This window comes from Nerophis ophidion, linkage group LG06 (assembly GCF_033978795.1).
Source record: "Nerophis ophidion isolate RoL-2023_Sa linkage group LG06, RoL_Noph_v1.0, whole genome shotgun sequence".
NCBI classification, from domain to species: Eukaryota; Metazoa; Chordata; class Actinopteri; order Syngnathiformes; family Syngnathidae; genus Nerophis; species Nerophis ophidion.
In genome coordinates this window covers 72,730,419-72,802,507 of record NC_084616.1, presented here as the reverse complement: position 1 = coordinate 72,802,507, position 72,089 = coordinate 72,730,419, and positions in this window count along the sequence as shown.

Genomic DNA, 72,089 nt, shown 5'->3' with positions numbered 1-72,089 from the left:
GACACTGATGAGACTTTACGCTTCTTAAGCCAGTGCAAACCTGCGTTATGGGCCAGAACACAGCTACCTGTTCCCGTACAGTAAGCAGACTTGTATAGCTCTTACTCGCGCCCTCTATGTGTTTTCTCCTCCTCTGTGGTCATTTGTGTCGTGTTCCTGTGTCGTTCCAGCAACATTCCTCCATTCCCTGGTTAGGAGAAGTGTGTCTCGTCTCCTCGTAATCCCTCTGGTTACCTGGCTGCCTCCCGCCTGAACACGGACTTTGACGCCTCGCTCTTGCCCTTGACCTCCCGCCTGTCCCTGGATCTGCCAGCTCGCCTTGCCCTCTTGGACTTCCACACCTCGCTCAATATTCCCGGTAACACTCAACATAGAATCCCTACACATAGTCGCACAGATACTGTCATGCCCGGCTCTGCCGGTTAGTGTTTGGGGCACTTTGGTCCTCCGACCCGCAGGTGGAGCTGTCGGTTGCTGCCGGTTAGTGTTTGGGGCACTTTGGTCCTCCGACCCGCAGGTGGAGCTGGTCTGTGAAGACGTGCAACATCTCAGAGGGCTGCTGATTGGGCGGCCTATAAAAGGCCTCCCATCAGCATGCTCTCGCTCTCATGCTCTCTCTCTCTCTCTCTCTCTCGTCCCACAGGCACATTCGTTTGGTGACCGTATGGTCACGGCAACGACGGCCGGGATTAGCATCACACTTGCACCCTTTTGGGACAACACTCATTTACTGATACATTCCTTGGTTAATTCACAGTACTGATCACTGATACATGTTGTAAATAAAAGATCTGTTGGCTAAGATGTACAAATCGGTGTGGTCTCCCTTAATGTTACAGCCACTAACAAGCCAGTGGTTGTGACATATGGGGGCTTGTCCGATCTTTGGTAGTAACTTTAGGCTATGGTAATTCCTTCTACTGGCTATGGCAGCGTAGGAAGGTGCGTAGAGCTCTTTGTATTGAGTATTCCTTCTACTGGCTTTTGGAGCATAGGAAGGTGAGTAGAGCTGAGTTACTAATTGTGTACTGCTGATAGTCAGTTGGGGCCTGTTATCAGTTAGTTAATTGGGGGATCTACTGATTTGTACTTTTGAGGCTTTGTTTGACCGTGCAAGTGTAGGTAGACACTGAATTGTTTGTTCCAGCCATCTTGGTTTAGTTTCATTGCAGTTTGTAGCATTGCATTCAGCCTCTTAGGAGCTGTCGCCTTTATCCCCATCTACTACGGGTTCTAGGTTCCTGCTGTCACAGAGCCTGGGCGAGGGCACCGCCTTGGAGAAACGGCTGAATCGGCTTTGTCGGGATGGTACGTCTCCACAGGTATTGGTGAGTAAATGATCCTCGTCCTCGGGCTCTGTGTGAAAATAGATTAGTCTAGTGGGGGGAAAATGTTTAGGGGGATGCTCCGAGGTTAGTTTGCTGTGTTAACATAACTGTAATGTTTTAGAGACCTGGTTGGATTGGTTGGAGAGAGAGAGCCTAGCGTAATTAGAGCTAGTTTTTGGTTGGGTTGTTTTTTCAGTAGTTTCATTGTTGGTTTGGTACAGTAGCCAGATTGGTACTGACGGCCTGGGTTGAGCAGGATGGAGGCTTTTGTGGAAGCACCATCTGAGAAATTGTTGTTTGCCCTTAATAAGGAACAGTTGTTGCAATTGGCAGAAAAGTATGGCATGGAATTGTCATCAGCCATTAGAACTGGTAAGAAGGGACCCTTGCGTGACTCCATTCACGAGTTTTTGTGTGAGCAGAGCATTTTGCCTTCAGGAAAAGGTGGTGACGCTCATGTGAAGGGTATGTCAGAGCCTATGCAGTCAGAGAGGGTAGGCATACTGACTTTTGAGCAACAAAGAGAGATGAAGGCACTTGAATTTGAGTGGGCGCAACAGGCTAAGGAGAAAGAACGTCTTTTTGAACTGGAAAAAATCAAATTAGAACGAGGATTGCAACAGCAAGCAGATATGGAGAGACTCAAATTTGAAAAAGAAATGGATTTGAAAAAAGGTGAAATGGACCTTACAGTACAGCTTGAGAAAATTAAAATTGAACAGGATCGTTTGAAACTAATGTCAGAAGGTAAGATTAGTGGAAATCTGTCCGGGTCAAGTATGGATAGCATGGTAAGGTATGTTCCAAAGTTTGACGAACGTGATCCAGACGTGTTTTTCTCACTGTTTGAACAGATGGCCTCTGACAAAAAGTGGAGTGAAGAGGATAGAACGGTGCTTTTGCAAACTGTACTAGTAGGACGCGCACGGGAGGCATACTTGGCATTAACACCTGTTGATAGGCACAAGTATGCTGAGGTGAAAAAAGCGGTCTTGAAATGTTATGAACTGAATCCAGAAGCTTACAGACAACGTTTCAGAAACTGGCGTAAACGTGATAATCAGACCCATGCTGAAGTGGCAAGAGAGTTGAGTACTTATTTTAACCGGTGGCTCACTTCAGAGTCTGTCTCAACTTACGAAAATTTGCGTGATTTGTTGATTTTGGAGCAGTTTAAGAACATTGTACCAGATCGAATTGCAACCTACATTAATGAGCAAAAGGCAAAGTCAGTGGAGGAGGCAGCTCCACCTGCCTCCTCCACTTTAAAAGGCCACCTGCCTTTTAAAGGGGGGGCCCGCCCAATACGACAAAGATTTTATCGAGTGGCTCCCGATAAACAGAAGAGTATGGAGGACAGTGTGCAGTATCTGCTTGATCATGGTCTCGCCAAGCCATCTTACTCCAGTTGGGCATCGCCATGTCTACTGGTGAAAAAGTCAGATAACACCTATAGATTCTGTACGGATTATAGGAAAGTAAATGCTGTGACTAGACCAGATTCTTTTCCATTGCCACGTATCGAGGACTGTGTGGATCAGGTTGGGAGTGCTCGTTATGTCAGCAAATTTGATTTATTGAAAGGTTACTATCAAGTGCCTTTGACGCAGAGAGCGCAGGAGATATCTGCATTCATTACCTCTTCCGGTTTGTACTCGTATACTCGAATGAGCTTCGGTTTGCGGAATGCTCCTGCAACCTTCCAACGGCTCATGAATAGGGTCGTTGGGGGGCTGCAGGGGTGCTCGGTTTATTTGGACGACGCCGTTTGTCATTCAGACAGTTGGGACGAACATTTGGCTCGCATTCGAGCGCTTTTCCAGAGGTTGGTGGCAGCAAACCTCACAGTAAATTTAGCGAAATGCGAGTTTGCGCGTGCCACAGTCGTCTATTTGGGTAAAGTAGTCGGCCAGGGGATGGTGCGGCCCGTTAACGCAAAGGTGGCAGCTATTGATAATTTCCCTGTGCCGGCGACGAAGAAAGAACTTATGCGCTTTTTGGGTATGATCAGGTACTACCGCAATTTTTGCTGCAATTTTTCAACTGTTGTATCTCCTCTGACCGATTTGTTGAAGGGTGGCGCCAAATTCATTTGGTCGGAGGAGTGTCAGCAGGCTTTCCAGAATGCAAAGCTTTTGTTAACATCAGCTCCGGTCCTGGCTGCACCCAAACTGGATCTGCCATTCCAGCTGCAGGTGGATGCAAGCCAGGTGGGAGCAGGTGCGGTCCTCCTGCAGGCTGATGATGATGGAGTAGCCAGACCGGTTTGCTATTTTAAAAAAAAATTCAACAAATACCAATTTAATTATTCAGTGATTGAAAAGGAAGCATTAGCATTGATTTGGGCATTGCAACACTTTGAAGTCTATGTGGGAGGGGGTCTCCATCCAATTGTGGTCTACTCAGATCACAACCCTCTCACTTTTCTACAGTCTTTCAAAGGGTCCACCAACCAGCGCCTGTTGCGCTGGGCACTGTTTCTGCAGCCATTCCACCTGTTGATCCGCCATATTCGCGGGGTGGAAAATGTAATGGCTGATGCGCTCTCTCGGGCTCTGGACCAGGAGGTCTAATCATCTCCACTCACTCCTAACCTGCGGTTTTTCTCTGTTTCCCTTAAAGGTCGCTGTCCGGGTACCAGGATTTGCTGGGTGCAGGGAAGGTCGGAGGGTAAGGAGGGTGTTTGGGATGGTTTGGGTTCTGGTTGGTCTGGGGTGGAGGGGAGGTGCGTCATTGGGACTAGAATATAGCTACTGGGGCTACTGTAGGTTTTGGTTTTCTATTTTTTGATGGTGCTTCAGAGACCCAGTTAACACGGGTCTCTGTTTTTAAGGGGGGGGATGTCATGCCCGGCTCTGCCGGTTAGTGTTTGGGGCACTTTGGTCCTCCGACCCGCAGGTGGAGCTGTCGGTTGCTGCCGGTTAGTGTTTGGGGCACTTTGGTCCTCCGACCCGCAGGTGGAGCTGGTCTGTGAAGACGTGCAACATCTCAGAGGGCTGCTGATTGGGCGGCCTATAAAAGGCCTCCCATCAGCATGCTCTCGCTCTCATGCTCTCTCTCTCTCTCTCTCTCTCGTCCCACAGGCACATTCGTTTGGTGACCGTATGGTCACGGCAACGACGGCCGGGATTAGCATCACACTTGCACCCTTTTGGGACAACACTCATTTACTGATACATTCCTTGGTTAATTCACAGTACTGATCACTGATACATGTTGTAAATAAAAGATCTGTTGGCTAAGATGTACAAATCGGTGTGGTCTCCCTTAATGTTACAGCCACTAACAAGCCAGTGGTTGTGACAATACACATTTTGGGTTAGTTTCACACTTCATAATATTTTATATAAATAAACAGAGCTAAACGATTTCGCTGCATCTGTGCTGTCTCCTTCGTCCCATCATGTACCGTAACACATTACACAAGATCGGTCGGTTGTGAGTTTAAACCCCGACTGAGTCATACCAAAGACTATAAGAATGGGACCCATTACCTCCCTGCTTGAAACTCAGCATCAAGGGTTGGAATTGGCGGTTACATCACCAAAAATGATACCCAGGCGTGGCCACCGCTGCTGCCCACTGCTCCCCTCACCTCCCAGGGGACGTACCAGGTTGATGGGTCGAATGCAGAGAATAATTTTGACACACCTAATTTGTGTGTGACAGTCATTTCTACTTTAACTTTAATTAATAATAAAAAAAAGCAAAAACTACTAACTAAAACTCATTTAAACAATTCGTTTTTTTTACCTTTTAAGTTCTCCTGTATCCAGGGAGTTATTCCATGAGTGTGTAAACATCAACAAAAACAAAGATTTTGAGAAAAAAAATAAAATATTGAGTCAATCATTCCTCGAGTTAATCATATGACCTTTGCTATTTCTGCTGTAACGCGGTTCCACCTGGAGTTCTTAAAGTTCTTGTTTAGTGTGGTTTCACAGTGTGTAGCAGGGGGGTGTATATTGTAGCTTCCCGGAGGAGTTAGTGCTGCAAGAGTATCTGGATATTTGTTCTGTTGTGTTATGGTGCAAATGTTTTCCCGAAATGTGTTTGTCATTCTTGTTTGGTGTGGTTTCACAGTGTGTAGCAGGGGGGTGTAAATTGTAGCTTCCCTGAGGAGTTAGTGCTGCAAGAGGTTCTTGATATTTGTTCTGTTGTGTTATGGTGCGGATGTTTTCCCGAAATGTGTTTGTCATTCTTGTTTGGTGTGGGTTCACAGTGTGTAGCAGCGGGGTGTACATTGTTGCTTCCCAGAGGAGTTAGTGCTGCAAGGGGTTCTTGATATTTGTTCTGTTGTGTTATGGTGCGGATGTTTTCCCGAAATGTGTTTGTCATTCTTGTTTGGTGTGGGTTCACAGTGTGTAGCAGCGGGGTGTAAATTGTAGCTTCCCAGAGGAATAAATGCTGCAAGGGATTCTGGATATTTGTTCTGTTGTGTTATGGTGCAAATGTTTTCCCGAAATGTGTTTGTCATTCTTGTTTGGTGTGGGTTCACAGTGTGTAGCAGCGGGGTGTAAATTGTTGCTTCCCAGAGGAGTTAGTGCTGCAAGGGGTTCTGGTTATTTGTTTTGTTGTGTTATGGTGCGGATGTTTTCCCGAAATGTGTTTGTCATTCTTGTTTGGTGTGGGTTCACAGTGTGGCGCATATTTGTAACAGTGTTAAAGTTGTTTGTACAGCCACCCTCAGTGTGACCTGTATAGCTGTTGACCAAGTATGCATGCATTCACTTGTGTGTGTGTGTGAAAAGCTGTAGATAATTTGTGACTGAGCCGGCACACAATGGCAGTTTATTGGCACTCTGTACTTCTGCCTACGCCCGTGTACACGGCGGCATTTTACTTTTTGAAACAAATACCAATATTTTTCGATATTACATTTTGAAGCATTTATCATTCATGCAATCAAGTCATTCAGAAAAGTAGTTGTGGATAACAGCGTGGCGACAAGCACAATAGAAACAATATCGACAAAGTTATTGCTACTGAAGAGCATGCAACTACACTTGCATGGAAATAGTGACACCCACAAAAATCGTCTGACAAAATCTAATACAAAATATGTGGAAAACAGTTTCCGTCTCAACAACACCCGGACTACTATAAAAAAATATTGATGTGCAACCCATCATCCTAAAATTGAACCCTACAGGAAGCATTCCGAGCCCAGGCGGCGTGTAAACAGCCCACACACAAACATAAGATGTCCATCAGTTCATATATTTTCTTCCATTTAGCAACGTCTTCTGCTTGAAGGATGGCACCATAAATATCGGCGCCGTGATTCATTTAGTAAGCAGAAAGTTTGCATAAAGGCTGAGTCATGGGAAATTGTTATGTCGAGGGAGCCCACACTTTCATTAGCGAGAGCTAATTCGCACAGTGGATTTTTATTCATTTTTTTTTTTCCAAGGGAGGCTGTTGTCTGGAAAACATAAATCACAACCAGTGTGAAACATATTGAGAGAGGGTGAGAAAAACAACAATGTAGCAGATAAGAATAACCCAAAGAACATTAGTCGTTTTTAATCACATGATGCATAGATTGCTCGGACTCTATTTTGGCTCCCATTCATAAAGATCTTAAACTTTGGACACTGCTTCCGGCAAATGAACATCTTTTCAAACTTTGTCCCCCGCTCCTCCCCTCAGCAATCATCAAGAGAAGGTCAGGTTTTCCTCTTTATGGCCCCTCAGAAGATATTTTCATCGAAAATCATTAGCAATGACACTGTGTCATAAAGCACTCAGCAAATCTGTCAGAACCCCCCCCAGGCGGTAGAGGAATCCCAAATGTCAGTCACTCAGAGAGCCACACTCTGAAGTGGATGCCAACATAACACAGATATGTAAAATAGTTTAAATGAATGAGTATTTACATGTTTTTTTTACTGTATTTATCGATCTATAAGAATACTTGTCAACCCTCCCGGATTTTCCGGGAGACTCCCGAAATTGAGCGCCTCTCCCGAAAACCTCCCGGGACCAATTTTCTCCCGAAAATCTCCCGAAATTCAGGCGGAGCAGGAGGCCACGCCCCCTCCAGCATCATGCGGACCTGACTCAGCAATGTTGGGACCCTCTTAAACAGGACAATACTGCCATCTACTGTACATAGAATATAACAGAATGTACTTTATTGATCCCTGGGGGAAATTCAGCACCACGGTTCGCTCACAATAACAATGATAATAAATAATAATATAATATATTTTATATATAAAATATATGAATAATATAAATATATTCTACATTTAAGTGCAGTCAAGGAACATGCATTAGGCAGTCTGTTCTGAACCCCACAGTCATCACGTCGCCTGGTTATTGACTCCAAACCAATATATTACACCGTCGACGAGCAAAATGAAGAAATACGCTTGCAAGTTCCAAAACGAATGGAAACAAGACTTTCAGTTTATCCAGGAGAGTTCAAAGGGGAAGGGTTATGTTGCCTGTAAATTTTATAGAACAAACTTCTCCATTCAGTCATGAACGGTCAGCGTAGCACAAAGCGTCCGCAGCGCAGCATCGTTCACAAACCAGTATTCTGGGCCATCTCGCAAAATGGAGACCCGAGGGTGTAACTTATGCTGAGACAAAGATGGCTATGCTGATAGCTGGAAGCAACATCCCGTTCACATTTGCGGATGTCTACAACAAATCCGAGAAGGATATGTTCCCGGATTCGGAGATCGCTCGCCAGTACGCAAATGGCAGAACAAAGGTTATTTAAATAGTGTAAGGTAAGTGTTGTTTTTTTTTTTTTTAGTAACCAGCAAGCACATTACAGTTAGTAGAACAATTGTGTTTTTATTACTGTGTATTTGACTATTTATTCAACTATTTATTTTATTTATATATATGATAAAATAATAAATATAGCTAGAATTCACTGAAAGTCAAGTATTTCATATATATATATATATATATATATACATATATATATATATATATATATATACACACACACATATATATATATGTATATGAAATATATGTGAAATACTCGAGTTGGTGAATTATACTCCTCCCCTCTTAACCACGCCCCCCTGCCCCAACCACCCTTCCCCCCACCCCCGACCACGCCCCCCTTCCCCCACCTCCCGAAATCCGTGGTCTCAAGGTTGGCAAGTATGTCTATAAGGCGCACTTAAAATCCTTTCATTTTCTCAAAAATCGACAGTGCGCCTTCCTAATGTAAGGAAAAAATTCTGGCTGTGGTTACCGACTTCGAAACAATTTTATTTGGTACATGGTGTAATGATAAGTGTGATCAGTAGATGGTCGTCACACATAAGAGATATGTGTAGACTGCAAGATAACTTCAGTAAAGAACACTACATCTTTAAATGTTCCATTGAGAATATAAAACATTACTACACGCAGTGCTCAAAAAAATGTCAACATTTTCTTGCACGGTTTTTGTAATCTATGTGTGAGGAGGCGTGGCTGGCCGACCTGCAGCGAGGCGGGGCTTGCTCCAAGATGGGCGACAGGTGTGTAGATGGCACTATGTAAAAAGGGAAGCAGCCGTGAAGGACGGAGCAGTAGACGCTGGAGAAGATGGAGCGAGTAGCGAAGAGAGAACCTGGAAGCGAGAGCAAGACGGAGAGGCAAGTGGAAACCTGAAAAGTAACCCAAAGAGTGCGACCATCACCGGAGACGAGAAAGGCTGAAAAGCGACCGAAGGAGCGAGAAAAGCAGAAGAGGCGAGTGCTGAAATTCGACCCGACCCAAGCTGAGTTTATTGAAAAATAAACAAAGTCATAAACCTGGAGGGGAGTCCTTCCACACAGTGAAGCCGCATTGTTTGATTTATTGTCGCCGCATTTTGGCTACCGTAGTCAGACATATGAGTATTATTATGGTGTGTGCATAAGGACTGCAAAAAGGCACCCATTAAATTAAATATTTGTGTTTTGTTTTGCAATTTAATGCAAAACCAACCTTTATTACCTTCTGGTACCTGCTGAAGTGTATTTGAGATCTGTATTAGTCCTGAAAATGTGCGCTTATCCGTCATTCTAGTCCGTACCAACACCGTATAAATCAATCAATGTTTACTTATATAGCCCTAAATCACTAGTGTCTCAAAGGGCTGCACAAACCACTATGACATCCTCGGTAGGCCCACATAAGGGCAAGGAAAACTCACACCCAGTGGGACGTCGGTGACAATGATGACTATGAGAACCTTGGAGAGGACGAACGCAATGTATGTCGAGTGGGTCTAACATGATACTGTGAAAGTTCAATCTATAATGGATCCAACACAGTCGCGAGAGTCCAGTCCAAAGCGGATCCAACACAGCAGCGTGAGTTCCGTTCACAGCTAAGCCAGCAGGAAACCATCCCAAGCGGAGGCGGATCAGCATCGCAGAGATGTCCCCAGTCGATACACAGGCAAGCAGTACATGGCCACCGGATCGGACCGGACCCCCTCCACAAGGGAGAGTGGGACAGAAAAGAAAAGAAACGGCAGATCAACTGGTCTAAAAAGCCTTGCCTGTACCGTGAGTAGCAGACAATGTGCACGTAATCTCACGGGTTGTGGAGCTCCTCACATCCTCACATTGTTTACAATAAATTTCCCCATTTATTTCAGCGAGAATGAAAGATTTGTGAATGAGGAAAGTGAGAGTGAACGACTAGAAAAAAGAAGGCGAGGGTAGTGGGAGCGATTCAGATGTTACTAGACAGATTTACTAAGATAATTCTGGAAAATCCCTTATCTGCTTATTGTGTTACTAGTGTTTTAGTGAGATTATATAGTCATACCTGAAAGTCGGAGGGGTGTGGCCACGGGTGTGATGACCGCCAGTGTCTCCGAGGGAAGCCACGTTTCTCGACGAGGCGAAGCAAAGGCAGCCGTTGGGGCCGGGCTGAGCTTTTTTCCCCCCTCCTCTACGGTGGAAGCATCCCACGTTCAGGGGCGGCCGGTCGGAGGAGGCAAGAGAGTCCGCACCTGCCTCTTTGACAGGTGCACGAGGAATGATGCAAGCTCCGCTCATGTCTACGGTAAGAGCCGACTTATTATCACAATTTTCTCACCGAAACCTGCCGGTGGACATGTTTGCTTGTCTGTAAAGCTTTACCTTCGGGAATGTAAACAAGGAAACACCGGCTGTCTTTGTGTTGATAAAGCCCGCCGCAATACACCACTTCCCGCCTACATCTTTCTTCTTTGACGTCTCCATTATGAATTGAACAAATTGCAAAAGATTCAGCAACACAGATGTCCAGAATACTGTGCAATTATGCGATTAAAGCAGACTACTTATAACTGGGATAGGGCAGGAACAAAATGTCCGCTACAATTCGAGACTTCATCATACCAACATTTTCAACAGGATACTTCCCGCGAAATTTAAAATTGCAATTTAGTAAACTAAAAAGGCCGTATTGGCAAGTGTTGCAATGTTAATATTTCATCATTGATATATAAACTATCAGACTGCGTGGTCGCTAGTAGTGGGTTTCAGTAGGCCTTTAATCCTCCGCTGTTGCCCTTTCTAATACAAAGCAGCGTCCATGATTTGTCACTAAACAAGGACTAAAAACATACGATAGTGTTGCATCTTTCTTATGAGACGGAGCTAAAAATCTTGCTTGTCAGAGTTGTCCCATCAGGTGAAGGTCCGACAGCGATTGTATCCAAAATAGCTGACTGTCATTTGCACCGGCGGGAGTGTCACTAAGTCCATTTTGATGTGTCTTTTTGTATTAATGCAGAGTGAAAAGAGCGATATGTTTAAGTTCATTCTTACAGTCTTCTTATTGAGTGTTTAAAGACAGCAAGGCTTGGAAATGACAGCGCACAACCGTGACGTCATCACAGGTGTCCCTTTGTGCCGTGTACACGCATACGCTAAGCCAGTGGTTCTCAAACTTTTTTTGTCATCCCCCACTTTGGACAAAGGGGGAGTTTTCAAGCCCCACCTGCCCCCAACGCCACAACAGAACGCTAATGCCAAGCTTAACATTTTCAAATTTAATGAACATCAAGTAACATTCAAGTCAGGGTTTCCCACACATTCATTTATTTATGGCGGCTCGCCACGAAAGAATTACGGCCGCCACAAATAAAAAATAAATAAAAAATTCGGCTTTTGACTCGCTTGACCGCTCATAAAAGTAGTGGGACTCTGTCTGTGAATGGAGCTTGTAGTTACATATTATATAAATAAGTTATAAATATGTATATAAATATGTACATAAAGTGTTGTAATTATATTCCAACTCCGCGTTCTTCTTGGTCATTGCCGCCGCAAGAATATAATAATAAAACGTTATTTTTTAAGTGAAATTCCCTCCCGTTCCTCGCGCCCCACCTGTCATGTCTCTATTCCCCACAGGTGGGGCCCGCCCCACACTTTGAGAAACGCTGCGCTAAGCGGAGAGTTTTGGATCTCTACATTTTGGCAAAAGTGCGCGTTTTTAAAAACAAATCAATCAATCAATCAATGTTTATTTATATAGCCCCAAATCACAAATGTCTCAAAGGACTGCACACATCATTACGACTACAACATCCTCGGAAGAACCCACAAAAGGGCAAGGAAAACTCACACCCAGTGGGCAGGGAGAATTCACATCCAGTGGGACGCCAGTGACAATGCTGACTATGAGAAACCTTGGAGAGGACCTCAGATGTGGGCGACTCCCCCTCTCTAGGGGACCGAAAGCAATGGATGTCGAGCGGGTCTAACATGATACTGTGAAAGTTCAATCCATAGTGGCTCCAACACAGCCGCGAGAGTTCAGTTCAAGCGGATCCAAGACAGCAGCGAGAGTCCCGTCCACAGGAAACCATCTCAAGCGGATCAGCAGCGTAGAGATGTCCCCAACCGATACACTCTGTCCATCCTGGGTCCCGAAGAGCGGTCCATCCTGGGTCTCGACTCTGGACAGCCAGTACTTCATCCATGGTCATCGGACCGGACCCCCTCCACAAGGGAGGGGGGGACATAGGAGAAAGAAAAGAAGCGGGAGATCAACTGGTCTAAAAAGGAGGTCTATTTAAAGGCTAGAGTATACAAATGAGTTTTAAGGTGAGACTTAAATGCTTCTACTGAGGTAGCATCTCGAACTGTTACCGGGAGGGCATTCCAGAGTACTGGAGCCCGAACGGAAAACGCTCTATAGCCCGCAGACTTTTTTTGGGCTCTAGGAATCACTAATAAACCGGAGTCTTTTGAACACAGATTTTTTGCCAGGACATATGGTACAATACAATCGGCAAGATAGGATGGAGCTAGACCGTGTAGTATTTTATACGTAAGTAGTAAAACCTTAAAGTCACATCTTAAGTGCACAGGAAGCCAGTGCAGGTGAGCCAGTACAGGCGTAATGTGATCAAACTTTCTTGTTCTTGTCAAAAGTCTAGCAGCCGCATTTTGTACCAACTGTAATCTTTTAATGCTAGACATGGGGAGACCCGAAAACAATACGTTACAGTAATCGAGACGAGACGTAACAAACGCATGGATAATGATCTCGGCGTCTTTAGTGGACAAAATGGAGCGAATTTTAGCGATATTACGGAGATGAAAGAAGACCGTTTTAGTAACGCTTTTAATGTGTGACTCAAAGGAGAGAGTTGGGTCGAAGATAATACCCAGATTCTTTACAGAGTCACCTTGTTTTATTATTTGGTTGTCAAATGTTAAAGTTGTATTATTAAAAACAAAAGCTTGCATCGGCGTGTGGCCAAATGGCCTAAATGCAGAGAAAAGTGTAACTGGGAAAACCGCGAGGAGGCATGGTGATACGTGGAATGTTCTTCCGACGTGGACAGCAGGAACTCCAGAGACCGCATGCAGGTAAGAAATTATTTATTTTCATAAATCATAAAACAAAGATGGGAACAAACCAAAAAGAAGCGTGCCTAGGACCAGGAAAACTAGCAGAATAGCTCACAAGGAATCCCGAACCTAAGACACACACAGGGAAGTAGAAAACATCAAATGTCAAAAGTTGCATAAAGCAAACAAAAGCATCAGAAAGAGTGAGGCGGAAAAGCAGGACTATATAGCTCTGTGATTAGTGCCCGGCAGCAGGTGAGCGTGCTAAACACTAATCAGAGGCAGGTGAAAACAATAAAAAACCATGACAACCAAGGAGAAACAGAACAGGGGCGCTGAAATTGAATTGAGCCATACTTGCAAATCCTCCAAATTTTACCGGGAGACTCCGGAATTTCCATGCCCCTCCTGAAAATCTCCCGGGGCAACCATTTTCCTGAATTTCTCCCCATTTCTTCCCAAACAACAATATTGGCGACGTGCCTTTGAGGCAATGCCTCTCTCACCCGAACCCTCCACCCCTTAACAGCCTCTTTGTCAGTCTTGTCCCTAACAGTTTTGTTTTGTTTTAGTTTTTCCTCTGTGTATGTCTTTGTTTCCCTTTTATTTTGGTCATTTCCTGCTTTTCTCCCTGGGCGCTGTTTCCCCTCAGCTGCGGCTGATTGGCACCTGGCCACACCTGGTGTCAATCAGCCCGCTCTTATTTAAACCATATTTTTCCTGGATTATTGGCGTGTCGATGTCACCACTACCTGTCAGTGTCATTATTACTTATCGTTGTAGCTGTGTCTACTTCTGTTCACTCTGCTCATGCCATAGTTCCTTCGTGTCACAGTAAGTGTTTTTGTTCATAGCCAAGTTTGCTATCTGCCTCGTGTGCGCCTTTTGTTTGTTATTGTTTTAGTGTTTAAATTAAATCATGTTTTCTTACTCAATGCCTGCCTCCTTCTCTGCATCTTGGGGTTTGTCACAAATTCAATGTGACACCCTTGCTGTCAAGACATCCGCTTTTCCTCCATATAAACAGCGTGGACGGGTTTAACAATGGTCTTTACTCGAAGATGTCAAGAAACGCTGATACGTTGTATGATCTTTTAACTGGTTTAATGATAGCACACATTTCAAGCACACACACACAGACAAGTGAATGCAAACCATACTTGGTCAACAGCCATACATGTCAGACTGGCAGTAGCCGTATAAACAACTTTTAACACTGTTACTAATATGCGCCACACCCAACAAGAATGGCAAACACATTTCGGGAGAACATCCACACCGTAACAAAACATAAACACAACAGAAAAAATACCCAGAACCCCTTGTAGCACTAACTCTTCCGGGACGCTACAATAACATCTGCAGCTTTTGGAGCTCAGTGCACAACTGCACACACAACAAGGAGACGAAGCAGAAGAATGAAGAAGAGACATGGCGACGACGGGTAAGAAGAAGGAATATGCTTGCAAGTTCCAAAATTATTCAAAAAAAGGATTTAATTTCAATCAATCAATCATCAGTCAATGTTTATTTATGCAGCCCTAAATTACTAGTATCTCAAAGGGCTGCACAAACCACAACGACATCCTCGGTAAAGCCCACATAAGGACAAGGAAAACTCACCCCAGTGGGACGTCGGTGACAATGAGAAACCTCGGAGAGGACCGCATATGTGGGCAACCCCCCGCCTCTAGGGGACCGAAAGCAATGGATGTCGAGCGGGTCTAACATGATACTGTGAAAGGTCCATCCAAAGTGGATCCAAAACAACCTTGAGAGTCCAGTCCAAAGTGGATCGACAATGAGAAACCTCGGAGAGAACCGCATATGTGGGCAACCCCCCGCCTCTAGGGGACCGAAAGCAATGGATGTCGAGCGGGTCTAACATGATACTGTGAAAGGTCAATCCAAAGTGGATCCAAAACAACCTTGAGTGTCCAGTCCAAAGTGGATCCAAAACAACCTTGAGAGTCCAGTCCAAAGTGGATCGACAATGAGAAACCTCGGAGAGGACCGCATATGTGGGCAAACCCCCCCTCTAGAGGACCGAAAGCAATGGATGTCGAGCGGGTCTAACATGATACTGTGAAAGTTCAATCCAAAGTGGATCCAAAACAACCGTGAGAGTCCAGTCCAAAGTGGATCCAACAAAGTAGCGAGATTCCCGTCCATAGTGGAGCCAACAGGAAACCATCCCAAGCGGGGGCGGATCAGCAGCATAGAGATGTCCCCAGTCGATACACAGGCGAGCGGTCCATCCTGGGTCCCGACTCTGGACGAGCGGTCCATCCTGGGTTCCGACTATGGACAGCCAGTACTTCCTCCATGGCCACCGGACCCCCTCTAACAGGGAGGGTGGGACAGAGGAGAAAAAAAAAAGAAACGGCAGATCAACTGGTCTAAAAAGGGGTTGTATTTAAAGGCTAGAGTATACAAATGAGTTTTAAGGTGAGAATGTAGAACATTTTCTTGAAATCTCCATTTCATCCAGGACAGCTCGAAGGGGAAGGGGTATGCTGCCTGACCCCCCAACCACGTCCCCAACACAGACACCCATCTCCCGAACTTGGAGGTTTCAAGGTTGGCAAGTATGAACTAAGCTAACAAGAGACATAAAACGTAAACAAACTATGATCCGGGCAACGGATCATAACACTAAGTATGTGTTTATTAGGTATTTGTGTTCGTGTGGACATGACCTAAATCCCATGCAAACATCTGAGTATATGATTCTCTCTCAGGACTCTGTGTGCACTATAAAAAGGGCAAAAGTGCAGTTGTCTAGTATTGCTGTCCCCAGTCTGTTAGGTGTCAATTCCGGTGTTCTGCCAGGAAATAGGTCATCCCTCTCGACAGGCGCAGTAGGTCACCTGATCCAGCTTAGCCAATCAACAAGGGTATTGCTAAAAATGTGGTCATTTCCAACCGCTGATTGGAAAAAAAATTGGAATTTGACACAGTCAAAAACTTAATCAGATGTTTGGATTTGAAGTGTGACTTTCCAACAGGATGAAGACTTGACAAGTGTGCTATTTCTAATTTACTAGCGGGTCTGGAAGGCAGCATTACCTGATGGAGGAAGGCATTTTTTTCTTATTTTTCTCACTCGAATTATTCATGAGCAGTGTTCTTAAGAAAAAAATTATCAATCAATCAATCAATGTTTACTTATATAGCCCTAAATCACTAGTGTCTCAAAGGGCTGCACAAACCACTACGACATCCTCGGTTGGCCCACATAAGGGCAAGGAAAACTCACACCCAGTGGGACGTCGGTGATAATGATGACTATGAGAACCTTGGAGAGGAGGAAATTATAGTTACTCATTACCAAAAAAGTAATTACAGAATTACTCTTTAAGACCTGTGTTATGTTCCGCCGCTCGGGTCATACGTTATTTGTTTTTTTGATTGTTTTGGACTCTTCCGGTGCTGAGATTGTGTGTGCACTTTGTTTGTTTTTGTCACCATGGTTACTTGATTTTAGGGCTTCACGGTGGCAGAGGGGTTAGTGAGTCTGCCTCACAATACGAAGGTCCTGCAGTCCTGGGTTCAAATCCAGGTTCGGGATCTTTTTGTGTGGAGTTTGCATGTTCTCCCCGTGAATGCGTGGGTTCCCTCCGGGTACTCCGGCTTCCTCCCACTTCCAAAGACATGCACCTGGGGATAGGTTGATAGGCAACACTAAATTGGCCCTAGTGTGTGAATGTGAGTGTGAATGTTGTCTGTCTATCTGTGTTGGCCCTGCGATGAGGTAGCGACTTGTCCCGGGTGTACCCCGCCTTCCACCCGATTGTAGCTGAGATAGGCATCAGCGCCCCCCGTGACCCCCCCCCCCCCCAAAAAAGGGAATAAGCGGTAGAAAATGGATGGATGGGTTACTTGATTTGTTCACCTGCCTTTGTTAGCACTCCTGCTTTTCATTACAGACCTTATTTAAGCCTGCCCTTTCTGTGACTCGTTCTCGCATCCTAGCCTTGTTTCCCACAACGAGTGACGACGCTATCACCCGACTTTGGTAAATCTGTTGGGTACTTGTTAGCTTCCAACCTATTCCTGTGTTTAGTTCCCTAGCTTCAATGCTAGCGCTTTTGGTTTGTCTTTTCTACATAGCACCAGTGTTTTTGTTCTCAATCCGTTTTTAGTTGAATAAATCAGTATTTCTTTCCTGTACGCTGTGTCCGAGCCCGATCTGCATCCTGAAAGAGCACCACCCTCACCACCGTGCCTGGCAATCGTCACAACCTGACTCTCGCCAGACCCTTGTAGTTTGCTGAACTCAACACAAGGGTGTGGGCTCGAAGTCATTGCAAACTTTTACCAGATAGCAAAAAATTGTGAACCAATCAGGATCGCCGGGTGGTATTTCATAGATGTGACCTAGCGCCGAAGGGACTGTTTGATTCAAACAGAGCGAGGAGTCGTGTGCTGAGAATGATTCTGCTATTGCAACAGTTTTACGACATCTATCGAATATTAAGAAATTTAGAAGATGAACAGAGAACGGTTTTGAAGGCATTTATTGGTGGCAAGGATGTTCTGGCTCTTCTTCCGACGGAGTTCTGATTTCCTAGCGTCAAGGGTTGGTTTCGACGTGACTGGTTGAAGTAGTTCGTCATTCAAGATAACGGACGATTGGTTTATTTATCACATACAAGGATTTTTCTTTTACAAGGCCCCGCCTTCTGAAATACATGTTACGTCTGTTCAGCATCATAGTGCCGGGTTCGATTCCCTCGAGGATGCGTCGAAATAGAACACAGCAAAGGTAAGGTTTAAATATTTATTTGAATAACAAAAGGTGCTAGAAAACAAAAATACTGGAGCTAAGAAAAGGCAAACAAAAGACGCTAGCATGAGAGCTAGGATAAACAAATAGTAAACTAAACTGGCACAAAGGCACACAAAGGGGAAAACAAAACATTTAGCATGAGAGCTAAGAATGAATAAAATTGCGCAGCGTGAGAGCTCGCGAGAATAATACAGGAATTGCATGTAAGCAAAAGTGCAAAGCAGACATACCGTTGTGTGAAAACAAACTTAAGTCCCAGGCAGAAGAATGAAAAGAAAAAGGCTTATAAAGGGAAGGTGATTAACAGAGAACAGGTGTGCAGGAACCGGGAGTAACAGCTGAAACTAATAAGTTACCATGGTGATGGACTAAACGGGAAATAAACGGATCAAACGGAGAATGAGAACAAAGATGGAAAAACAAACAATAATATGTGAAGATCCGAGTCACGGATCGCAACAATACATCTCCTATTAAGAACTCCCGGATTCATTTGTGGAGCTCAGCGAACGACAAAGATCTGGCGAGAGTCAGGTTAAGTAATTACTTATTAAAGAAAGTAATTAATATGTTGATATCTGGCATATGGAGTTCATCCATCCATGTTTCAACCGCTTGTCCCTCTTTGGGGTCGCGGGCGGTGCTGGAGCCTATCTCAGCTGCATTCGGGCGAAAGGCGGAGTACACCCTGGACAAGTCGCCACCTCATCGCATATGCAGTTAAGATGTTTCATATAAGGCTAAAGTGTGCATGTGTGTATGCTTTTTAGAAGGCGGGGCCTGTTGCCTAGTAACATGTAACGTTATCGAGATATTGAACCCCTCGTTCTGTGGCAGGCGGGAGGGAAAGTTGAGTACGAGAGGCTCAACAGGCTTAAAGCCAACCCTTGGCCCTTTTGGGACCCGCCAGAAATTGGACATTCCAGGCATACCTGGACTCACCCCCGCCGAAAGTGTAACTTTAGCCAGGAAGATTTTTCCTCGCTGCTCTCCTCTCACAATGGTAATGACCCTTGTAGCTGTACGTTTACTGGCATTCTATCGGTGTGCCCCCAGAGCCAAATCAGACCCCGGCGACTCCCACACAAGGACCTCACTCAACCATTCCATCTCTACTGTGCATTTTCGGTTTGGATTTTTCTAGCCTTTTTTTGGAAGTGGAAAACATTGCAAATTAGATCTGTTTATTTGTCGGGATCCCCATTAACATTGACTACGAGCAAAATCTACTGAAATTCAACTTATTATGTTTACTAAGGGGAGATGACGGCAGACTGACACCAGGGTAAGGTAGTGTTCAATAATTTATTACATATATAGTTAATATATATATATATATATATATATATATATATATATATATATATATATATATATATATATATAATATTAACAAATAAACTAAGGAAATGAAGTGTGACAAAACTCAAGAGTGTGTATGGTGTAAGACTATGTCTAGAATTTAACTGAAGTGTGTTACCAAAGTGCTGACGAGAGCGAAGGAACGAGGCAGTCCATGGGGCAGCCAGAATCAGGGGTGAGAGAGAGGCATCAAAGTCCGGGGACGAGCGACGAGTCGAGGAACGGAGGGAGCCAGTCAGAGGACAGAAGGAGATCCGGGGAAAAGTGAGATGCACAGCTCACTTACCAGGTGACGGAGGGTACTGCGGGGACATGGGAGAAAACAAGGGGACTAGTCAAGCCACGGAGGGGATACAAGAATAGAGCATAAAGCAGTCGCTTACGGTACACCATGAAAACTATTAAGTTCCCGTGCCGACCTTGGGTCCACTGATCTCTTTATTCAGCTCGCCCTCATCAGTCACAGGTGTGCAGATTGACTGATTGTCTGCAGGCTTGTATCTGCGTGGGGGTGCTGCGCTCAGCGTGAGCGGGGGCGTGTCCGAGCGCGGTGTCAGCTGATCCTCCGGGTGGTCTCGCTGAGGAGGGAGACGCAGACTGCGCGTGCGCCTCAAAACAACTATGAAAATCCTTTGTCCAAGAGTTAATCAGGTAGGTAGGTCTGTATTGTCATTGCACAAGTACAACTGATCTTTGTTTTCAGCACACGCCCGTTCAAGATTAGCCAAAGAAACAGTGTAAAGGGGTACAGAACAGTAACGCTGATGGGTCACCACAAGGCACCCCGTAAAAGATGGGAAAAAGTTAAATGCTGGGTAAGGATGAGTGAAAAAAATACAATCAAGAATGGGCTCCTATGGGGGCCCAGTCTGGAGTGAGAAAAAACCTCAATAGCAAAGAACATATACAGATTACAACGTACATCTCGAGACTAGCAACAGAGGGGGGGGGGAGTGGGGGCCACAGTGGCATGCTGCAGCTCTTCAGGCGTTGCCCATTCGTCCATCACAAATGCCCTCCTGGTTAGAGTTAGAGATGCTACCTCAGTAGAAGCATTTCAGTCCCATCTTAAAACTAATTTGTAGACGCCCTTTTTAGACCAGTTGATCTGACGTTTTTTTTTTCTTTTCTCATGGGGGGCGCACAGGTCCGGTGGCCATGGATGAAGTGCTGGCTGTCCAGAGTCGGGACCCGGGGTGAACCGCTCCCCTGTGCATCGCTTGGGGACATCTCTGCGCTGCTGACCCGTCTCCACTTGGAATAGTCTCCGGCTGGCCCCACTATGGACTGGACTCTCACTATTATGTTAGATCCACTATGGACTGGACTCTCACTATTATGTTGGATCCATTATGGACTGGACCTTCACAATATTATGCTAGACACACTTGACGTCCATTGCATCCGGGAGGAGGTCGGAGATCACCCACATCTGCGGTCCTCTCCAAGGTTTCTCATAGTCATTCACATCAATGTCCAATTGGGTTGTGAGTTTTTTCTTGCCCTTATTTGGGCTCTGAACCGAGGGTGTTGTTGTGGCTTGTGCAGCCCTTTGAGACACTTGTGATTTAGGGCTATATAAATAAACATTGATTGATTGATAGATTGATCACCCCTAAGGCATTCGTGTCAAGGGCGTTTGATGGGGGGGTATGTGGGATATATTTTTTGTGGATGCATGCGTGGGTGTAAGCACCAAGGTCTGTTCCGAGACCTTGGTGTCGTGCAGTCGCCAGTCAGTCCAAAGTCAACAACAACAATAGGTGTGTCCATCGGAGACAAGAGGGGAGTGTGTTGTGTCTTCGCCGCACTGTCCTTCGGGAAAGTCTCAAAGCCAGGGAAACAATCCAAATTGGAATGTTTTGTATGCGAGTGAAAAAATGTGCTTTTCACTCTAAATTGTCAATGACTGGTCCTCAAAATTCATCCTGCGGGGCAGACAGTCCAATATGATCCAAATCACAAGACAGCTCTACGGTCTACGGTCAACTCAACATTGTTTTTATCAGATTTTTTTATGAGTAGGTACCTTTTTAATATATTGTACAATGTTTTTGCTCTTATACCACGTCTGTTCAATCAATAAGAAATATAATCTAATATCCTTACAACACATTATTTATCGATAAGTATTAAAGACCTACTGAAATGAGATTTTCCTATCTAAACGGGGATAGCAGGTCCATTCTATGTGTCATACTTGATCATTTCGCCATATTTTTGCTGATAGGATTTAGTAGAGAACATCGACGATAAAGTTCGCAACTTTTGGTCGCTAATAAAAAAGCCTTGCCTTTACCGGAAGTAGCAGACGATGTGTGCGTGACGTCACGGGTTGTGGAACTCCTCACATCCTCACATTGTTTACAATCATGGCCACCAGCAGCGAGAGCGATTTGGACCGAAAAAGCGACGATTTTCCCATTAATTTGAGTGAGGATGAAAGATTTGTGGATGAGGAAAGTGAGAGTGAAGGACTAGAAAAAAAAAAGGCAAGGGCAGTGGGAGCGATTCAGATGTTATTAGACACATTTACTAGGATCATTCTGGAAAATCCCTTATCTTCTTATTGTGTTACTAGTGTTTTAGTGAGATTGTATGGTCGTACCTGTACAACCTGAAGGTCGGCCCTGCACCTTTCTTCAGCACCAGTCGACGGGTGTTGGCGATGCCCATTTCTGCCCTTCGCAAGGGACCCTCTTCGAAACACGATCTTTCGAAATGATCGCAGCATAATACACTGTACTTTATCCGTGTGGTCCAATCCAACCGTGTTCGCATGACATCTTTGTTCAATAGTAAAGCTCGACTGTCATCTTTCAGGAATGTAAACAATGAAACAACGGCTGTGTTTGTGTTGCTAAAGCTACTTCCCACCTAGAGCTTTCTTCTTTGATGTCTCCAATGTCCATTGAACAAATTGCAATAGATTCAGCAACACTGATGTCCGGAATACTGTGGAATTTCGCGATGAAAACAGGCGAGCTAATAGCTGGGAATGATGCTGGAACAAAATGTCCTCGACAAGCCGTCTCATTATACCGAGACGTTTCCGCCGCAAAATTTAAAATTGCAATATAGTAAACTAACCCGTCCGTATTGGAATGTGTTGCAATGTTAATATTTCATCATTGATAAATAAACTATCAGACTGCGTGGTCGCTAGTAGTGGGTTTCAGTAGGCCTTTCAGTATCTAACATTCTTCACTTCTTCAGAAATAGTCCTTTATCCAATATTTAAGGCAGACAGTTTGCAAAACTACCTTTGATTACAGTAGAGGAAGTCACTCAACATTATTATAATTATTCTCTACAGCAAGTAATTTCGAGTTTTAAGGACATTAGATGGAGAAAATGTGTCTGGCTAATATAATTACAAAGAAAAACTGTAGACGAGCATTACTCATTATGCCCTGCCAGTAAAAGGAATGTGCCTGAACGTTATCCTTATTCTTTTTTTCAGATGGATTTCTTTTCAGATTCAGTTCCCAGTATTGAAATTAGCCACTATCTTACGCGGAGTGACTACATCGATCATGAGCTCTGACAGCGTGATGGAGTGCGTTGCATTTCGCCGATTGCCTATTTATATGCAATCCATATGTCCGCATGTGTGGTCCACCCTCCAACGCACTTAGGGACCCAACATGAATCATTGTTCTTATAGTAAACAATGGCAAATGTTTCATTTTTGCAAAGGAATAACACACACCGACGACCATGACAACACTCGTTACGTAATGTCAACTTTTGCCTATTTCTCGTCACAAGTAGGGTTGTGTTTACATTTTAGTAATGGTAATGACTGTTTGTTTCTGACATGTTTAATGAGTTGTATTAACGAGCATTGGATGTTTGCATATGTTTTGTATAATACTCATCCCTGACAACGAAGACATGGATTACAGGGAGGAGGCGAAACATCTGGTTGACTGGTACAGAACCAACAACCTGGTCCTGAACGTCGACAAGACGAAGGAGATCAGCATCAACGGCACATCGGTGGAGACGGTAAGCAGTACTGTGTACATACATCTACTGATGCCTCTGGACACATCTTCAGTGATGTGCCTGGAATCATCGGGTGTTTCGGGTCTTTCAACATCATACACCCTCCTCCAGGTGACCCAGCCTGGGCTGATCAGACCCCAGCTTGTGTCCCGATGGCTAGTTAGCTACCATGACTCCATGGCTCTCCCCCTTTTGAGCCACAGCCATCTTGAGGCCCTCTCTGCCGCACCGGTGGTACTGCGGATGGCTCTCCTCCTTCTCTCTCCCTCGATGCCCAAAGTGCTGAAGGCTCTGGTCAAGGAGCGGGCTGCAAAACCCCCTGCATCCAACCTCAACTGGGAGGCACCTCACTCTCCAGCCAGCCTGCGGACAGTCACGGACCAGTCCCGCGTACTCGGAGAGCTTTCTCTCAAAGGCTTCTTCCAGGCGGTCTTCCCCAGCAGCACTACTTGCTTGGTGGACTCAGACACGAGGACAATGTCTGGTCGCAGGGTGGTGACTGCAATGTGGCTGGGGAACTTCAGCTGATGTTCAAGGTCCACCAACAGCTGCCAGTCTCTTGCAGAGGTTAGAATGCCCGCCAAGTTCCCGGGGAGGGTGCAGATCACTGACAATATGACCTGGTCCCTACATATCAGAGCTCTTGTAAAAAGAGCTCAGCAGCGCATGCACTTTTTCTGTCGGATGAAAAGAGCACAGCTCCATCTCCTCCATTCCCACCACATTCTACAGAGATGCTATAGATGTAGCAGGTATATAACTTATATTGTATGCATTCCACCAAAAATCCCGCACGTTTTATTTGATTTCTCTATAATATCCATTGTCACTTTTATTTTGTCAGTTTTTTTTTTAGGAAATAGTTCGTTTTGGGAGAATTTGTCATTTTATTTTGAAATCCTACCTTCTTCCGGAAGTGACGTCGAGTCCTCACTCGTTGCTGAGACATGCGTGAGGAAACTGCTTTGCTGCTGAGTCCTGTGTTAACGCTGCCGCACTGTTTCCTGTATATTTCGTACAGGTAAAAATAAATACGCCACCTGTTTCGGCTAAAGGCAACCACAGAGTCCTCTTGTCTTCAAAACAACAACACAACGCAGACTCGAACCGGCTACATAGAGAGCCAACTGACCAACTGCATTTTTGTCCGGAATAGTCCCTGCTGTGCCTCAGACTGGAAGTCTCTGCAGAGAAAGGTGAGGACGACGGAAAAGATCATCAGGACTCCTCTTCCTCCTATCGTGAAGATCGCAAAAAGCCGCCGCCTGACCAGGGTTCAGAAAATCTGCAGAGACTCCTTCCACTCCCACCAAGGACTGTTTTCACTGCTGGACTCTAGAAAGATGTTCCGCAGCCTCCGAAGCAGAACCTCCAGGTTCTGTAACGGCTTCTTCCCTCAGGCCGTAAGACTCTTGAACACATCATAACTATACCCCCATTTCCCACCGAAAATGGATTAACTGGCTGGAATATAAAGACAATATAACATACATCCATAAACATGGATACATATGCAAAAGTGCAATATTTTTATGTGTACAGTAATATATTTACGTAGTTATATCTGCACCTAATTGTTTGTTTATCCTGCACCACCATGAGCTAATGCAACGAAATTCCGTTCTTATCTGTACTGCAAAGTTCAAATTTGAATGACAATAAAGAGGAAGTCTAAGTCCTATTCATTCATCAAAGGTAATTAGTTATAGTTACTTGTTACTTAATCAAAAAAGTAGTTGAATTACCTACGGAATTTCTCTCAAATAAATGTAATTAATTACTAGGTAAAGTAGTTAATGTCACATAATAAAAACCTTCAGATATCTGGAATATGCAGTTGAGACGTTTCATATGAGAAAACATATGAAACGCGCTTGCCGTTACGCCGCGAGCGCATCCCACTGCACGGTCCCCAGTGCGCTCTTCTATCTGCAATCAACACACCTGACGCTGATGAATCTCCTGCCGTCTTAAGCCAGCGTGGCCTGCGTTCCAGTGCCAGAACGTAGCCCCCTGTATGGTACAGTAAGCCGACACGTCTCTAGCTCTCTCCCAATGTACATCCACTCTCTCTGTGTTTCTCCTCTGTGCTCATCGTCTTGTGTCCTGTGTCGTCATTCGTTTCCCGGTTTCGAGCTATGTGTCTCGTCTCCCCGAATTCCCTCTGCTTCCCTGGCTCCCTCCTGGATCGCGACCTCTCGCCTGGACACGGACCTTGACGCCTTGCTCCTGACGTCTTTCTTGCCCACGGACCTCCGAGACTGCCTTGCCCTGCCTGAATTCCCAATCTCGCTCAACACGCACCTTTCAACAACTCCTGGTAACACTCAGTTAATCACAACCCATAGTCGCGTCATATGTATTTTGATTTATTACACGCGTCATTTTATTATATTAATAAATACGCCAAAAGCGAAACGACGTCCCTGCCTCTGTGCCGTCTTCTTTTCTCACTGTACCGCGACAGTGTGTGCTTTTAAAAGGCGGCGCCTGTTGCCTAGTGACATGAGACATCATCGAGGGTTTCAACTGTTATCTTTAGCAATTAGCAGCAGGGGATTGTCGGCTGTGACGCTAGATCTTTTGAATATTTTCAACAAATACTGGTAGCCCTGTCATGATCCACTGCCCGGATCATGTCTTATTCTGGTTTTGTTCCGTCTTTGTATCGTATTCTGTTGGTGTTTGACTTCCTTAGTTTCTGGTGGCACTTCCTAATTTGTTCTGTTGCCATAGTCACGCATTAGTGTTCCCTGCCTCTTGTTTTTGATGCGCACCTGCCTGGTGACTAACACCTTTATTTAAGCCTGCCTTTTCTGTTCATTCGATCTCGTTTCCTAGTTTCTGTTCCATGCAACAGGTGACGACGCTGATTCCCGACTCTGGTACAACTGTTTTTGTACTTGCTAGCTTCCGCGCTATGCTTTGTGTTTTCTAGCTCCCATGCTAGCTCTTTGTTTTGTCTTTTTATGCCTAGTGCAAGTTTTCTGTTCTTAGTCTGTTTTTTAGTGTAAATAAATCATAATTTCTTACCCTCACGCTGTGTCCAAATCCGACTGCATCATGAGAGAACGCACCCGCATCACCACGATGCCAGCGAACTGTCACAAGCCCTGGTTAATAAACGGATTGAATGTGCTGTCATAACTTCTTGTCAACAAACACTGTATTGTTTGGATGGGAAGTTCATCACTTCAGTCATTGAATTGTTGTTCATTACCCCCATCGTGTTTGTGTGCATATGTTTTAGTCTGCCGTGTCAGAGTGTGATTCTGCCTCTTACTTTTTGATATCATTTTAATGCAGTGCTGCTTAGTGCTTAGCACTAGAAAAAAAATCTATTTCCTGCACTTGTGACGCTGTCTTGTTGTCGACATAAAACCACGTCAAACGTAGTGCGCCACGCTACATCAAGCTTTCGCTAACGACGTTGTAACGGAGCTAAAATAATTTAATTAGGACTACTTGTTACTACCAAAAGTAACACCGTTACCAACGCCGTCTGGGATGCTGCTAAACAGATGGCTGGCTCAAACTCGCCATGCATTCGGCTGCCTCTAAATACTACCTGCACCTCATAAGTAATGTATTACCACTACTTATGTGAAATTTTAACATCATAATTCTCTTTAAAGTGTTATGTTATCATTAAAATATATTATAGGTGTAAACGACTTTCCCTGTCGCCGCTCGGGTTCCACTGACCACCAAGGAAGGACATCGCTATAGCAGGTTTGACTCTTTTATTTTTCAATAATAGATATATTTTTCCCCCTTGTCCCTCCCACTGCTCGCGCTCCTTCCTCTTTGCTCTCCAGCCACTGCTGCGGACTCTCCTCCTTCTGCCTCGATCCCTCCTCCTTCTCCCCTTTTAAACAGTGTGAGGAAATACATTAATCTTGTCCCGGTGTGCGATCCATGCACCTGAATCTGATTGTGGCGTCGCTCCCGGCACGCCCCGCCTCTCTGCTCAGTCGTCATCTCCGTCTCCTCGCCGCCATCCTGGGCAGGGCTCCCGCTGCTCGTTCGCCGGCTCCGCCTCTTCAAAATAAGATATATAAGGAGTGAGCTACTATAAAGAAAATGTCAAATCATGCTCTTGTTTTCAAACTTTTATACACAGTTTATATATGTTGCATTATTATTTTATATTTTAGCGTCCCAGAAGAGTTAATGCTGCAAGGGATTCTGGGTATTTGTTCTGTTGTGTTACGGTGCGGATGTTCTCCCGAAATGTGTTTGTCATTCTTGTTTGGTGTGGGTTCACAGTGTGGCGCATATTTGTAACAGTGTTTAAGTTGTTTACGTCCGTGTGTACACAGCGGCGTTTTAAAAAGTCATACATTTTACTTTTTGAAACCGATACCGATAAGGATAGCGTGGGTGTATATTGTAGCGTCCCGGAAGAGTTAGTCATGCAAGGGGTTCTGGGTATTTGTTCTGTTGTGTTTACATTGTGTTACAGTGCGGATGTTCTGCCGAAATGTGTTTGTCATTATTGTGTGGTGTGGGTTCACAGTGTGGCGCATATTTGTAACAGTGTTAAAGTTGTTTATACGGCCACCCTCAGTGTGACCTGTATGGCTGTTGACCAAGTATGCGTTACATTCACTTGTGTGTGTGAAAAGCCGTATATATTATGTGACTGGGCCGGCACACAAAGGCAGGGCCTTTAAGGTTTTATTGGCGCTCTGTACTTCTCCCTACGTCCGTGTGTACACAGCGGCGTTTTAAAAAGTCATAAATTTTACTTTTTGAAACCGATACCGATAAGGATAGCGTGGGTGTATGTTGTAGCGTCCCGGAAGAGTTAGTCATGCAAGGGGTTCTGGGTATTTGTTCTGTTGTGTTTATGTTGTGTTACAGTGCAGATTTTCTGCCGAAATGTGTTTGTCATTCTTGTGTGGTGTGGGTTCACAGTGTGGCGCATATTTGTAACAGTGTTAAAGTTGTTTATATGGCCACCCTCAGTGTGACCTGTATGGCTGTTGACCAAGTATGCCTTACATTCACTTGTGTGTGTGAAAAGCCGTAGATATTATCTGACTGGGCCGGAACGCAATGGCAGTGCCTTTAAGGTTTTATTGGCGCTCTGTACTTCTCCCTACGTCCGTGTACACAGCAGCGTTTAAAAAAGTCATAAATTTTACTTTTTGAAACCGATACCGATAAGGATAGTGTGGGTGTATATTGTAGCGTTCCGGAAGAGTTAGTCATGCAAGGGGTTCTGGGTATTTGTTCTGTTGTGTTTATGTTGTGTTAGAGTGCGGATGTTCTGCCGAAATGTGTTTGTCATTCTTGTGTGGTGTGGGTTCACAGTGTGGCGCATATTTGTAACAGTGTTAAAGTTGTTTATACGGCCACCCTCAGTGTGACCTGTATGGCTGTTGACCAAGTATGCGATACATTCACTTGTGTGTGTCAAAAGCCGTAGATATTATCTGACTGGGCCAGCACTCAAAGGCAGTGCCTTTAAGGTTTTAGTGTCGCTCTGTACTTCTCTCTACGTCTGTGTGTACACAGCGGCGTTTTAAAAAGTCATAAATTTTACTTTTTGAAACCGGTACCGATAAGGATAGCGTGGGTGTATATTGTAGCATCCCGGAAGAGTTAGTCATGCAAGGGGGTCTGGGTATTTGTTCTGTTGTGTTTACGTTGTGTTACAGTGCGGATGTTCTGCCGAAATATGTTTGTCATTCTTGTGCGGCATGGGTTCACAGTGTGGCGCATATTTGTAACAGTGTTAAAGTTGTTTATACGGCCACCCTCAGTGTGACCTGTATGGCTGTTGACCAAGTATGGCTTACATTCACTTGTGTGTGTGAAAAGCCGTAGATATTATCTGACTGGGCCGGCACGCAAAGGAAGTGCCTTTAAGGTTTTATTGGCGCTCTGTACTTCTCCCTACGTCGGTGTGTACACAGCGGCATTTTAAAAAGTCATAAATTTTACTTTTTGAAACCGGTACCGATAAGGATAGCGTGGGTGTATATTGTAGCGTCCCGGAAGAGTTAGTCATGCAAGGGGTTCTGGGTATTTGTTCTGTTGTGTTTATGTTGTGTTACAGTGCGGATGTTCTGCCGAAATGTGTTTGTCATTCTTGTGTGGTGTGGGTTCACAGTGTGGCGCATATTTGTAACAGTGTTAAAGTTGTTTATACGGCCACCCTCAGTGTGACCTGTATGGCTGTTGACCAAGTATGCCTTACATTCACTTGTGTGTGTGAAAAGCCGTAGATATTATGTGACTGGGCCAGCACGCAAAGGCAGTGCCTTTAAGGTTTTATTGGCGCTCTGTACTTCTCCCTACGTCGGTGTGTACACAGCGGCATTTTAAAAAGTCATAAATTTTACTTTTTGAAACCGGTACCGATAAGGATAGCGTGGGTGTATATTGTAGCGTCCCGGAAGAGTTAGTCATGCAAGGGGTTCTGGGTATTTGTTCTGTTGTGTTTACGTTGTGTTACAGTGCGGATGTTCTGCCGAAATGTGTTTGTCATTCTTGTGCGGTGTGGGTTCACAGTGTGGCGCATATTTGTAACAGTGTTAAAGTTGTTTATACGGCCACCCTCACTGTGACCTGTATGGCCGTAGATATTATCTGACTGGGCCGGCACGCAAAGGCAGTACCTTTAAGGTTTTATTGGCGCTCTGTACTTCTCCCTACGTCCGTGTGTACACAGCGGCGTTTTAAAAAGTCATACATTTTACTTTTTGAAACAAATACCGATAAATCTCAAACCAAAACCGATGCATTTTAAAGCATTTATCGGCCGATAATATAGGCAGTCCGATTTTATCAGACATCTCTAATTTCAATAGGGCCTTCGACGCTTTTTGCTGCTCGGGCCCTAATAATTAGATTGGAAATAGTGATAGGAAAAAAAAACAGTAGGACTTTTTGTATAATGTCAAAATACATGCATAAACAGCCTATGCTGTGGTGCCAGGTAATTTGATGAATGAGCTTCTTCACAAGAAGTTTTTAATTGCAGCATTTAATGGGCGAAGAAAAAGAAAAGGTCAAAGGCGACTGAGCACCCTGTTTTGTTTTCATCTTTTCACTGCGTCCAACATATCCCTGCGACCCTGACACAGCCGAGATTGCTTGATTACCAAGTGCCCCACGTACAGAGTTCAGGTCTTAATTGCAACGCCTGGTCTCTGTTGTCGTCTTGCTGTGCCTCGAGCTTCCTGCCAAATGGGCCCCCATGCAAACGTGCCTATTACAGCTTTAATTGCGTTTCAGCTGCTCAACAATTACTACATTTTGCTCCGTTTGCACTTAACGTAGAAGGATCATTTTGTAAAAAAAAAAAACAACAACAATTGTTTGTATTACTGTGGGATTAATTAAGTATCTTGACAAGTCCCCCTGCTTGGATTGATTTTTTTTTTTTTAGCTGGGTTTTCAAAATGTCAACAACATAGCTTTTTATAATGAGTGGTTTAAAGGCAGGGGATGTTTTTTAATTGCATGTATCGAAACCTTGTGTTGAATCACCAACAGCAGGCCAGTGGAGGTTCTCAATGGGATTGTTTCCCATTTCTTTATTTACCACATTGTTTCTCTGCAGAGGATATTAACTATATTAGTTTTATGTCAAATTAGCTATTCGGAGTGTCTTTAATGACTTCCAATCAAAATGACCCAATTGCAGAGCCTAACAAGAGAACAAAACATTGTGTTTACAGGCGAATGGGAAATAAAATAGAATATTTTATTTTTATGCAGGGGGTGTTGTGCACTACTTTTTGCCACTCGACGCCAAAAAAACGGAAATGCTGATTATCGGTCCTGCCAGACACCGAACTCTATTTAATAATACAACTCTAACATTTGACAACCAAACAATTAAACAAGGCGACACGGTAAAGAATCTGGGTATTATCTTCGACCCAACTCTCTCCTTTGAGGCACACATTAAAAGCGTTACTAAAACGGCCTTCTTTCATCTCCGTAATATCGCTAAAATTCGCTCCATTCTGTCCACTAATTGTTACGTCTCGCCTCGACTACTGTAACGTATTATTTTCGGGTCTCCCCATGTCTAGCATTAAAAGATTACAGTTGGTACAAAATGCGGCTGCTAGACTTTTGACAAGAACAAGAAAGTTTGATCACATTACGCCTGTACTGGCTCACCTGCACTGGCTTCCTGTGCACTTAAGATGTGACTTTAAGGTTTTACTACTCACGTATAAAATACTACACGGTCTAGCTCCATCCTATCTTGCCGATTGTATTGTACCATATGTCCCGGCAAGAAATCTGCGTTCAAAGGACTCCGGCTTGTTAGTGATTCCCAAAGCCCAAAAAAAGTCTGCGGGCTATAGAGCGTTTTCCGTTCGGGCTCCAGTACTCTGGAATGCCCTCCCGGTAACAGTTCGAGATGCCACCTCAGTAGAAGCATTTAAGTCTCACCTTAAAACTCATTTGTATACTCTAGCCTTTAAATAGACTCCCTTTTTAGACCAGTTGATCTGCCGTTTCTTTTCTTTTTCTTCTATGTCCCACTCTCCCTTGTGGAGGGGGTCCGGTCCGTTCCGGTGGCCATTTACTGCTTGCCTGTGTATCGGCTGGGGACATCTCTGCGCTGCTGATCCGCCTCCGCTTGGGATGGTTTCCTGCTGGCTCCGCTGTGAACGGGACTCTCGCTGCTGTGTTGGATCCGCTTTGGACTGAACTCTCGCGACTGTGTTGGATCCATTGTGGATTGAACTTTCACAGTATCATGTTAGACCCGCTCAACATCCATTGCTTTCCTCCTCTCCAAGGTTCTCATAGTCATCATTGTCACCGACGTCCCACTGGGTGTGAGTTTTCCTTGCCCTTATGTGGGCCTACCGAGGATGTCGTGGTGGTTTGTGCAGCCCTTTGAGACACTAGTGATTTAAGGCTATATAAGTAAACATTGATTGATTGATTTATTGATGTTTTGATATTTGAACTGAGCCTATTATTTTAACAAAAACAAAACTTTGACACTGAAAATGGTGATTTCCTATTTATTTATTTGAAATGATTGGTAAATAAAAAATGGTCAATGGTTATACTGTGGTGTTGTATAACCATTACTGTTATGGGGCTGTCAGGCTTGGGGACGCCACCTCTTCTTCTGCTCCGCTTTACTGTGGTGTCCCCCAGGGATCTATTCCAGACCCCATCCTGTTCGCTCTTTTTCTCCTCCCTCTTGAATTCATGCACGGTTAATTTTGTACACTATTTTGTCTTGAATTTGAAAAAATAAAAGAGTAAAATTTCAGAAAAGAAGGGTTTGGTGAAAGCGCGTATGAAACTGGTGGGGTTCGGAACCTCCAACGTGGTTAAGAACCACTGCCTTGAGAGCTGCACTGGGCAACGGGTTGACAGGTCAGGACTTTTAGCATGCATTTAATTTAACTCAGCTGCACTTGTTATAAGCCCCTTTTGCACCAAAAGTCAAGGGAACTAAAAAAAAGTTTACTTTGGACCTGTGTGGTTTCAGTTGTCACCACATTTTGAAAGTTCCCAGTAATTTTGAGAAATGAGGCTAATGATGTGTGGGGGAGTGGTATACAGAGGGTACAGAACGTAATTACACCACTCCTCTATTGTGTATCATAACTGCTTTATTGAAAAAATGAGAACCAAAGTCATTGAAATCAATTATTTTGTTGCCACCCCCAGTTTCCAGTTAAAGAACCTAACCATTTAACCGTTCAAACTAAATAACCTTCTTCGTAGTCCCAGAGTAATTTGTGTTTTTTTTGGCAAACCCCAATGTCCCTTGCTCTGAGGAGAGGCTTTTGTCGAGCCTCTCTCCCATGTAGTCCTGAATGGTAGAGGGCTGCAGTGATGGTTGACTTTCTGGAACCTTCATCCCATTTCCACACTGAATCTGTGGGGCTCAGACACAGTGATCTTATTTGCCTCCTTCAACAAGACTCTTCTACTTCAATGGCTCAGTTTGGTCCTCCTCAACTTCTTCTGTTGAAGGGTTATGAACGCTACCGTGCTCTTAGGAACCTTACATGCAGCAAGAATTATTTTGTGAACCTCAGCCAGATTTGTGCCTTCCCACATTTCTGTCTCTGAGGTATTGCGGCAGTTCTGTGGACCTCATGATGTCATGATCAGGGCGCGAGCGCATCCCGCTGCACAGTCCTCAGTGCGCTCCTCTATCTGTAATCAACACGCCTGACGCTGATGAAACTCCTGCCGTCTTAAGCCAGCGTGTCATGCGTTCCAGTGCCAGAACGTAGCCCCCTGTATGGTACAGTAAGCCTACACGTCTCTAGCTCTTTCCCTATGTACATCCACTCTCTCTGTGTTTCTCCTCCTCTCTGCTCATCGTCTTGTGTCCTGTGTCGTCATCCGTTTCATGGTTTCGAGCTATGTGTCTCGTCTCCCCGAATTCCCTCTGGTTCCCTGGCTGCCTTCCTGGATCTCGACCTCTCTCCTGGACACGGACCTTGACGCATCACTCCTGACCCTGACCTCTTGCTTGCCCACGTACCTCCGAGACTGCCTCGCCCTGCCTGACTTCTGCATCTCGCTCAACACGCGCCTTTCAACAACTCCTGGTAACACTCGGTTAATCACAACCCATAGTCACACCATATGTATCTCGATTTATTACACGCGTCATTTTATTATATTAATAAATACGACGTCCCTGCCTCTGTGCCGTCTTCTTCTCCCACTGTTCTGTAACATCGTGTGCTTTTAAAAGGCGGGGCCTGTTGCCTAGTGATGTGTGACATCAACGAGGGTTTCAACAGAGCTGTGTATGTTAGCTTTAGCAGTTAGCAGCGGGAGATTGTCGGCTATGACGCCATATCTTTTGAATATTTTCAACGAATAGTGGTTGCCCTGATCAGGGCTGCCCTCTATATCATTTTTGTTGGAGTGCCTGATTTCTGGGTCATGGGGTGTGGCCACCTGTGTGAACACCTGATACTCATTTTCCTCTGACTACTTAAGCTCTCCAGTCCTTTCATTCAGCGCCAGTAGATTTCTTAATGTTTCACCCTTCCAGTCATGTACATTTCTTCTGCTTTGGCTCCACTCATGCTCCTTGTTTCCTGTGGCTCAATCCCTGTGTTTCGGTTGTAGTGTTAATTATTATTCTCCACACTGTCTGTGTGGTATTTTTGTTTCTCACACTTTATGTGTGAATCCTTAGTTATTTTTCATCACTGTTATTTTTATTCATATTTATTTTTCTACCCCGCATTAGGGTCCTACTACGGCTAAGTCAATTGTGACACACGACTCCCATTAGCTCTGACATGCACTTGGAGCTTTCCTAATTAAGTCCAATCCATTTAATTAAACACAGTTGGACTCCAATAAAGGTGTAGAACCAATGTCGAACGACTGTGATTCTTCCTTTGATGGAGTTCTTCCAGCTTTCCACCAATTTGTCGGCTTTTCTTCCACAGACTCGTTTGTTTTCGGTTGCCTTTTCAAGGTCCCGGTGAATATTGTATATTCCTAAAGAAGAAATCGAAAAAAATGAGTCCGTCCAATTCTCGCAGCTTTGCATTTCAAAATTAAGCTCGTAAAAATTAATTAAACTGAACAAATACGCTTGTCAGCATTTTTCAAAAAGCTAAAAGTTCCGACCACAACATTTTTGAGCCCAAGTGCAAAATTTTTTCAGTATTTTTTAGTGAAAGTTAAAAAATCATGGGCATATTTCAATTTACCGGGGTAGAATTAAAAACTAGGAAAAATCCTGCAGTGGAAATGGTCCTATTGTTGCTGTTTTGAGTCCAAGGTTGGACTGAAGAAGGCAAACTCAGACGTCAGCAACTATTGATAGTTGATTCACTTCCTTTGTCCCAGTATTACCATTTTCAAAAAGGCAACACAAAACATAATACATGTCACGGTGGTGCTTGGTTGCGGTTGTAGGCGCGATTCCAAGATACAGAGAATGCAGATGGTGAGCAAGCATGATTTCCCTTTAATAGGTACTGGGTGAAGTATCAAAAACAAAGAGCACTAGCATAGGACGGGAAGTCAACTACAGGTGAAAATGCAAATGAGAGCAGTAAGCAGGTGAAGAAATGCAAAACATGAACTGGATGAATAAGGTCTGCACTCAACAATGCACTACTGATGTTTGAGAAGCGGCACTGGCAAATATAGCCTTGTAATCAGTGATTGCCCACAGGTGAGTCTCCTAATCACAAAACAAAGACAGGTGTGTTAATCAGTGCTCCAGACAGGCTGTGATGTGGCAGAGGACGCACACAGGAAGTGGAAAAAGCATGGAGAAAGGAGCGCTGATACATAAACAAATACAAAACACAGCGAAAGGTTCTGTCAGCTTTCCATCCGGTCTGTGAAACCATTGGCGAGTAAGCCTGAAAACTGAACATTGAATATTGGGGAGTGTTTTTTATTTATTTTATTACTGCTTGTATTTCTTTTTTGTGGTTTTATAGTTGCATGTTTTCACATTCTGTGATATGGATTCCCTAGGTCTGAAATAAAATGACTACTACTACTACGGCATACTTACCAACCCTTCCCGGATTTTCCGGGCGACTCCCGAAATTCAGCGCCTCTCCCGAAAACCTCCCGGGACATATTTTCTCCCGAAAATCTCCCGAAATTCATGCAGACCTGAGTAATGACAGCCTGTTTTCTCGTCCGCTTTCCCACAATACAAACAACGTGTCTGCCCAATGATGTTATAACTGTAGAATGATCGAGGGCGAGTTCTTGGTTTCTTATGTGGGTTCATTGTTAGGCAGTTTCATTAAAGCCCTCCCAGCGCGGTAACAACACACAACAACAGCAGTCACGTTTTTGTCTACCGTAAAGCAGTTTGTCTGCTGTAAACAGCAATGTTGTGACACCCTTAAACAGGACAATACTGCCATCTACTGTACATGCATATGGTTAGAGAATAGAACAAGGGTGGACAATTCAACCCTTAACTCAACAATGAGTAGATGAGTGTTATGTGTGTGCATATGTGTAAATAAATGAACACTGAAATTCAAGTATTTATTTTATTTATTTGTGTGTATATATGAAATACTTGACTTGGTGAATTGTAGCTGTAAATATACTCCTCCCCTCTTAACCACGCCCCCCGCCCCTCCTCCCGAAATCGGCGGTCTCAAGGCTGGCAAGTATGTACTAAGGGCCTAATTTATGAAGATCCAAATACCACAAAAAAGCTATAACATTGTGTGTATTATTAGTAGGTATGTTGCGTTTAGTGTACTAAGACTGCTTGTAAAATTGATAGTTGGTGCAGACCGCCCTATTTAGATGAAGTTTTGGCGTTTAATGCCGGCGTTATCTGTACAGATAGAAAATAGAATTGCAATGGAGAAAACAAAAAACTATTTTTAGCAAGCTGACGTTGCGTTCTGCGAGGAGGCGGTGGTTCATTATAACTCTGCCGAGCATTATTGTGTTTGGATGAGTCCAGAGGCAAGAATATGCATATTGCAAGACGTTTTTAAATAGAGATATATACATAAATGAAAACATTTAAAACGCCAGCAGACACCAACACACATTAATTGAGTTGGTTTTAATCGGCCTGTTAAGTCATCCAGCAGCTACAAAATACTGATAATGATTCCTGGGCGCAGCATCTAGGGGCGTCACTAGACCTAATACTGTACTGGGGCACACCTGGGGCACAAATAATTCATGTGAGCGAGCAAAGCGCGCAAGCAAAAACATTTTTAGCACTTATTTATCATAAAAAATACATAAATAGTGCTTTAAACTATGAAATCATATCAGATGATGTTGTATGGATCTTTGATTAACCACCTGAAATTAACTCATGCATTTGACCTACTTGTGCACTTTTTTACTCCAGACTTCTAAACTGCTACTGGTAAAAGCAAAAAGGAAGAGCAATGAATCTTTTTGAAATATATATTGCAGTAATAATCTGCAAATGTAACATCTACAAAAGTAAAACAAAAAATAAAGCACCCCTACATCTCTGGGTTCTTTTATATTATTTAATTTTCATCTATGGCAATGTGGCTAATCCTATTTTAGATAAACAAAACTATAAAATATACACAAAACAATAAAGCCACAGTAGTAGAATAAATGAACAACTGCTGTGTGTCTGTTCAGGGAATCATTTTCTGAGAAGTAAACTGTAACGTCTCCTTTTCATTCTTGCAAAGTGGTCAATCACTCTGGACAGACATGGAAATATTACAGTAACTATTATACAGTTGACCAGTGGTTCCCAACTGCTGGCTCGCGACATAAAAGTGGATTGTGTGTCATTTTCAGTGAGTGGCAGTCACATGTGTGCATGAAAAAAAAAAAGTTTAAGGAGAAAAAAATCAAATTGTGGCAACAAAACCAGATTATTTTAGCCTTTTTTGTAGTGACTATTAGTGAGTATTTTAGCAAAAGGCAAAGCGACTAACAAGTTGGAGGAGGACTCAGGACGGACATGGAAATATATTTTAAAAAAAATCTAAATGGGGCAACAAAACCCAATATTTTCAGCCATCTTTCTGAAAACAAATACAGAAATGTTACTATTTTTTCTGGAAACAAAACCCAGATGCTTTAGCTGTAGCCATTTTTCTGGTGACAAAACAATCAATCAATCAATCAATGTTTATTTATATAGCCCCAAATCACAAATGTCTCAAAGGACTGCACAAATCATTACGACTACAACATCCTCGGAAGAACCCACAAAAGGGCAAGGAAAACTCACACCCAGTGGGCAGGGAGAATTCACATTCAGTGGGACGCCAGCGACAATGCTGACTATGAGAAACCTTGGAGAGGACCTCAGATGTGGGCAACCCCCCCCCCTCTAGGGGACCGAAAGCAATGGATGTCGAGCGGGTCTAACATGATACTGTGAAAGTTCAATCCATAGTGGCTCCAAGACAGCAGTGAGAGTCCCGTCCACAGGAAACCATCTCAAGCGGATCAGCAGCGTAGAGATGTCCCCAACCGATACAGGCGAGCGGTCCATCCTGGGTCCCGACGAGCGGTCCATCCTGGGTCTCGACTCTGGACAGTCAGTACTTCATCCATGGTCATCGGACCGGACCCCCTCCACAAGGGAGGGGGGGACATAGGAGAAAGAAAAGAAGCGGCAGATCAACTGGTCTAAAAAGGAGGTCTATTTAAAGGCTAGAGTATACAGATGAGTTTTAAGATGAGACTTAAATGCTTCTACTGAGGTAACAAGATTATTTTAGTCAAAGTCGCACCGATTAACAAGAAAAGTCTACTGTGCTATTTTTCTGTGAAATAAACTTGAATGATTTAAAAATTTGGCTCACGACTTGATGATATGGAAAAATGTTTTTCTTCCTGAAGATAAAGCATTTGAGAAGTACTCAACTCACACATGCTGACTCCAAATGATCATTGATGCAGAAGCAGCAGACAATAACCAACATGATGTTTCATGTTCATTGGAAATTCCCCCGACAGCTCGTACAGCAAATAAATATGTTTGTCTTAATACAAGGAATAACGTTAGCTAACTTAGCATCAACTTAAGACAATGATGTTGCCTAGCTAGCTAGGACTTCACTTACATCTCTCATTCCTCGCTTCTTCTCTGCTGCGGGCGAATAACTTTCTTAAATCCATCTAGGAGTTACAGTTTGAGTCAAATCAAAATCAAAATATTGTAATTAGCAAATTGTTGTTGGCTAACGTTACCTACCTCATGCAGTGATTCGAATCCCTCCTCTCTCTCTCTCTCTCTCTCTCTCAACCGAAGTCTCAATCCACACGTAAATAAATTACCATATTAATTAGCCATGTGCTCACTGTTTTGTGGAGTGAATACAGTAGCAATCAATTACCATACTAAGTAGTATGTGCGCTGTTGTCTATGTTATGTAGACTTAAAACTCTGAAGCGTTTTTTTTTTTTATTGGTGAAATTTTTACTGGGGCACTGCAGATCAACAGTGGGGCACGTGCCCCAGTGAAATATGTCTGGCGACGCCCCTGGCGGTATCGCTGCTGCCCACTGCTCTCCTCACTTCCCAGGGGGTGGTCAAGGGGGATGGGTCAAATGCAGAGGACAAATTTCACCACACCTAGTGTGTGTGTGACAATCATTGGTACTTTAACTTTAACATTAAGATATTTCTATTTTTAGTTTTCTTTCTGTCGATCCAAATATGCTGGCACATTCAGGATAAATGTTTCTCTGCCCAGCTATTTTTGCTGCTTATCTGTGTTCCCGATCATATCTTTAGTTGGTGTTTTGAGTCCTTTTTGTCTATGTTTTAGTTGTTTCCTCTGCATTTGTCTTTGTTCCCTCTGTGTTTAGTATCTCCTGTCTTCAGTTCCTGTCAAGTGCTCTTATTTTGGTTCAGCTTCATGTTTGTCTCCCTGTGTGCTATTGGCACCTGGCCACACCTGGTGTCAATCAGCCCCGCTCCTATTTGTTCCCACTTTGTCTTCCAGTCAGTGCTGGATCATTGTCGTTGCCACATGTCGCTCCTGTCGGTGCTATCCTGTCGTTTTATTGCAGCGTAGCGGTAAGCTACATTTGTTTGTTTGTAACTTACTGTCTTTTGTTCCCTGCGTCTGTTTTGTTTTCACTCTACAAGTAACGACTTCTGTTTTCCTGTTTGCTACCCGCTAGCTTCCACGCTAGGCCCTTTTTTGTTTCTTGCTAGCTTCTATGCTAAAGACCCTTAGTTTGTTATCCGCCTCATGCGTGCTTTGTGTTAGTACCCTTTTGTTTGATTTTGTCTTAGTATCTTTATTAAGTCATGTTTTCTCACTCCATGCCTGCCTCCATCTCTGCATCCTGGGGTTCGTCAACACATAACCCTGACAATTTTGTGTCTTTTGATTATTTTTGGACTCTTCCGATCCCTTTGTTTGAGCACTTCCTTGTTTGTATTTATCACCATGGCGACTCCCAAATTTCAGTGCCCCTCACGGAAATCACAGGGGGCAACCATTCTCCCAAATTTCTCCCGATTCCCACCTGGACAACAATATTGGGGGCGTGCCTTAAAGGCACTGCCTCAAACGTCCTCTAAAACCTTTCGTCACGTCCGCTTTTCCTACGTAGAAACAGCGTGCCGGCCTAGTCACATGATATATGTGGCTTGTACACACACACACACACACACACACACACGCTAATGCAATGCAAGCTTGGTCAACAGCCATACAGGTCACACTGAGGGTGGCCGTATGAACAACTTTAAGACTGTTATAAATATGCGCCACATTGTGAACCACCGCTAAACGAGAATGACAAGCACATTTCGGGAGAACATCCGCACTGTAACACAACATAAACAGAACAAATACACAGAACCCCTTGCAGCACTATCTCTTCCTGGGCGCTGCAATATAAAAATTTATTATTAGCCTGTGGGAAAAGTTTATTTTGATATTTACCTGGGACGGCTTCAAATAGAAAAGAGGCATTCAATTTCTATTTAAATTTGATTTGATATGCCATTGCTATTTTTAAATTATTAGTATTATTTGAAACTCAATTGTGCATGTCATTATAAAGTTATATAAGTCTCGCTTGTTCAATATTCAATGCAAGACTTGTTTGTTCAGGCTTTGTTCAGTTTAAAATTTTGGCCCACTCTGTATTTGAGTTTGATACCTGGAGTAGGGTATTAGTAAAGGGTTGCCTGGAAGTGTTGTTTTAGAGCGGTTTTGAGGGAATATAGAGATGCACTTACTTTTACACCTGTTGGGAGTGCATTCCACATTGATGTGGCATAGAAAGAGAATGAGTTAAGACCTTTGTTAGATCGGAATCTGGGTTTAACGTGGTTTGTGGAGCTCCCCCTGGTGTTGTGGTTATGGTGGTCATTTACATATAAAAAGTAGTTTGACATGTACTTCGGTATCAGGGAGGTGTAGCGGATTTTATAGACTAGGCTCAGTGCAAGTTGTTTTACTCTGTCCTCCACCCTAAGCCAGCCCAGATTGGAGAAGTAAGTTGGAGTGAGGTGTGATCTGGGGTGGAGGTCTAAAAGTAACCGGACTAGCTTGTTCTGGGATGATTGGAGTCTAGTTTTGAGGGTTTTGGAAGTTCTGGGGTATACAGGAGGTAATCGAAAAAGGTTTGAATGAGAGTTACCGCTAGAATCTTCAGTCTTGATTGAGACCAGGTGTGGCCAGGTGCCAATCAGCCACAGCTGGGGAGACACAGGAAATAAAACCAAAACCAGAGCGCTGACAGGAAATTCTACACACAACCAAACGGTCAGGGGCAAGCCTGACACAACTAAGTTGCACTGGCTTCCTGTGCACTTAAGATGTGACTTTAAGGTTTTACTAATTACGTATAAAATACTACACGGTCTAGCTCCATCCTATCTTGCCGATTGTATTGTACCTTATGTCCCGGCAAGAAATCTGCGGCTTATTAGTGATTCCTAGAGCCCAAAAAAAGTCTGCGGGCTATAGAGCGTTTTCCGTTCGGGCTCCAGTACTATGGAATGCCCTCCCGGTAACAATTCGAGATGCTACCTCAGTAGAAGCATTCGAGATGCTACCTCAGTAGAAGCAGAACCAGTACTCTGGAATGCCCTCCCGGTAACAGTTCGAGATAGTACCTCAGTAGAAGCATTTAAGTCTCACCTTAAAACTCATCTGTATACTCTAGCCTTTAAATAGACCTCCTTTTTAGACCAGTTGATCTGCCGCTTCTTTTTTTTCACCCTTGTCCCCGCCTCCCTTGTGGAGGGGGTCCGGTCCAATGACCATGGATGAAGTACTGGCTGTCCAGAGTCGAGACCCAGGATGGACCGCTCGTCGGGACCCAGGATGGACCGCTCGCCTGTGTATCGGTTGGGGACATCTCTACGCTGCTGATCTGCCTCCGCTTGAGATGGTTTCCTGCGGACGGGACTCTCGCTGCTGTCTTGGATCCGCTTGAACTGAACCCTCGCGGCTGTGTTGGAGCCACTATGGATTGAACTTTCACAGTATCATGTTAGACCCGCTCGACATCCATTGCTTTCGGTCCCCTAGATGGGGGGGGGTTGCCCACATCTGAGGTCCTCTCCAAGGTTTCTCATAGTCAGCATTGTCACTGGCGTCCCACTGGGTGTGAATTCTCCCTGCCCACTGGGTGTGAGTTTTCCTTGCCCTTTTGTGGGTTCTTCCGAGGATGTTGTAGTCGTAATGATTTGTGCAGTCCTTTGAGACATTTGTGATTTGGGGCTATATAATTAAACATTGATTGATTTTTTAAGAAAAAACATGAAATACTACAACTGCCCGTCTGTTGTATCATAATTTGGACGCGATACATTAGTACAATAATGAGGCTTGCCTCTGCTGCGCCATCATTCCAGTAAAAAAAAATCAATAAAAAAAAATCAATAAGTATGCCGGGCTTCACGGTGGAAGAGGGGTTAGTGCGTCTGCCTCACAATACGAAGGTCCTGCAGTCCTGGGTTCAAATCCAGGCTCGGGATCTTCCTGTGTGGAGTTTGCATGTTCTCCCCGTGAATGCGTGGGTTCCCTCCGGGTACTCCGGCTTCCTCCCACTTCCAAAGACATGCACCTGGGGATAGGTTGATTGGCAACACTAAATTGGCCCTAGTGTGTGAATGTGAGTGTGAATGTTGTCTGTCTATCTGTGTTGGCCCTGCGATGAGGTGGCGACTTGTCCAGGGTGTACCCCGCCTTCCGCCCAATTGTAGCTGAGATAGGCGCCAGCGCCCCCCGCGACCCCAAAAGGGAATAAGCGGTAGAAAATGGATGGATGGAATAAGTATGCCAGGTGCCAGTTAAGGGTCACAACATTGCCCCAAGCTATGTGAGTCTTTCCTTCCCTTCAGGTGACCTTTTTGAGCAGCATCTCCCTCCGGCACTATTTTTAAAACGCCGTCAGCCCAAGTGGTGTAATAAATTCTCTTGTCACTTACACCCCCTTTTCTGCCCCCTGCCCCCCCAAAAAAAGGCTGCAGTCCTCCCTTCCTCCTGACAGTGAATGCACTTTAATAAAGCAATGGAGTCTTTGGCAGGATCAGTACTTTGTGGAAATCCACTGAGTGTTTACGTAAAGGAATAAAAAAAAAAAAGGGATGGCTGATGGTAAGACATGTGGTCCGGGGCAATGTCAGAGAACTTTTTAATAAAGAACAATTTCAAGTTATTCCGATGGGATGTGGGTCATGTGTTACTTAAGATCATGGGTGTCAAACTCTGGCCCGAGGGCAAAATTTGGCACGCTGAGGCAATATCAATTTAACATTAGAGCTGGCCCGGCGGTATTATGCTTGCCAACCAGTCCCGATTTTCCCGGGAGACTCCCAAATGCCAGTGCCCCTCCCGATAATCTCCCGGGGCAACCATTCTCCCCACTTTCTCCCGATTTCCACCCGGATAACATTTTTGGGGTCGTGCCTTAAAGGAACTGCCTTCATCGTCCTCTACAACGTGTCGTCTCGTCCGCTTTTCCTCCATACAAACAGCGTCCTGGCCCGGTCACATAATATATGCGGCTTGTACACACACACAAGTGAATGCGATGCAATGCAACCTTGGTTAACAGCCATACAGGTCACACTGAGGGTGGCTGTATAAAGAACTTAAACTGTGAACCCACACTAAACGAGAATGACAAACACATTCCAGGAGAACAATTCAAACACAACAGAACAAATACCCAGAACCCCTTGCAGCACTAACTCTCCCGGGACGCTACAATATACACCCCACGCTTCCAACGAACTAAGATATTTACCGCAGAATGCTTCAAATAGAAAAGAGGCCTTCAATATTATATTTAAATTTCATCTAATATAACATTGTTTTTTGGTTTTGTTTTTTGAAAGTTGATTAAGTCTATAAGCGTTGCCTATTCCATATTCAGTGTTAAAGCAAATCAGTGTAGCAAACTGAGCAATAATCAAGGTTTTATTCATGCACTTTCTAATTGCTACTTCGAGGCTTGAATGTTTGATTCCTTCATTATTTTATTTTCACATTTATTATTAGCCCGTGGAAAAAGTTTATTTTGATATTTAACTGCAAATAGAAAAGAGGCATTCAATTTTTATTTAAATGTTATTTGATATGCCATTGATATTGTTTAATTATTATTATTTGAAACTCGATTTTGCATGTCATTATAAAGTTATACACACCTTGCTTGTTCAATATTCAAAGCAAAACGTGTTTGGGTCCCTATTAAAAGGTTCATTTGTTCAACCTTGGCCCGCGGCTTTGTTCGGTTTTAAATTTTGGCCCACTCTGTATTTGAGTTTGATACCCCTGCTCAAGATCATTGCAATATATTTGATTTATCCTAACCGAGCACTGACATTTGACTTTTACGTTGTCTCTGCTTCGGCTGTTACTCTGGAAAGTGTTAATGCTCGATGGGTCAGTTTTTCCTTGCCCTTTATGTGGGATCTGAACCGAGGATGTCGTTGTGGCTTGTGCAGCCCTTTGAGACACTTCTCCCGTCCAAAGGCAAAACCTAGTAACTCACTTCCAGCTGATTTCGAGAAAACAAAGGAAAACCAATCCATCTTGATGCTGTCTTACAAAGATCTACAAAGTCATCAAACTTATAGATGTTTTTCTTGAGCTTTCATTTTCTTGCCGATTCAGTCTGCTCTCATGAACGTGTGCCCTTTCTCCAGATATTGTATCACAATCTCGGTTGGGCCCCCATTCTGCGTTTGCACATTGGGCAAGAGCCGTGCACAGCGTCCAGTTTTTATTTCGACCTCCACAGTTATCTGCCCAAAAGAGTATGCAAGGGGGAAGAATCAAGAACAATACATTTAATGAAGGTGCTCGCAACGTCCTGGGCCAATCTTCCAAATATCCCCTGGTGCCATAATATCACATAATCAGGTTGACCGTCGGCCCCCATTCGTGCAAATGTCTCATTAAAGACAATAAGGCGACTGACAAAGAAGCTCCGATTGGTCCCTTGAGATACTAGGTTTTTCCGTTGTATCTACACGGTTTTGCGGTAGTTGCTAGGTCCTGCCATGCGCGTAACGGCTTACTTACGGAACAAATTACAATATCGCATACACTAATGTAAAGCATATCACTTAGGAACTCCAAAATTATTATCAGCTCACACTGGTTTTTGCCTTTGGACGAGAGACTTGTGGTTTAGGGCTGTATAAATAAACATTGATTGATTAATTGATTGATTGATTGATTGATTGATTGATTGATTGATTGATTGATTGATGGTCAACGCAGTGCAGCTTGTGAGATTTTGTGATTAAAAAAATGTGTTGTTTTTTTATGTTAAAATAAATGACAACCTTCAGATTTGATTTGATATGTATGATACTGGTACTAAATTGGGTCCCCAGGCCAAATTTTATTTGGAAAGATCATCACATTTAGCCTACAGTTAAACATGCTGGTGGTAATATCATTGTTTACGGCTGCAGTATGCAAGACTTAAAAGCCTACTGAAATGAGATTTTCTTATCTAAACAGGGATAGCAGGTCCATTCTATGTGTCATACTCGATCATTTCGCGATATTGCCATATTTTTGCTGAAAGGATTTAGTAGAGAACATCGACGATAAAGTTTGCAACTTTTGGTCGCTAATAAAAAAGCCTTGCCTGTACCGGAAGTAGCAGACGATGTGCGTGTGATGTCACGGGTTGTGGAGCTCCTCACATCCTAACATTTTTTACAATCATGGCCACCAGCAGCTAGAATGATTCGGACCGAAAAAGCGTCAATTTCCCCATTAATTTGAGCGAGGATGAAATATTTGTGGATGAGGATAGTGAGACTGAAGAACTAGAACAGAGGTCGGGAACCATTTTGGCTGAGAGAGCCGTGAAATCCAAATACTGTAAAATGTATTTCCATAAGAGCCATAAAATATTTGTTTTAACACTGAATACGATACGTGCATTTTTAAGTAAGACTAACATTTTTAGAGGATGATAGGTATTTTATTCCTTTTAATAAAATTATTCAGAAGCTAACCAATAATAACTTAAATACTTCTTACCATTAATGCGACCCTCCTGTTCCCCAAAGGACAGCTGGGGTTGGTTGAGCCACCCGCATCCTTGAACAGGTGCGGTAGAACGGATGGATGGTTTAAAATGCATGAGAATGTTTTATTATTTGAACATTATTTTTAACACTTATTTCCAGCGGAATTATTCATTACTTATCGTGTTAAGCAATGTCAGCAAAGATTTATCTGAGAGCCAGATGCAGTTATCAAAAGAGCCACATCCGGCTCTAGAGCCATAGGTTCCCTACCTCTGGACTAGAAGAAAAAAAAAAAAAAAAGGCAAGGGCATTCGGAGCGATTCAGATGTTATTAGACACATTTACTAGGATAATTCTCAAAAATCCCTTATCTGCTTATTGTGTTACTAATGTTTTAGTGAGATTATAAAGTCATACCTGAAAGTCGGAGGGGTGTGGTGACCGCCAGTGTCTCTAATGGAAGACATTAGATTAGATTAGATAGATAGATTAGATAATACTTTATTTATTCCGTCAGGAGAGTTCCTTCAGGAAAATTAAAATTTTCAGCACAATCCCATTCAAGATCAGACAAACATTAAAGGGAGACAGAACAGGATCGCTGACGGGTCTGCCGGCTTCCAGCGCCCCTTACAAAAAAGATGAGATACAGGTAAACAAGGGGGGGGGAGAAAAAAATAGAAGATTAAAATAAAATAAAAAAAATCGGTCTTAGCCTGGGCCCTGGAGAGGGGGTGCAGACTGAGGCCAAGGGAAAAAAAAAACAACTCATAGCCATAGTACACATCCCTCTTACATGTGTGTAAGAGGGAAACATCAAACATCAAAGAACACAGAGGACATTAAAGACATTAAAGCAGCAGATACAACCAGACACTTCTACATACAGCTATGAATAAAAAGTAAAAAGAAACATATCCACTCTGGTGGCCTCTGCGGTGTTCCACGCCATCGTCCGCTGGGGTGGAGGGAGGATGGCCAGAGACAGGAGCAGACCCAACAAAGCAACATGGAGGAGCTAAAAAAGTCGCAGCTGCCTCTTTGACAGCTGCAGGAGGACGCAAGCTCCGCCCATGTCTCCGACTTACTACCACAGATTTCACACCGAAACCTGCCGGTTGACATGTGGTAGAGAAACATCTTCACTTGACCGCTCTGTTCCATATTAAAGCTTCACAACAAACAAAGAAACACCGGCTATGTTTTGGTTGCTAAAGGCAGCCGCAATCAACCGCTTTCCACCAACAGCATTCTTCTTTGACGTCTCCATTATTAGTTGAACAAATTGCAAAAGATTCAGCAACACAGATGTCCAGGCAATTAAATCGGACGACTTTTAGCCGTGAGTGGTGCTGGGATAAAATCTCCGCTCCAATCAATAACGTCACAAGCACGCGTCAACATAAGCGTCATCATACCGCGACGTTTTCAACAGGATACCTCGCGGGAAATTTAAAATTGCAATTCAGTAAACTAAAAAGGCCGTATTGGCATGTATTTTAATGTTAATATTTCATCATTGATATATAAACTATCAGACTGCGTGGTCGGTAGGAGTGGGTTTCAGTAGGCCTTTAATAGTTCAGCAAGCGTCAGGACTGTGCTTTTTCTTTGGCTTTTTGTGACAAAGGTCCAGTCCTAATTCGGGACTGCCGATATTATCGGCCGATAAATGCTTTAAAATGTAATATCGGAGATGATCCATCGGTTTCAAAAAGTAAAATGTATAATTTTTGTACAGAGTGGTACACGGACGTGGGGAGAAAAGTACAGAGCACTTGCGTCTCCCAGTCATACTTGCCAACCCTCTCGATTTCCCCGGGAGACTCACAAATTTCTGTCCCAGTGCAACCATTCTCCCGGATTTTTCCCGATTTCCACTTAGACAACAATATTGGGGCCGTGCCTTAACGGCACTGCATTTGCGTGCCAGCCAAAACAAATAATATCTACGGCTTTTCACCCCACGGCACGAGTTTGTCACAGTGATGTTATGCTCAACTATCCTATATATTATGCTACGCCAGAACAAAAATGTTTTTTGATGCTATGTGATGCTGTGCTATTTTATGTTATGCTATATTATATGGTTATGCTATGTTATTTTATGTTAAGTTATGTTATGCTACACCAGTGGTTCTCAAATGGGGGTACGCGTACCCCTGGGGGTACTTGAACGTATGCCAAGGGGTACGTGGGATTTTTTTTTTTTAATAATCTAAAAATAGCAACAATTTAAAAATCCTTTATAAATATATGTATTGAAAAATACTTCAACGAAATAAGAATGTAACTGTGAAAAGAAATGCAACAATGCAATATTCAGTGTTGACAGCTCGATTTTTTTTGTGGACATGTTACATAAATATTGATGTTAAAGATTTCTTTTTTGTGAAGAAATGTTTAGAATTAAGTTCATGAATCCAGATGGATCTCTATTACAATCCCCAAAGACGGCACTTTAAGTTTATGATTACATCTATGTGTAGAAATCTTTATTTATAATTGAATCACTTGTTTATTTTTCAACAAGTTTTTAGTTATTTTTATATCTTTTTTTCCCAAATAGTTCAAGAAAGACCACTACAAATGAGCAATATTTTGCACTGTTATACAATTTAATAAATCAGAAACTGATGACATAGTGCTGTTATTTTCCTTCTTTATTTATTTTTTTCAACCAAAAATGATTTGCTCTGATTAGGGGGTACTTGAATTAAAAAATGTTCACAGGGGGTACATCACTGAAAAAAGTTCGAGGACCACTGTGCTACACCACAACAAAAACATAATTTGATGCTATGTTGTGTTATGCTATGTTTTGCTATGCTACATTATGCTATGCTATGCTTTGTTATGTTATGCTATATTATATTACAAACCCCGTTTCCATATGAGTTAGGAAAATGTGTTAGATGTGAATATAAACGGAATACAATGATTTGCAAATCATTTTCAACCTATATTCAGATGAATATGTTACAAAGACAACATATTTGATGTTCAAACTGATAATTTTGCAAATGATCATTAACTTTAGAATTTGATGCCAGCAACACGTGACAAAGAAGTTGGGAAAAGGGGAAATAAATACTGATAAAGTTGAGGAATACTCATCAAACACTTATTTGGAACATCCCACAGGTGTGCAGGCTAATTGGGAACAGGTGGGTGACATGATTGGGTATAAAAGCAGCTTCCATGAAATGTTAAGTAATTCACAAACAAGGATGGGGTGAGGGTCACCACTTTGTAAGCAAATTGTCGAACAGTTTTAAAACAACATTTCTCAATGAGCTATTGCAAAGAATTTAGGGATTTTACCATCTACGGTCTGTAAAATCATCAAAAAGTTCAGAGATAAAGTTTATGAGATTGAACATCAAATATGTTGTCTTTGTAGTGCTTGAAAAGGATTTGCAAATAATTGTATTCCGTTTATATTTACATCTAACACAATTTCTCAACTCACATGGAAATGGTTTGTATGTTATATGTTATGCTGCGCCAGAACAAAAACCTCTGGCCTTAGTTTTCAGTCTTCCTGCAATATTTCCATCCATAGTCATGTGACTGCACCAGATGACAACCCTGTCAGTTACAGACTTAAGAGGACAAAATGTGTTTAAGCTGAAAATTGTGGCGTTGTTTTGCAGTCGGCGGTGTTGCGTAACATGTTTGTTTGGAGCGAAAATGTTGCACTTTTTTTCCTTTTTTTGAAGCGCTAACAGGCATCTGTGGCTTTACAGCGACCCGGCTGTTAGGCTTTCCTGGCGACAGTGACAGGCTGTGCTGACTCATCTTACCTCCCCTCGCAGTTCACCAGCTTAATTCTGCATTAAATCCACTGCAAGCTGGCGTGTCAGACTCAAGTGCCTGTCTATCTCTCTGCAACTGTCATCAACTTGCTGTATTTTTGTCTCTGTGCTGAATGTGGACTGTCGGTGTCTTATTCTCGGGCCAGAATCACATAAATGCGATTTTACAGGAGGAATTTGCCTGGCAGGGTTGCAGATCATAACAGTGGCTTTCCAATGATAGCACAGTGAGAAACAGGGAGGCATTCAAAGGCAGTCCATAAAGGCTTCATTGAAGCGTCTGGCAAAGACTCGCCATAGTCCTCCAAAGTGCACCTGCCCAAGCCCAGTGGAGCCTTGGGGGAACCAGAGAGGGAGCCATGTATGGGAAAGCCGAAGGAAATGGCTGGAAAAGTATCCAGCGGGGATGCAGAACAGCTTTGTGTGTGACAAGGGCTTGTCTTATGACTTTTTTGGCCATTAAAGCCAGCGGGCAGTCTTTTAGATACCACGACTTGTTGGACCGCTGGACGATGGAGCCAACCTTACTACTGATGCACATTAAAGGTCTACGGAAATGAGATGTTCCCATTTCCCGATATTGCCATATTTCTATTGAAAGGATTTAGTAGAGAACATCGACGTTTCTCGTTGGGGTCGGTCTGAGCTTTTTTTCCCCCCCTCCTCCACGGTGGAAGCATCCCACGATCGGGGGCGGCCGGTCGGAGGTGGCAAGAGAGTCCGCAGCTGCCTCTTTGACAGGTGCACGAGGAACGACGCAAGCTATCCGCTCATGTCTACGGTAAGAGCCGACTTATTACCACAATTTTCTCACCGAAACCTGCCGTTTGACATCAATCAATCAATCAATGTTTATTTATATAGCCCCAAATCACAAATGTCTCAAAGGACTGCACAAATCATTACGACTACAACATCCTCGGAAGAACCCACAAAAGGGCAAGGAAAACTCACACCCAGTGGGCAGGGAGAATTCACATCCAGTGGGACGCCAGTGACAATGCTGACTATGAGAAACCTTGGAGAGGACCTCAGATGTGGGCACCCCCCCCCCTCTAGGGGACTGAAAGCAATGGATGTCGAGCGGGTCTAACATGATACTGTGAAAGTTCAATCCATAGTGGCTCCAACACAGCCGCGAGAGTTCAGTTCAAGCGGATCCAAGACAGCAGCGAGAGTCCCGTCCACAGGAAACCATCTCAAGCGGAGGCGGATCAGCAGCGTAGAGATGTCCCCAACCGATACACAGGCGAGCGGTCCATCCTGGGTCCCGACGAGCGGTCCATCCTGGGTCTCGACTCTGGACAGCCAGTACTTCATCCATGGTCATTGGACCGGACCCCCTCCACAAGGGAGGGGGGGGGACATAGGAGAAAGAAAAGAAGTGGCAGATCAACTGGTCTAAAAAGGAGGTCTATTTAAAGGCTAGAGTATACAGATGAGTTTTAAGGTGAGACTTAAATGCTTCTACATGTGGTGTAATGTTGTGTCGTTCGCAAACGATTCGTTCGAACAAACGAATTTTTTGAGTGAACGTACTGAACCGAATCACTTCATGAACTGATTCGTTCCTTTCTCAGTTCAGTTAAGCTCCGCCGCGACCATGCCGGTATGAGTGGAACTGACGTGAATCACGTTGGCGAACGTACTGACGTAGAGAACTGACTGTGTCGCGACGTGAATCAAGTTCACTAACGTACTGACATAGAGAACTGACTGTAGGGACGTGAATCACGTGATTCACATTCGCGAACGCAGTTGCCAGCGAGGGTCGCTATGCCTCGCTGTAGAAAGAGCGCAGCAACCACCTCCAAGCTCGCGTTTGCTTCAATAAACTGCAGATGACATTCATCTGCAGTTTATTGTCTGGTTAGCGAGAGTAATGACGGCGCACTTACAGTAAGTTAAAGTCATTACGCAGGCTGGGGAAAGTAATGGTGTATAATAAATGTTACTGCAGATATTTTATTGACGACTTGCTGACTATTTAAATATGCTAGTACGGGGAGTTTTACTTAACCGATATTAAAAATGATTACACAAATCTATTTAATGTTAGAAGGCTTTTACTACACCTACCTCCACTGACCACACAGCTGTAGATGTGGTCACCTAACAATAACTTTCCAAACACACTTAGGACTTGATTTGATGCAAAGAAGAATGGGTGAAACTACCCGAAGAAAGGTGTGCCGAGCTTGTGGCTGCAACTGCTGCCAAAGGTGCATCAACAAAGTATTTAGCAATGGCTGTAAATACTTATGTGCATGTGATTGATTAGTTTATAAAAAAAAATATTTCCACATTGTCCATCCATCCAACTTATTCCGCTTATCCGAAGTCAGGTCACGGGGGTAGCAGCCTAAGCAGGGAAGCCCAGACTTCCCTCTCCCCAGCCACTTGGTCCAGCTCTTCCCGGGGGATCCCGAGGCGTTCCCAGGCCAGCCGGGAGACATAGTCTTCCCAACGTGTCCTGGGTCTTCCCCGTGGCCTCCAACCGGTTGGACGTGCCCTAAACACCTCACTCGGGAGGCGTTCGGGTGGCATCCTGACCAGATGCCCGAACCACCTCATCTGGCTCCTCTCCATGTGGAGGAGCAGCGGCTTTACTTTGAGTTCCTCCCGGATGGCAGAGCTTCTCACCCTATCTCTAAGGGAGGAAACTCATTTCGGCCGCTTGTACCCGTGATCTTGTCCTTTCGGTCATGACCCAAAGCTCATGACCATAGGTGAGGATGGGAACGTAGAACGACCGGTAAATTGAGAGCTTTGCCTTCCGGCTCAGCTCCTTCTTCACCACAACGGATCGGTACAACGTCCGCATTACTGAAGACGCCGCACCGATCCGCCTGTCGATCTCACGATCCACTCTTCCCCCACTCGTGAACAAGACTAGTACATACTAGAACTCCTCCACTTGGGGCAGGGTTTCCTCCCCAACCCGGAGATGGCACTCCAACCTTTTCCGGGCAAGAACCATGGACTCGGATTTGGTGGGGCCGCTTCACACTCGGCTGCGAACCGATCCAGTGAGAACTGAAGATCAGGACCACATCATCTGCAAAAAGCAGAGACCTAATCCCGTGGCCACCAAACCGGAACCCCTCAACGCCTTGACTGCGCCTAGAAATTCTGACCATAAAAGTTATGAACAGGATTGTCATTGTGGAATATTACGTGTAGAATTTTGAGAACAAAAATTAATTTATTTCATTTTGGAATTATTCAGTAACATATAAAAAATGTGTAAAAAGTGAAGCACTGTGAATACTTTCCACATGCACTGTATACATATCCATATGAATCTATTGGAACTAAGTACACATAGCTTAAAGGCCTACTGAAACCCACTACTAGCGACCACGCAGTCTGATAGTTTATATATCAATGATGAAATATTAACATTGCAACACATGCCAATACGGCCTTTTTAGTTTACTAAATTGCAATTTTAAATTTTCCGCAAAGTGTCGTGTTCAAAACGTCGCGATATGATGACGGGTTGTAGCGGACATTATTTTCCAGCCCGGTCCAAGCTATAAGTAGTCTGCTTTAATCGCATAATTACACAGTATTCTGGACATCTGTGTTGCTGAATCTTTTGCAATTTGTTCAATTAATAATGGAGACGTCAAAGTAGAAAGATGGAGGTGGGAAGCTTTTAGCCTTTAGCCACACAAACACAGCCGGTGTTTCCTTGTTTAAAATTCCCGAAGGTGAAGCTTTACTATGGAACCTCTAGAGCGGTCAAGCGAACATGGATCCCAACATGCAGTTTTCGGTGAGAAAATTGGTAATAAGTCGGCTCTTACCGGAGACATCAGCGGAGCCAGCGTCCTCCTGCAGCTGCGTGACTTCCATCAGAGACACTGGCGGTCAACACACCCATGGCTACACCCCTCTGACTTACAGGTGCCATTTAATCTCACTCAAACACTAGCAACACAATATTAGGCAGATTTTCCAGATTTATCCTAGTAAATGTGTCTAATAACATCTGAATCGCTCCCACTGCAATCGCCTTTTTTTTTAGTCCTTCACTCTAAATTTCCTCATCCACAAATCTTTCATCCTCGCTCAAATTGATAGGGAAATCGTCGCTTTCTCGGTCCGAATAGCTCTAGTTGCTGATGGCCATGATTATAAACAATGTGAGGATATGAGGAGCCCTCACACCGGTGACGTCACGCGCACATCGTCCGCTACTTCCGGTACAGGCAAGGCTTTTTTATTAGCGACCTAAAGTTGCAAACTTTATCGTCGATGTTCTCTACTAAATCCTTTCAGCAAAAATATGGCAATATCGCAAAATGATCAAGTATGACACATAGAATGGACCTGTTATCCCTGTTTAAATAAGAAAATCTCATTTCAGTAGGCCTTTAATTATATATCCATGCTCTTGTCCTCCACAATGACGTTTAAAGCATCAAATACATTAGCCAAAAAATAAGCCCACAATTTAGCAAAAAATTCGTAAAAAATCTAAAGTCTTTGGAGAGCTTTTTGCTAAGGGAAAAACGGCCTGGGCTCTCAATGATTCAGCAATATGGTGAGTTGTATTGTTCATGCACTTATTAGGGACCGAATGTCCCTTTGGGACAGAGGACCCTATTGTATTTCTAAGGTTTTATTATTATTATACCGTCACCTCTTTGAGTTGTAATGTGACCCCCTTAACATGCTTCAAAACTCACTAAATTTAACACACACATCAGGACTGGCAAAAGTTGCGATCTAATCAAAAAACCAAAACCCAAAACTCAAAATTGCGCTCCAATGCTGCCTAGGAAAAAAAAACAAACGAAACTGCGTGTAACTACCGTTAGGAATGTCGTAGAGAGATGAAACAAAAACCTCTATGTAGGTCTGACTTAAACCTAGATTTCATACACTGATTTTCTTCAGTAAAAATCAACAAAAAGTTGGCAAAAACCCCTTCAAATTAAAAGTTTCCTAAAAAATGTCATTTTTGCCTCTTTGAGCTGTAATTTGACCCCCAAAAAGGCTTCAAAACTCAAACTCAACACACACATCAGGATTGGTGAAAATTGCGGTCTAATAAAAAAAAACCAAACCCCAAAACTCAAAATTGCGCTCTAGCGCCGCCCTAGGAATAAAACACTGACAAAACTGCTCTCTGGAAGAAAACACAGACAAAACAGCTTGTAACTTCCGGTAGGAATGTCGTAGAGACCTCTATGTAGGTCTGACTTAAACTTAGATTTCATACACTGATTTTCTTCAGCAAAAATCAACAGAAAGTTGGCAAAAACCCCTTCAAATTAAAAGTTTCCTAAAAAATGTCATTTTTGCTTCTTTGAGCTGTAATTTGACCCCCAAAAATGCTTCAAAACTCACCAAACTCGAGACACACATCAGGATTGGTGAAAATTGCGATCTAATAAAAAAAAAAAAAAAAAACAAAACTCAAAATTGCGCTCTAGCGCCGCCCTAGGAATAAAACACTGACAAAACTGCTCTCTGGAAGAAAACACAGACAAAACAGCTTGTAACTTCCGGTAGGAATGTCGTAGAGACCTCTATGTAGGTCTGACTTAAACCTAGATTTCATACACTGATTTTCTTCAGTAAAAATCAACAAAAAGTTGGCAAAAACCCCTTCAAATTAAAAGTTTCCTAAAAAATTTCATTTTTGCCTCTTTGAGCTGTAATTTGACCCCCCCAAAAGGGTTCAAAACTCACCAAACTTGACACACACATCAGGATTGGTGAAAATTGCGATCTAATAAAAAAAACAAACCCCAAAACTCAAAATTGCGCTCAAGCGCCAACCTAGGAATAAAACACTGACAAAACTGCTCTTGGGAAGAAAACACAGACAAAACTGCTTGTAACTTCCGGTAGGAATGTCGTAGAGACCTCTATGTAGGTCTGACTTAAACTTAGATTTCATACACTGATTTTCTTCAGCAAAAATCAACAAAAAGTTGGCAAAAACTCCTTCAAATTAAAAGTTTCCTAAAAAATGTCATTTTTGCTTCTTTGAGCTGTAATTTGACCCCCAAAAAAGGCTTCAAAACTCACCAAACTCGAGACACACATCAGGATTGGTGAAAATTGCGATCCAATAAAAAAAAAAAAAAAAAAAAAAAAAAAACTCAAAATTGCGCTCTAGCGCCGCCCTAGGAATAAAACACTGACAAAACTGCTCTTGGGAAGAAAACACAGACAAAACAGCTTGTAACTCCCGGTAAAAATGTCGTAGAGACATGCAACAAAAACCTCTATGTAGGTCTCACTTAGACCTGCATTTCATTAATCGACATCCTTCAGCAAAAATCAACAGAAAGTTGGCAAATACCCCTTCAAAACAAAAGTTTTGTAAAAACCCGTCACCTTTTTTTAAAACATTATCTCCTCTGAGCGCGTTTGTTGTGTCGGCTTCAAACTCGCACAGGAAAGAGATTGAACACTTCTGATTAAAAATTGCGCAAATAGTTTTTCTAACTACTCCGGTTTTGAATTTTACAAGCCTTCAAAGAACCGCTACGCTGATGCTGCTGCCGTCTCAAGATGGCTGCTTAAAACCAGCGTGACCACACCATGCAGAGAAGGTAGGTACTGTGCGGGTAAATATATTTTGACTTGGTGAAAGAAGGAGGCACCAGTTTGACACTTGGATACAGAGAAGGTAGGTAATGTGCAGGTAAAGATATGTTGTCTGGGTGATGGCAGGAAGCACCAGCATGTATGGGTGAAAGAAAGAAGCACCAGTGTGACCCCAGGATGCAGGGAAGGTAGGTAATGTGCAGGTAAAGATATTTTGAATGGGTAAAGGCAGGAAACACCAGCAAAAGTCAGTTCCGTCCATCGCTGCTTGCAGCTTTAATTTTTTATTGTATTTTTCTGCCACATTTGTGGAAGGCCGGCCCTTGAATATAATGCTTACATTAAACTGGTCCCTGGTGCAAAAATAAAATGTTGGGGACCCCTGGCCTAGGCAGCATTAGTGCTGACGGCACGGTCGAGCTGGGGTTCATTAGGGAGATACACGAACGTAAAGAAGAGATTAAATGCACTCTGGACTCCTGAGGGACTTATTGTTGAGTTCACTTTTTTTTTTTTTTCCTTTGCGGGGAAATCAATAGCTATCGGTTGTGTGTGATCACCTTTATCCTGTGAAGACGTCTTTTCAGTAAGCACAACAATGGACTTGTTCCAGTTTGACCATGCTGCCATTCACGGCGCATTAAAGGTCACATATTGGTTTGTGACAATCCTCCAGTCATCCAATCGAGCGTGTTCATTCTTCCAGTGGATTAAGTCCACAATGACTGGAGCTGTTATAGCGGCCGGGCGACAGGGAAGTGGAGGAAAAGCACAGCGCTATCATCTTGAAAGTGCAAGTCATGCATGTGCAAATGCCTGCAGGGATGTGCCTTTAAAAGGGGAACATTATCACCAGACCTTTGTGAGGGTCAATATAAACCTTGATGTTGCAGAAAAAAGACCATACGTTTTTTTAACCGATTTCCGAACTCTAAAAGTGTGAATTTGGCGATTTAAACGCCTTTCAAGTGTTCGCTGTCGGAGCAATGACCTTTCACTTTTCATCCGCCATTTTCTCAATATCATTACACGCACCAAGTCAAATCAGCTCTGTTATTTTCCATTTTTTCGACTGTTTTCCGTACCTAGGAGACATATCAATGGTCACGGCATGCTAATCGATGCTAACATACTATTTAGGCTAGCTGTATGTAAATTTTGCATTAGTATGCCTCATTTGTAGCTATATTTGCATCCAGCCTTTCCCTCCACCCACACTTAATGCCAAACAAACACATACCAATCGACGGATTCAAGCTGCACCGGTGGTCAAAAGATGCGAAAGTCCCTCGTTTGTTCCGCACACTTTAGCGATGCTACAACAGAGATGTGTGGATATCCTGCGACACTCAAGGCAGATGCATTTCCAACAATAAAGTCAACGAAATCACAAAGGTCAGTTCTGATGATGTTATTGACTTATGTGCTAATCAGACATATTTGGTCACGGCATGACTGCAAGCTAAATGATGCTAACATGCTATTTAGGCTAGCTGTATGTACATATTGCATCAGTATGCCTCATTTGTAGCTATATTTGCATCCAGCCTTTCCCTCCACCCACACTTAATGCCAAACAAACACATACCAATCGACGGATTCAAGCTGCACCAGTGGTCAAAAGATGCGAAAGTCCCTCGTTTGTTTCCGCACACTTTACCGACGATAGCGATGCTACGACAGTGATGTGTGGATATCCTGCGACACTCAAAGCAGATGCATTTCCAACGATAAAGTCAACAAAATAACAAAGGTGAGTTCTATTGATGTTAATAACATATGTGCTAATCAGACATATTGGCTCATGGCATGAATGCAAGCTAAACGATGCTAACATGCTATTTAAGCTAGCTGTATGTACATATTGCATCAGTATGTCTCATTTGTAGCTATATTTGCATCCAGCCTTTCCCTCCGCCCACATTTAATGCCAAACAAACACATACCAATCGACAGATTCAAGTTGCACCAGTGGTCAAAAGATGCGAAAGTCCCTCGTTTGTTTCCGCACACTTTACCGACGATAGCGATGCTACGACAGAGATGTGTGGATATCCTGCGACACTCAAAGCAGATGCATTTCCAACGATAAAGTCAAGGAAATCACAAAGGTGAGTTCTATTGATGTTGTTAACTTATATGCTAATCAGACATATTGGCTCACAGCATGACTGCAAGCTAAACGATGCTAACATGCTATTTAGGCTAGCTGTATGTACATATTACATCATTATGCCTCATTTGTAGCTATATTTGCATCCAGCCTTTCCCTCCACCCACATTCAATGCCAAACAAACACATACCAATCGACGGATTCAAGTTGCACCAGTGGTCAAAAGATGCGAAAGTCCCTCGTTTGTTTCCGCACACTTTACAGACGATAGCGATGCTCAGACATATTGGCTCACGGCATGACTGCAAGCTAAACGATGCTAACATGCTATTTAGGCTAGCTGTATGTACATATTGCATCATTATTCCTCATTTGTAGCTAGATTTACTTCCAGCCTTTCCGTCCACCCACACTTAATGCCAAACAAACACATAGCAATCGACGGATTCAAGTTGCACCGGTGGTCAAAAGATGCGAAAGTCCCTCGTTTGTTCCGCACACTTTACCAACGATAGCGATGCTACGACAGAGATGTGTGGATATCCTGCGACACTCAAAGCAGATGCATTTCCAACAATAAAGTCAAGGAAATCACAAAGGTGAGTTCTATTGATGTTGTTAACTTTTATGCTAATCAGACATATTGGCTCACAGCATGACTGCAAGCTAAACGATGCTAACATGCTATTTAGGCTAGCTGTATGTACATATTACATCATTATGCCTCATTTGTAGCTATATTTGCATCCAGCCTTTCCCTCCACCCACATTCAATGCCAAACAAACACATACCAATCGAAAGATTCAAGTGGCACCAGTGGTCAAAAGATGCGAAAGTCCCTCGTTTGTTTCCGCACACTTTACAGACGATAGCGATGCTCAGACATATTGGCTCACGGCATGACTGCAAGCTAAACGATGCTAACATGCTATTTAGGCTAGCTGTATGTACATATTGCATCATTATTCCTAATTTGTAGCTAGATTTGCTTCCAGCCTTTCCGTCCACCCACACTTAATGCCAAACAAACACATAGCAATCGACGGATTCAAGTTGCACCGGTGGTCAAAAGATGCGAAAGTCCCTCGTTTGTTCCGCACACTTTACCAACGATAGCGATGGTACGACAGAGATGTGTGGATATCCTGCGACACTCAAAGCAGATGCATTTCCAACGATAAAGTCAACAAAATAACAAAGGTGAGTTCTATTGATGTTAATAACATATGTGCTAATCAGACATATTGGCTCACAGCATGACTGCAAGCTAAACGATGCTAACATGCTATTTAGGCTAGCTGTATGTACATATTGCATCATTATGCCTCATTTGTAGCTATATTTGCATCCAGCCTTTCCCTCCACCCACATTCAATGCCAAACAAACACATACCAATCGACGGATTCAAGTTACACCAGTGGTCAAAAGATGCGAAAGTCCCTCGTTTGTTTCCGCACACTTTACAGACGATAGCGATGCTCAGACATATTGGCTCACGGCATGACTGCAAGCTAAACGATGCTAACATGCTATTTAGGCTAGCTGTATGTACATATTGCATCATTATTCCTCATTTGTAGCTAGATTTGCTTCCAGCCTTTCTGTCCACCCAAACTTAATGCCAAACAAACACATAGCAATCGACGGATTCAAGTTGCACCGGTGGTCAAAAGATGCGAAAGTCCCTCGTTTGTTCCGCACACTTTACCAACGATAGCGATGCTACGACAGAGATGTGTGGATATCCTGCGACACTCAAAGCAGATGCATTTCCAACAATAAAGTCAACGAAATCACAAAGGTGAGTTCTGTTGATGTTATTAACTTATGTGCTAATCAGACATATTTGGTCACGGCATGACTGCAAGCTAATCGATGCTAACATGCTTTTTTAGGCTAGCTGTATGTACATATTGCATCAGTATGCCTCATTTGTAGCTATATTTGCATCCAGCCTTACCCTCCGCCCACGTTTAATGCCAAACAAACACATACCAATCGACGGATTCAAGTTGCACCATTGGTCAAAAGATGCGAAAGTCCCTCGTTTGATCCGCACGCTTTACCGACGATAGGGATGCTACGACAGAGATGTGTGGATATCCTGCGACACTCAAAGCCGATGCATTTCCAACGATAAAGTCAACGAAATCACAAAGGTGAGTTCTATTGATGTTGTTAACTTATGTGCTAATCAGACATATTGGCTCACGGCATGACTGCAAGCTAAACGATGCTAACATGCTATTTAGGCTAGCTGTATGTACATATTGCATCATTATTCCTCATTTGTATCTAGATTTGCATCCAGCCCTTCCCTCCACCCACATTTAATGCCAAACAAACACATAGCAATCGACGGATTCAAGTTGCACCAGTGGTCAAAAGATGCGAAAGTCCCTCGTTTGTTCTGCACACTTTACCGACGATAGCGATGCTACGACATATTGACTCACGGCATGACTGCAAGCTAAACGATGCTAACATGCTATTTAGGCTAGCTGTATGTACATATTGCATCATTATTCCTCATTTGTAGCTATATTTGCATCCAGCCTTTCCCTCCACCCACATTTAATGCCAGACAAACACATACCAATCGACGGATTCAAGTTGCACCAGTGGTCAAAAGATGCGAAAGTCCCTCGTTTGTGCCGCACACTTTACCGACGATAGCGATGCTACGACAGAGATGTGAGGATATCCTGCGACACTTAAAGCAGATGCATTTCCAACGATAAAGTCAACGAAATCACAAAGGTGAGTTCTATTGATGTTATTAACTTATGTGCTAATCAGACATATTGGCTCACGGCATGACTGCAAGCTAATTGATGCTAACATGCTATTTAGGCTAGCTGTATGTACATATTCCATCATGATGCCTCATTTGTAGCTATATTTGCATCCAGCCTTTCCCTCCACCCACATTTAATGCCAAACAAACACATAGCAATCGACGGATTCAAGTTGCACCGGTGTTCAAAAGACGCGGAAGTCCCTCGTTTGTTCCGCACACTTCAGCGATGCTACGACAGAAATGTGTGGATATCCTGCGACACTCAAAGCAGATGCATTTCCAACGATAAAGTCAACGAAATCACAAAGGTGAGTTCTGTTGATGTTATTAACTTATGTGCTAATCAGACATATTTGGTCACGGCATGACTGCAAGCTAAACAATGCTAATATGCTGTTTAGGCTAGCTGTATGTACATATTGCATCATTATTCCTCATTTGTAGCTATATTTGCATCCAGCCTTTCCCTCCACCCACATTTAATGCCAGACAAACACATACCAATCGAGGGATTCAAGTTGCACTAGTGGTCAAAAGATGCAATCGTTGGTTAGAAGGCGATCGCCGAATTCGTCCTCGTTGCCGCTGTCTGTCGTGATATGGCTCAATAGCTTCAGTTTCTTCTTTAATTTTGTTTTCGCTATCTGCCTCCACTCGCCAACCATCCGTTTCAATACATGCGTAATCTGTTGAATCACTTGCGCCGCTGAAATTCGAGTCTGAATCCGAGCTAATGTCGCTATATCTTTCTGTTGTATCTTTTGGCTTCACGCAGTGACGTAACAGGACAATAGACGAGTGGATATAACGACGGATAAAATCAGGCACTTTGAAGCCATTTTTCGGGATATTGCAAGATGGGTAACAGTTTAAGCAAAAATTCAAAACATAAAATAAGCCACTGGAAACTGATTTTTATTGGTTTTAACCCTTCAGAAATTGTGATAATGCTCCCCTTTAAACAATATAACTAAACCCACAAACAATGTGGATGTGCTACATTAAAAAGAGCGCATCACGGTATGCTGTAATTTTGGGTATTATGCAGGGGTCACCAACCTTTTTGAAACCAAGAGCTACTTCTTGGGTACTGATTAATGCGAAGGGCTACCAGTTTGATACACACTTAAATAAATTGCCGGAAAGAGCCAATTTGCTCTATTTATCTTTAATAAATAAATCTATATATACATTTAAAAAAATGTGTATTTCCGTCTATCATTCCGTCGTACATTTTTTTTTCCTTCTATGGAAGGTTTTTAGTAGAAAATGAATTATGAAAAAAAAACATTTAATTGAACGGTTTGAAAGAGGAGAGAAAACACGAACAAAATGAAAATAACATTTTGAAAAATAGTTTATCTTCAATTTCGACTCTTTAAAATTCAAAATTCAACCGAAAAAAAATTAATAGAAAAACTAGATAATTCGAATGTTTTTGAAAAAAAAATTGAAAAAGGGTCATTAGTAATTTCTCCTGATTAAGATTAATTTTAGAACTTTGATGACATGTTTTAAATAGGTTTAAATCCAATCTGCACTTTGTTAGAATATATAACAAATTGGACCAAGCTATATTTCTAACAAAGACAAATCATTATTTCTTCTAGATTTTCCAGAACAAAAATTTGAAAAGAAATTCAAAATACTTTGAAATAAGATTCAAAATTGATTCTACGGATTTTCTAGATTTGCCAGAATAATTTAAAGTCTGAAGAAATTTTCACAAATATTCTTTGTCGAAAAAACAGAAGCTTGAATGAAGAATTAAATTAAAATGTATTTATTATTCTTTACAATTAAAAAAAAATCATTGAACATTGATTTAAATTGTCAGGAAAGAAGAGGAAGGAATATAAAGGTAAAAAGGTATATGTGTTTAAAAATCCTAAAATTATTTTTAAGGTTGTATTTTTTTCTCTAAAAAATTTATTTCTGAAAGTTATAAGAAGCAAAGCAAAAAGATAAATGAATTTATTTAAACAAGTGAAGACCAAGTCTTTAAAATATTTTCTTGGATTTTCAAATTCTATTTGAGTTTTGTCTCTCTTAGAAATAAAAATGTTGAGCAAAGCGAGACCAGCTTGATAGTAAATACATATCCATCCATCCATTTTCTACCGCTTATTCCCTTTCGGTGTCGCGGGGGGCGCTGGCGCCTATCCCAGCTACAATCGGGCGGAAGGCAGGGTACACCCTGGACAAGTCGCCGCCTCATCGCAGGGCCAACACAGATAGACAGACAACATTCACACTCACATTCACACACTAGGGCCAATTTAGTGTTGCCAATCAACCTATCCCCAGGTGCATGTCTTTGGAAGTGGGAGGAAGCCGGAGTACCCGGAGGGAACCCACGCATTCACGGGGAGAACATGCAAACTCCACACAGAAAGATCCCGAGCCTGGATTTGAACCCAGGACTGCAGGAACTTCGTATTGTGAGGCAGACGCACTAACCCCTCTGCCACCGTGAAGCCCCCGTAAATAAATAATATTAAAAAAATTGATGCAGCTCACTGGTAAGTGCTGCTATTTGAGCTATTTTTAGAACAGGCCAGTGGGCGACTCATCTGGTCCGCGTGGGTGATCCCTGGTATAATGAATAAAATATGCTGCTAATTTCCACTTTTTAAGTTTGATTTGTTCATACCACATAACTAAGGTTAATAATAAACCTTTTCCAGTGGTTGAGAGTGTTATTTTGTTCTGTTTAAAAGTGTTTTTTAGACAAAACAGTACATTTGGCAGTGACGACTGATGTGCCCTCATCGCTGTCCCAGTGATTATTACACTTTCAGTCTGTATTTAATTCAACATAATAACTCTCGTTCCGCTTTACAAGGAGACACCAGCTGCCTGTCAGTCATAAACACGTTTTATTTCCTGTTATATTTTAATAAATGGATAGTTTGAAAGCAGGGCTTCATTCAAATGTGAAGTCCGCTGGCGAGACTAATGACAAATGCGTCTGAAGCAAGCAGTAGACAAAGTTCCGGCGCTCACAGGTCGTCAGCAGCCAGGTTAAATACACTCTCCCTAATCTGTGTCAGGTGTGTGCTGCTGCCTCCCGCCAGCTGCACTCCACACTGTGGACGAGAGAGAGAGTGACTATGGAGTGCAGACAAAAACAGAAAAGAGCAAGGAGATTTCTGATTACCACTGAGGCACATTTTTTTCTTTGAAAAAATCCCGAGGCAAACCACCAGCAGAAAACATTAAAACTCAAAAGTAAAAAGTATTTCTCGCAATTGTTGGATATGAATTCAACCTTTGACCAAGATTGCATCGCTATCAGTGACGTGCGGTGAAGTTCATGGCTGGTGAGGCACTGACTTCATCACAGTCAGATTTATCAATCAATCAATGTTTACTTATATAGCCCTAAATCACTAGTGTCTCAAAGGGCTGCAGAGACCACCACGACATCCTCGGTAGGCCCACATAAGGGCAAGGAAAACTCACACCCAGTGGGACATCGGTGACGATAATGACCCAGTGGGACGTCGGTGACAATGATGACTATGAGAACCTTGGAGAGGAGGAAAGCAATGGATGTCGAGCGGGTCTAACATGATACTGTGAAAGTTCAATCCACAATGGATCCAACACAGTCGCGAGAGTCCAGTCCAAAGCGGATCCAACACAGCAGCGAGAGTCCCGTTCACAGCGGAGCCAGCAGGAAACCATCCCAAGCGGAGGCGGATCAGCAGCGCAGAGATGTCCCCAGCCGATACACAGGCGAGCAGTACATGGCCACCGGATCGGACCGGACCCCCTCCACAAGGGAGAGTGGGACATAGAAGAAAAAGAAAAGAAACTTTATAAACATATGAACCCTATAGAGCAGGGGTGTCAAACTCAAATACAGAGAGGGCCAACATTTAAAGCCAGGGTTGAACAAATTAACCTTTTAATAGGGACCCAAACAAGTTTTGCATTGAATATTGAACAAGCGAGACTTATATAACTTTATAATGACATGCAAAATTGAGTTTCAAATAATACTAATCATTTAAAAATAGCAATGGCATATCAAATCAAATTTAAATAAAAATTGACTGCCTCTTTTCTATTTGCAGCTTTCTCAGGTAAATATCAAAATAAACTTTTCCCACAGGCTAAGAATACATGTTTATATTGCAGCGTCCAGGTAGAGGTAGTGCTGCAAGGGTTCTGTGTATTTGTTCTGTTGTGTTACAGTGCGGATGTTCCGCCGAAATTTGCTTGTCATTCTCGTTTAGTGGTGGTTCACAATGTGGCGCATGTTTGTAACAGTCTTAAAGTTGTTTATACGGCCACCCTCAGTGTGACCTGTATGGCTGTTGACCAAGCTTGCATTGCATTAGCGTGTGTGTGTGTGTGTAAAAGCCACATGCTGTTTCTACGTAGGAAAAGCGGACCTGACGAAATGAGAGTTACCCACATACAGTTGTTGACAAAATACACGGTACATTATATTCCTCAGCTCACTAAAATATGTAAATGTATAATATCATTCATACAGCAACACGGTCTCACTGCACAGCAGGCCAGCAATTAGCCGAGTCATTGCGCAATCCACGGTGACGGCTGTGACTCACCGCAAGTCTCTGCTCAGTATTTGAACGGCAAATGTGAAAATTAAGCAATTTTGAATAAAAAATCATTTAAAACTGGTGAAGTTACATGGAAAATACCTTCAGAGTATAATCACTGGATACATATAACAATATCATTAATTATTTTTCTTTTTACATTTTTTTTCTTTCCATGATGGCAGGTGAATATCACTGATCACTATAGCTCTTGTCTCAAAGTAGGTGTACTGTCAAAACCGGTGTTTTCCTGTGTGTAGTGTTTGAGTCCAAAAGACAAACAGCACATGGCCAAACAAAAACATGATCAACAGACATGACATTTGATTTATTATTGATTAGCTTCAGAATAACAATGTTATTAAAAAGAATACGAGACTTATTATACTCCAAAAAATGTTGGTCTTACTTAAAAATGCACGCATTTAGTTGTATTCAGTGTTAAAAAATATGATATGGCTCTCACGGAAATACATTTTGAAATATTTGGCTTTCATGGCCAAAAAGGTTCCCGACCCCTGCACCAGATGATTAATAGGAGGACACCAAAGTTCGGTCTAATCACACAATCTGGGCTCAGAGACCCCCTGCGCGCCCAGCCGGTGACCCAAACGACTCCCAATCCTCCTCCCCGGCCGTCCCCAGGCCCTCTGATTCCTACCTGCCGGCGTCCCCTGGTTGCATGCTCCTGAACGTAAAAGTGCTATTCTAAGACCAAAGTAACAATCAAAGTAACCCCCCCCCCCCCCCCCGAGGCCAGACACAAAAAATAACTTTCCCTTTTTTTTCCCTGGCATCTGCAGATACTGGGCTAAATGAAGACATACAGCCCCCGGGTCCACCGGCCGGCTCAAGGTAACCTCTGCTGTCAACGCACATTTGCCAGCGCCGCCTGTGGAGGATGGGGAGGGTGGTTGGGGGTATATCGGAGAGTAGAAAATAATATGCCACTGAGATAATGCCCCATGCTGGCTACATTAATAAATGATACTTCTCGGCCCGTCCCATTTCACAGCCAGGAGTGTATTCATCTTAAAAAGGGAGAACTCCACCTTGGATTCCCTCCAAAGAGGATCGCAAGCTCGCAGGTTTCTGGGAGCAGAATCATTTCCCAAACTGGGTAACATAAAGTCATCAGAAATTCGATGTGAAAATCGTATGGGATTTTACCCCATTTCCTTTTTATAAATACATTTTCCGTCCATCTATCCTTTTTTTTCTACCGCTTATTCCAGGGGTCGGGAACCTTAAGTAAGACCAACATTACTAGAGTATGATAGGTCTCTTATTCTTTGTAATAACATTGATATTCTGAAGCTAACTGTGGAGGGGGCGTGGCCTGCGGGCCTGCAGCGAAGCGGGGTGTGCCAGGACCGGCCTCGAAATCAGCGACAGGTGCGTAGATGGCCCACCTGGGCCTTGTTATCTAATCACTCTGTTATAAGCAGCAGCCAGGAGGAGAGACAGGGTTGGAGCTGGAGCCAGAGTTCGAGCGAGAACGAAAGAGAAAAAGACAATTAATGGAAAGCAACTGAGAGACTTATTGAAAAATTAAAAAAATATCGTAACCCCGAAACAGGCTTTCATGTCGGTGCTTGGTGGTCTGAAGAACCCCCAGGAGGGCAAGCCCTAAAAAAAATATTAATAAATAAAGTGCGGTAGAAAAAAGGATGGATGGATTCAAATGCATGAGCATGTTTGATATTTTGAACGTTATTTTTAACACTTTGATTACAAGTGGAATTAGTCATTACTTATTGTGTTAAGCAGTGTTAGCTCAGATTTATCTGAGAGCCAGATGCAGTCATCAAAAGAGCCACATCTGGCTCTAGAACCATAGGTTCCCTACCCCTGGCTTATTCCTTTTGGGTTGGCGGGGGGCGCTGGTGCCTCTCTCAGCTACAATCGGTAGGAAGGCGGCGTACACTCCGGACAAGTCGACACTTAATCGCAGTAAATACATTTTACATTTTTAAATGATATACAGGTATTTTTAAGTTATTTTTTTTTAATCCTTCAATATTGTTGGTAATAATATTAATGTAATGAAAATTCAATATTTTCATCTTCTGGGATTTTTCTCCCTTTTTTCCATTGGTATAAAATCATTTAAGCGTGATTATTATAATTATTATTATTATTATATCGTTTATAAATAATGTAACATGAGTTGTTGTTTTTTAGGGATACCTCCTCTCAATTTGTTTTATTTTATATTTTAAATCATAACGGTATTTATTTATTTTTCAATATGGTCTATATCAGTGGTTCTCAACCTTTTTTCAGTGATGTACCCCCTGTGAACATCTTTTTAATTCAAGTACCCCCTAATCAGAGCAAAACATTTTTGGTGGAAAAAAAAGAGATAAAGAAGTAAAACAGCACTATGTCCTCAGTTTCTGATTTATTAAAGTGTATAACAGTGCAAAATATTGCTCATTTGTAGTGGTCTTTCTTGAACTATAAAGAATCAAAGACAAAAAAAAAACTAAAAACCTTTTTTGAAAAATAAACAAGTGATTCAATTATGAATAAATATTTCTACACATAGAAGTAATCATCAACTTAAAGTGCCCTCTTTGGGGATTGTAATAGAGATCCATCTGGATTCATCAACTTAGTTCTAAACATTTCTTCACAAAAAAATACATCTTTAACATCAATATTTATGGAACATGTCCACAAAAAAATCTAGCTGTCAACACTGAATATTGCATTGTTGCATTTCTTTTCACAGTTTATGAACTTACATTCATATTTTGTTGAATTATTTTTCAATAAACATATTTATAAAGGATTTTTAAATTGTTGCTTTTTTTAGAATATTGAAAAAAAAAAAATCTCACTTACCCCTTGGCATACTTTCAAGTACCCCCAGGGGTACCCGTACACCCATTTGAGAACCACTGGTCTATATTAATATTAATGTAATATCAATACATGCAAAAGCATCTTTTCTTACCTTCTAGTACCTGCTGATCTGTATTTGGGATCTGCATGAATCCTGAAAAATTGTGCGCTTCCGCCTTTGTAGTCTGTTTCAACAACGTAGTCGATAAGCTTCTTCTTTTTCTCTATCTTCTTGTTATGGGAGATTCATCCTCCACTGTTCCCAATTCTAATACAAAGTAGTGTACAGATTTTACTTACATATGTCAGTAAACTCGCCATGAAAGCGCTAAAACATACCGGTTAAGTGAGTTTACATTGTTCACCCAAGGAACATTAGTTATTAGAGAGTTCCGCTCGGATGTTTTTTTACAGGACACATTTCCGGGGTTGTTGTTTCCGGATGAGGAGATGGTGCTTCGTTATTGATTGAATTAAACTCTGAATGTCATTAAAACAGTTAGCACCATCTTTTTGCACTTCTTCCACTCCCATCCTTGCACGCTACACCGCTACAACAAAGATGACAGGGTGAAAACGCTGTCGAAGGTAAGCCACAAAAATAAGACGGCCCGCAAAGTGACTGTCAGAAAGCGGCTTGAACATGATCTGTAAAATATAATCTATGCAACATTTTGACCAAAGAACCAACATTACATGTTATGTAGACCACAAGGAAGTGTTTTACCTTTAGAAAAAGAAAAAAGAAAAATCTGACTCATTTAATACACCCAATAATCCGGTGCACATTAGATATGAAAACAGATCAAAAATAGACCATTCGTCCTTGCATGCTACACCACTACCACAAAGATGACCGGGACAAAACTCTGTCGAAGGTGAGCCAACATTATTTTAATTTTTTGGAATTTGACCTCGTAATTTATTCTCCCATTTATATTTTCAAATCACTAAGGTTTTTTTCTAATTACTTTTGTTTTTTCCCCAATATTGTTTACTATAATAACAATAAAATATGAATAAGTATGTATATTTTTTTCAATTCTGAGATTTTACCTCCTTTCCATTTTTTTTTCCATTTTTTCTGGGATTTTACCTCGTAATTATTTTTATTTTCTATTATTTAATCAAAATTAAATATTGCTTATAACTATGAAAATGTATGATGAATATAAGAATGTCATTTTGGGGGATTTTACTTCTTCATTATATGTGTGAATCATATACAGTTATTTAGGCTTTTTATGTTCAATAATTTTTATTATAGTCATGTATTATGATTATAATAATGTTTTTTATTATATGGGATTTGACTTATTTTCAATGTTTGCCCCATTGCCAATTTTAAACCATATAAGTATTAATTTATTTTTTTTCAATATTGTTTATAATATTATTAATGTAATTTGAATATAATAATATCAACATTTTCTGAGATTTTACTCATTCAATTTATTTTGGAATACTTTGTGGGATTACACATGTTTTTTTGTTCTTACTTTTTTTTTACATTCTTTTGAAATGTTAACATTTTGATATTTCCCCTGAATAAAAAGAAAAAAAAACTTTTTTACAAGCTTTAATGCGCTTAAATAAAATAAACTATTACAACCCAATGGGGAATACATTAATAAGAAATGTGTGGCTTTTTTCCACCGTCATTGGCCGTCTTTCCAGTCATTATCCATTCAATCAATGTCATGGTCCAACTCCTTGTGCGTAAATGTTAATGATCATAATTAATCACTGTTGCTAAAAAACATGGATTTTAAAATGCCGGATACAGTCTCATCAAGTATGATATAACTATGAAATACTATATTTTAATAAGATATTCTCTAAATGTGCATTCCAAAGAACAGGACTTCGGATGAATGCCTCTTGGTGTGAAACTATTTTTTGGTCTAAGTTTCATATACAAAAATCATTAAGGCAAAATATAAACCGTGCTGAAAAGATCGATAACTATTAAAATTGACTGTCTTTTATTGCGCTTTTCAACAGTATCTTCTCTCTGAAGTGATCAGCCATGTGTGGAACACTCAATTAGTTGACCAACCGCCTGGTGTGAGAAAGCCGTGACGTATTTATACGAGCAGCGTCAGGCAGACAATATTGACATTTTTCTAATCAATGGACTAACGGAACATTAGGGGGAGAAGTTTATTGACAATGGAGTACAGTGCAGATGTTGTATACCTAATTGCAAACTCTTCACGTAAACTAGACACAGACACATGTATTTCCTTTTTGATTATGCTGCAAAATGGGCAATATGTGACGTTTTCTACTTGGGAGGTTGAAACAAATTACTTGGGTGTCGTGCGAAAGGGACAAACAGTAGAAAATGGATGGATGGATGCGAAGACTCCATTTCCTGCAATTTGTCATGTAGAAGCATTTAAGTCTCACCTTAAAACTCATCTGTATACTCTAGCCTTTAAATAGACCTCCTTTTTAGACCAGTTGATCTGCCGCTTCTTTTCTTTCTCCTATGTCCCCCCCTCCCTTGTGGAGGGGGTCCGGTCCGATGACCATGGATGAAGTACTGGCTGTCCAGAGTCGAGACCCAGGATGGACCGCTTGTCGGGACCCAGGATGGACCGCTCGCCTGTATCGGTTGGGGACATCTCTAAGCTGCTGATCCGCTTGAGATGGTTTCCTGTGGACGGGACTCTCGCTGCTGTCTTGGATCCGCTTGAACTGAACTCTCGCGGCTGTGTTGGAGCCACTATGGATTGAACTTTCACAGTATCATGTTAGACCCGCTCGACATCCATTGCTTTCGGTCCCCTAGAGAGGGGGGGTTGCCCACATCTGAGGTCCTCTCCAAGGTTTCTCATAGTCAGCATTGTCACTGGCGTCCCACTGGATGTGAATTCTCCCTGCCCACTGGGTGTGAGTTTTCCTTGCCCTTTTGTGGGTTCTTCCGAGGATGTTGTAGTCTTAATGATTTGTGCAGTCCTTTGAGACATTTGTGATTTGGGGCTATATAAATAAACATTGATTGATTGATTGATGTCTTGTGATCATGTTTTGTTTATTTATGTTCTGTTTTGCTTAAGACTCCATTGTTTCCTGTTTTTTGCACT